At 39.3% G+C, this 72,089-nt stretch overlaps 1 protein-coding gene across 1 annotated transcript; it reads right to left on the bottom strand.

Annotated features, from left to right (window-relative positions):
• Nucleotides 1-3,294: 3,294 nt before the first annotated feature.
• Nucleotides 3,295-34,543, bottom strand: SLC5A7 (solute carrier family 5 member 7). The gene is made up of 8 exons (XM_007537338.3): nucleotides 34,305-34,543; nucleotides 27,204-27,317; nucleotides 26,360-26,515; nucleotides 18,800-18,948; nucleotides 12,250-12,393; nucleotides 8,746-8,899; nucleotides 6,498-6,715; nucleotides 3,295-4,605 (listed from the first exon to the last, which is right to left on the bottom strand). The coding sequence occupies exons 1-8, from the start codon at nucleotides 34,480-34,482 to the stop codon at nucleotides 3,976-3,978; spliced, it is 1,743 nt and encodes a 580-aa protein (XP_007537400.1). The 5' UTR covers nucleotides 34,483-34,543; the 3' UTR covers nucleotides 3,295-3,975.
• Between the last annotated feature and the right edge of the window lie 37,546 nt (nucleotides 34,544-72,089).

The raw sequence follows: 72,089 nt of genomic DNA on the forward strand, positions 1-72,089 counted from the left end.
TAATACCATACCAATACATTTAAAACACATATATGTATAGTTGCAATTAAAGTTATTTTAAGCATAAGGTATATGATACTTTAACAAACAAAAATATGTTTTAGAACCATTTTAAGTTACCAGGGTCAATTTTCTTGAAGGCAAAAAAGAAAATACTATAATTTATGGCTAAAAGACAATGCATTATTTAAAAATAAAAAAGCTACTAGCCATTGCTTTAGAGTCACTTGTCTCAAGCTTACATTCATTTGCTACTCATATGATATTTATTATTGGAAATGCAGCAATGAAACTGAATTTTTTAACACTTGTCATTAAAACTTCAGTTCAACTATAAGTGGGATGTTTTGAAAAAATATGTAGAAAACATTAAAGTCACCTAATAAACATGTTACAGCTATTGAGAAAGTATGAAAATAATATGTATTTTATCCTAACACTTTACCCATTGCTATGTCTCCAAACATTGGCACAGTCAGTGTCTAAAATGTTTCTGTTGTTTTATTTTTTCTTGAGTATGGCCTTTTGAAAAGCAGGTCTACTGAGAAGTACTGTAAAAATACAAAGATCTTTGCTTCATTTGTGATGTTCATAACAGAGCAAGTGGCTCAGCACAAAGTCTCATCTACATTTCATAACTTTGTTCCTTCCTTGGAAACCATGTGTGAGGGGATACTTGTGTGTGAATGTGCATAAATAAAGACTGGCTTAATTATTTTATTCATTTTGCTCTTGAATTTTTTATTTTAAAGTTATCTTTCTAGTATTTAGTATATTTATAGATACAGTTCATACTAAAGTAGTTTTATTTCTATATCAACTTTGAAAATAAATGGGAAATAAGAGGTTATATAAAAATAGCTCACCATTAATTGGCTAAAATTATTTAGAATATGTAGCCTTTAATATTGTGAATTATTTAGCATATGTTGCTTTTAATATTGTGGATCAAGTAAACTTTTCTCCCCATCATCTTTCCATTTTGACAAATGAATGAAATGGAAGGAATTTTGACACTTATCATTGAATTTGTTTTCATTGGATTTAAATATGATTATTTGAGGATCAGTGCAGTGGTACACTCAGTGGAGCATACACATCACCGTTCTCAAGGACCTGGGTTCAAGCCCCTGGCCCCCATTCGCAGGGAGAAAGCTTCATAAGTGGTGAAATAGGGCTGCAGGAATTGCTCTTTCTCTCTCCTTCCCTATTCCTCCCCCCTCTTAATTTCTCTGTCCTATGAAATTAAAGAAGAAGAAGAAAAGAAGAAGGGAGGAAGAGGAAGAGGAGGAGGAGGAGGAGGAGGAGGAGGAGGAGGAGGAGGAGGAGGAGAAGAAGAAGAAGAAGAAGAAGAAGAAGAAGAAGAAGAAGAAGAAGTGGCCCCCAGGAAGATCACATTCATTATGCAGGCACTGAATCCAAGAAATAGCCCTGGTAGCAATAAAAAAATAATACATAACATTCTTTGCATGGGCAATCATTGCCCAACAAAGCTTAAATTCAAAATCTGTGAATAGACAATTTCTTCCATACTGTAGTTCATTATCAAGTGGGCAATGTATTTCTATGGAATTTTGTGCTTAAATTGACCTAAAAGCTTTTGGTGATGAAATGGACACAAATAATTATTCAGCTACTGTGCTGGAAAGCATCACATGCCTAAAATATCATGTCTGCCAGAAAGTGAAGGCTACATCAATCAATTACTTCACAAGTCAAACATTTCCATCTGTGTAGCTCTCCCGTACTGTGCTTTCCTTGGCTCTTCTCTCAGTCCATGGCGGAGAATCTTGAGGCTGTCACTCTTACTTGTTCCAAGAATGTGCTCCTTCCAAGTTTACTCCATGGGGCAGTGGGCATCCAACAGATTCTCAGCAAACAGATGTGCAAAAAGAATCCTCTTTTTGTTTATGTTTGAGTAACATGCTTTGAAGCTTCTGAATGCAACAGTATATTCACCACCAAATTTGGAACTGGAGAGGCAACCAGGTAGGGTTGCTTTGCTGTGTCTGCCCTGCTGTGCACACGATCCAAGTTTCAAATCAGGCACTACATCTGTGTGTCACAGTGGCACTAGGAGACACTGGGGTGCTGTGGTTTCTCTCCCTCACTGGATGAAAAAACTGGTTGTGAGCACTAAGGCCATGTAAGAGAAAGGCCTTGATTACCGCCAGCTACTCCCTAAAAACACATTGCTGCCATATCTGATAAGGCAGTACAGATATTGGGTATTACATGTAAAATAATCTAATTTCATATTTTGAAATCTTTTCTCTAAATTGAATCCATGCTTTAAAAAAGATGCATTATTGGGTGCTTCTAGATAGCTGCAATTTAAATTGAAATCAATGAAAGGCATTCTAGTTTCATAACTTTATACTATCTTTCATGATGGACATGGTTTTAACTACACTGTGTGGCTCTCAGAGGAGCAGTATTTTTGGAGAAAGATACACTGGGTTGAATGATTCAGCCTCTTTTTCTTTATGGGATTCAGTGCTTGGGTAGGTTTTTCAGCTCATCAACACATAATGCTTTTTGAGAACATAGTTCTAGTTCTTTCTGGTCTTTCTATAATATGATTAGTGGGAAAACTTCTATAGTAGACACCAACAAATAAATATACACTCCAGAAGAGGAGAAAAATAAATAATCATCCCACAATCTTGTCAATCATTATTAAATCACTAATAAAAAGGGAAGAATAAATATATAAATAAATATCCTAAAGGGAAAAAAGAAGTATTAATCTGCCTCATGGCAGTCATGTAAACATCGAGTATAAAGTTGATGGGTTCTTCCTTTTAAGGTCTATTTTTATTTGCTTTTTCTGAACTTTAAAATCCAATAAGTCTCCCCCTCCACCCCACAGTGGTGAGTTGTCCATTACTGAAGACTCGCTTAGGAAAAAAAAAAAGTGCTGACGAGCTGCAACTTGACACTAAATCATCCTCACTAATGAGTCTCCATCTTGAGTGGGCTTTGTTTTTCTATTGGGTTGTTGGAAAAGTCATGACAGTTTTCCATTTTTCTATGCAAAAAAATTGTCTTATCTGACAATTTAGTAGTTTCACTTCTGTCAGCAAGTGCATTTATCTTTTCTGAACATGGTTACTTTATCTTATGCATGGTTCATTTTATTACTAACATTTGATAAAATATTAATCTGAGATACTGCTTCTTTTACCATGAAGCAAAACTTCATATACTTCAGATGAAGATAACACACTACTGTTCTACCTGTCACTTCATGTTTAGTGATTTCTTGGTGTAAGAGCATCTGATGATTCTACCTTCCTGCTCCAAATGCCCTTTACCCTTCATGAGACCAAAACTCTCAAATATGGGTTCCATTTCCTATCACCTTGCACATGAATAATGCCATAATGCAGTTATTTTGTATCTCTGTGTGCTCACTTTGCCTGTGCTCAGAATAGTACATGCCACTACTCAAAAGAAAAACAAATTACATAACCAGAAAATATTTCAATAGGGACCACTAAGGAAAGGCTTAAGCAGTATATGAAGAAAGTCAGTTGAGGAATTCATTGCACATTCACCAGCACAAAGGGGGAAGTGATAGGCTGCAGTGCCATCACTTAAGCAGACTCACCAGTACACTAGCAAACAAGATCTCAGGCAAGACTTTCAGATCTACTTCACTAATGTCACTAAAGGTAGATACTTTGGCCATCTCTTCTGGGAGTGGATTTTGTTCATTTTGTTGCACTGAATAAAACTAGCCAGAGTTCAGTCAAATGGAGACGAGAAATAGCAATGAGAAAGAAGCTGCTACTTTTATAGGTGTTTCCTTCCACCTGAGCTTGTATTTGCACAATTGTACTCTTGCATGGGTTTTTGCCTTTCTGGATGTTGTCTGCTTCTTAAAGACATATTTTTATATACTATAACCCATCCTCTTAGGACTACCCTGCTCTAGTGCTTCAAGCAAGCAGTATTTTATTTTGACTGGGGTCATTGTAAGTTATCTTCAGTCCCAGATCCCTCTGGGCTGGAATCGATGTCAAGGAAAGCCTCTTTGTTGGTAAAGGTGGAACTTAGAGTCATGCTCTGCCGAGGGTTCACAGGGGCGAGTTCATCTAACTTAATGTTTTCGTTTCTGACCAGGACTGTCTTATCCATGTTTTCTTCACTGTGCCTGGCAACAACAGCATCAAACACATCTAATTTGGGAGGCAGGGTTCCACTTTCAAATAGGTATTTTGCCAGGTAAGAGATGCAGATGTTGGACAAGAATGAGGTAACCATGGCAAGGGTTTTAAATGGGAATCTTTGGTTGTAGATGCCATTATTATCAGAGATGTAGCCTGGATAAAGAATCAGGGGCTGTAGATACAGATAGGGCTCCCCACCAGTGATTCTCAGGAAGAGGCCAAAGATATACCCAGCCGCAGCCCCATATGTGTTGGTTCCCTTAACGAAGAGTACACAGAGCAGCTGAGGGAAGATGATGATGTAGACAAGGTCTGAGCTGAGGTACCAGAGCCCATACACGGTTTTCGTCAGCAGGGCCATGGCTGTTGCTGAAGCACCAAAGACAAACACAGTGATTCGCATCACCCAGACAATTTCCCTGTCTGATGCCTGCAAGAAGATGATATAATGTCAGTTTCTTTTTGTAGAAGTTTTTAAAACTATATAATTCTGTAAGATACCTTTGTTGGTAGATTTATTTATTAATCAGTGAGACAGACAGATAGATAGATAGATGATAGATAGATAGATAGATAGATAGGGGGCAGGGTTTGGACACCAGAGCATCACTTTGTTACATATGATACATATGGGACTGAACTCAAGACCTCATATTTAAGAATCCAACGTCTTATCCACTGTGCCAGCTCTTGGGCCACAAAAATATCTTCTAGCTCAGTGTCTTGCCTCATTAGGTGAAGTATATAATTTATATCTGAATTTTTTTTCTACTAGGGTTATTGTGGGGATTCAGTGCCTGCACAACTCTACCATTTCTGGTGATCATTTCTTTTTTGATAAAGCATGAGAGATAGAGAGAGATAGAGATGTAGAAAGAGTGACAGATAGATAAATAGGTAGAGAGGAGAATGGGAGACACCTACAGCACTGCTCCACTGTTCTTCCCTCCTACAGGTGAAGACCAGGGGTTTGAAATGGGTTCTTGTGCATGGTAATGCAAGGTATACACCTTCTAGGTGAGCCACTGAGTAGCTCCACAATTCTGAGTTTTAGAGCTCATGTAAAGAATTCCCCTAGTTCAAGTGGCTCAGTCTATGGAGAACAACACATAAACTACTACGTTGGCAGTAGTCAAGTGAAGTGGCCTCTAATACAGGAAGCGCTCATGTCTTTTCCTGGATGAGAGATGAGATGAACTCACATGTTGTCATAGAGGGGTATTAATATAAAAATACTTTCTGCAGTTACAGGAAATTGTTACATGGAAAGAAGGTGACATGGTTTATGTTTGCTTCCTCTTTCTGTTGTTAAGGTTAGCCTTTCAAAAAACAAGTAGGATTATTATAGTAACTGTGACTTTGATTGCTTTGTTCAAGGTAGTCTGGCCATAGACTCCACTATGACCTTGAAAACTGAGAGGAAGACAAAGCCTTAGGGAGAAAGGTGGAGATGGACTTACTGCCCCTTGGTGACCAGCCTGCTTTGTATTCATTTGGTTTAATAAGAAAAAAACACACTGGTAAAATTTGACTTGGGAGTTCAAGTGAAAAGCATGATAGATATGACAGAAATATCTCTGAAATAAATGACTTCCACCAGGGTTCTCTTATGTTTAATTAAAATTAATTAAACTGTTTTCAAGATATTCCATATTTCTCTTTTGTGATATGTGGTCTGGTAGGTGGCACAGTGTCTAGAACTTTTTCAAAACTTGAGGTCCCGAGTTTGATCCCTTACACTGATTGTTCCAGAATGATAGTTTGGTTCTCTCTCAAGTAAATAAATAAATAAATTTAAATAATATGTCACAGTGCTAGGACCACATCTTCTAAGACATTAGTTATATTAATTTGTTCCCTTCGGTGTTAACATAAATGCAAACACTGCAAATGTACCATTTTTTTACAGTTGAAACAAAATTCACCATTACATAGGACTGGGCAGTGGAGCACTGGGTTGAGCTCACATGTTACAAAATTCACTATTACTCAACTTTGTATACTTAATATAGTGTCAGAATACTAGTAAATGTATAACATCGTTACACTATAAAGGGCAAGATGGTGGTGCACCTGGTTAAGCACATACTATAGTGCGCAAGGACCCGGGTTCAAGCTCTGGTCCCCACTGGCAGGGGGAAAGCTTCACAAATGGTGAGTCAGGACTACAGGTGTCTCTCTCCCTTTATATCTCTCCCTCTCCTCTCAGTTTCTCTGTCTCTATCAAATAAAAATAAATAAAAATTAAAGAAGAATAATCTGATACACAAGAAATACGATGATGACAAGAATGTATTACTATTATTTGTAGCTGACACTTACGTTCTGTCTGAATGAAAGCTGGTAGATGTTGCGAGCAAACATGGAACTGGCTGACAAGATAGAAGAATCTGCTGATGACATGACAGCAGCTGAGACTGCACCAAGTCCAAAGAAAGAAATGTACACGGGGCAGAGGTACTGCAGAACAATTGGTAAAATCATGTCTGCTTGGTCCTTAGTCATGGGATCATCAGGGCCATATGTAGTTTGGTTCCAGTCTGTTGGAAAAGAAACAAAAGCAGCAAATGGAGACTTACATGTTTTTTGTCTTCCTGAGGGTCATCCTGCTTACCGGGAAGCCTTTGGAATGGATTCAGAACACATGCTTGAGTCTAGTTGGGGGGGGGGGGGGCTGAATTATTACAATTAGTCAGACCTGTTAATCTCAGAGGGAGGCTTATGGATTGGAAAGCAGAAAATATTTTATGTATCTTGACTTCTAGTAGGGTTGTTTTCATTTAGCTTTATCCCTTAAATCTGCACAGAATATGGTTGAAAAATGTTTTCTTCTTCTTCTCTTCCTCCTCCTCTTCTTTTTCACTGGAATGACATTGTGCAGAATCACAGAAGAAAAAGCTTCTTAAACTGAATAAAAGTATTTCTCCAACTATCTGGAGATAGCTGAAAACACTTGCAGTTCCATTTCTTAGTTTTACTTGCAGAAATGGATACTGTTGGGCAGAAACTTAGATTTAGAGCTTCATCTGCATTAATTTTTCTCTCAACTAAGTTCCTCTTAACATCAAAATCCATTTACTGGAAATAAGAGGCATACTAAAGGAAGGATTGTTGATTTTTATTGAATAAAAATGCTAGGTAAGTGACTTAACGTTTTTAGGATTTTTTTTTTTTGGACTTAGTGGTAAAAGGACTTAAAATGTAGATTCATTCTTTTTTAAACATAACTTCCTTAATGTTTAATTTTGATACCAAGTATTAAATAATGCAAAAGAATCCTTTTTCATTTGTTGAACTTCTATAGTGCCATGATTATAGGATCAAGTAGGATTAGTTTCCATTTAACATAATAATTTTCCTCTATTTTCTGCCACAATTGTTCAAAGTCAAGCAAATTTTATAGTGTAAACTGAGAAATTTTGGTACTTGACATAAAAGAATGCATCATTAGGTCACAAAAAATAGGATTTGCATTTCTTCTCTGTTGTTTTATAAAACACACACAGACACACACACACACACACACTCAGACACACACACATTGATTTCAGATCTGTTTTCTGATTCTGATATAAATGGTATCTTCTACTCAAAAGGCTCAGAGTCATCTTTTTCAGTCACCTTTTTAACAAAAAAGACTCCTGTTTATGCGAGATGGACAGAAAATTCTGGCTTGTCTATGTGATGCCAAAATTTGAAGTGGGAGCTCACATGTGTAAGTCTTGCCTCCCATATCCCACCACCCACAACTGTAAAGCATCTTCTTAAGTGCTCATAACCTGAGTGAACAACTTAGAATAATATACCCTATGAAACATCACTGTGCTGTTAGTAATAAATAGCCCAATAGATCTACTAAATGAAAATCAAAGTAGGCAGTAAACATTACCCCAGATTACCGTTATAGAACAGAGTGAATAGTGAGCTTTGATAAGTCTTTTTCTTCTTTAATGGCCTCAATCCAATGGATTCTTTTTGAACTGGGGATAATGTGATGCATCTTTATGATTTGGGGAGTGGTTGTGAAGGGGTGGGGCTCAGTACCTGCAAGGCTCCATTGTTCCTGTTTTTTTTTTTTTTTTGAATAAAGGTGAGAAACAAGTAGAGAAAGACCTCCTCATTGCACCTCTGCTTGTGAAGATTCCAGCCCCCCACCCCTCAAGTGTTCCTACCTAGTGGCTGGAGGCTTAAACCTGGATCCTTGAGCATGGTAATGTGTGTATTCTGCCAGATGTCCCATCCAGTATTTTGAAATGTTCTTCCAGGTTGTATTATTATGGGATGTTAATAGTTGAATAATTACAAGGACGTTATTAATAATTCAACCAAATTAACAATGATTTACAAAATGTTCTACAAAGAGGCTTACAGAGAGCATTTCATAAAACTTGTTTTTATGGATGGGAGGACAAATCAGGAAAATAAGGAGACCACTGAGCTACATTGCAGTTTGTGGAGTGCTAAACAAACATGGGAAGAAACAATGATAAGGGAAAAAGAGGTAGTTATGTGGTCACTGGAACTTCAGTTAACAGGAGTAAGTCAGTTATTGAAGCTGCTGGAGACTTACCTGTTGATGCTCCAACGGCCCCAATGAGTATGGCTGGTAGAGCCATCACTAGGCACCCAAATGCTGCCAGGAAAGACAGCACTTGTGCATAGGTGGCTGAAGATGAAGAGAGGACCCTCTGGAAGTAGGCTTGCCATGGGATTCCACCCAGCATCTGCATGGAAACCATAGGGTCTTAGAAGGGGTGGTATTCACATTTACTAGGTACTTTAATAGTAAGATTTATCACAGCTGCATTCAGTATAGTCCTAAGCAGTGCTCTAAAATGTAGGTTAATGTTACTATGCACTGCACTCCTTGTCTACTGTTACTGTGCTGTTGTCATACTTTCCATTTTTTGCTCTGTGACGTTCTTTTCCTAATTATGTTGGAGAGTCCTTTCTTTCCCTTAATTTACCTACTTCAAGCTGCTTTGTGACTACTCAAAGAAGTCTTTAATTTACTCTTTTTAAAATAAATATTTTGATTTTTATTTATGTGTTTTTTGGATAGAAACAGAAGTTGAGGGGGAAGGGGAAGATAAAGAGGAAGAAAGAGAGACACCTGAAGCACTGCTTCACCAATGGTGAAGCTTTTCACCTGCAGGTGAGGAGCAGAGGCTTGGGCCTGGGCTCTTAAGCATTATAACACGTGCACTCTGCCGGGTGAGCCACCACCTCAGCCCTCATTTTGTTCTTATTTGGAGGTTTGAACTATTGAATGATCATGTAAAAATTAAGATTTTGGCAAGTATGAAGTTTAATCTGTATCCGTCGACTCCAGTAAGTATTTCTAAATTCAGTCATGTGCCATACAATGTGATGACAGGCAGAGTTAAAGGGCTGCAATAAGGCTTGATTTCCACTCCATTTCTCACTGTCCTCTATGAGCCAATATTTACAATGTTTTCCAAAAGGGGCATATGTTAAGTGCTGCAGATAACAGAATGGAGCAGCAAAGAAAAAACAAACAAACTGAAATAGCTATTTTTATTTCTTTTTTTTGTTTTATTTATTATTATTGGATAGAGACAGAGAGAAATTGAGAGGGAAGGAGGGTACAAAGAGGGAGTGAAGCTTTCCTCCTGCAGGTGGGGACCAGGGGCTTTGAACCTGGATCCTTGAACACTATAAGGTGTGTGCTTAACCAGGTGTGCCACTGTCTGGCCCCACTTATTTTTATTTCTTATTTTAGTGCTGTATAGTTGCACTTATTATGTGAGTCACACATTAGTAGAGTACTTGTCAACATTTGATAATTATATATACCTACATTGGGGATGTGGTACTTGATGTTCTTACTGCGATTCAAACAAAAAAGTTTAGAGACTTGGAATTATCATTTGCTGCATATTGTAAAGAGGTATGTACAGGACCAGATACTGGAACTGAATTACTGGGGTTGGTGTTGAATGGTGGAGAGGTGAGATGAAGGACAGCCAGCCTGGTAATCAGAGAAGTCTATATAAATAACAGTTGAGTCAGTGGGCATTATTATGCAGAGATGGTGAGAGATTGGAGAGCGCCCATATGAACAAAATAGAAAAATAACACAGCAGCCAGGAGATGCCTAGTACTAGTAGAATTAGAGGTCAAGATGTCTGGGAGTGGCCACTGGAAAGACTCAGAACATATTTTCTCCTAGTTTACTGTAGAGGTGGTTGATCCTCAATAAATAGTGAGCATATGAATGAGCTCCCACCATTACAAAGTATTAAATTGTCTAATTTTCTTCTGCCAGGGTTACTGCCTAGGTATATCCCATGCATCTGAAGAACTCCACTATTGCTGGAAGACTTTCTTTTAGAACATGAGAGTCAGGTAGAGAGGGAGAGGGAGGGAGAGAGGAGAGGAAGAGGGAGAAGGGGAGGGAGAGAGGAGAGGGAGAGAGGAGAGGAGAGGAAGAGGGAGAGGGAGAGAGGAGAGGGAGAGAGGAGAGGAGAGGAAGAGGGAGAGGGAGAGAGGAGAGGGAGAGGAAGAGGGAGAGGGAGAGAGGAGAGGGAGAGGAAGAGGGAGAGAGGAGAGGGAGAGGGAGAAGGAGAGGGAGAGAGGAGAGGGAGAGAGGAGAGGAGAGGAAGGGGAAGAGGGAGAGGGAGAGGGGAGAGGAAGAGGGAGAAAGAGAGGGAGAGGGGAGAGGAAGAGGGAGAAGGAGAGGGAGAGAGGAGAGGGAGAGGGAGAGAGAGAGAGGGAGAGAGGAGAGGAGAGGAAGAGAGAGAGGGAGAGAGGAGAGGGAGAGAGGAGAGGAGAGGAAGGTGGAAAGGGAGAGGGAGAGAGGAGAGGAGAGGAAGGTGGAAAGGGAGAGGGAGAGGGAGAGGGAGAGGGACAGGGAAAGGGAGAGGGAGAGGGAGAGGGAGAGGGAGAGGGAGAGGGAGAGGGAGAGGGAGAGGGAGCCCAGAAATCCTCCATTGCTTGTAGAGCTTCCCTGTGCAGGTGCTTCCTTGTGGTAGTGGGGATGAGCATGGGGTGGTCTTTCTCCTCCTCTTCTCTCAATCCACATAAGGAAACATAAAAATGTTTCCTTAGTGCCCCTCCTGCTAATAATATGGTTCCCTTCCAGGGTCTGTTTATTTCCAAGCTGCTTCTACCTCCCTAGAAGGGCTTTATTCTTGGCCTCTTTTCTAAGTAGCACCTCCCTTCTCAATGTATTTCAAATGCTACAAGTCATATAGCATGTACTATGGGTCTGATGTAGCCACTGACTACACTTAGCAACCAACTGAACTCATGATTTAAGAAGAAATTGACGTGCAAGGTCTTACTTTAAAAGATAAAACTGAGAATTTTAGATTGTTCTACTCTCAGACTGGGGCAGGTGGTGGAGAGGTGCTCTTTAACAACAGAATGACAGAAAGGATGCTGTAACAGAGCCTTATGGTGTTACCTTTTTACTAATTTATTTATTTTTACCGGTGCATGCTCAGTTCTGGCTTATTAGTGGTGTTGGGGAATTGAACTTGGGACCTTCAAGTCTCAGGCATGAAAATGTGTTCTGCAAACCACTGTGCTATTTCTCTAGTCCTGGGTATTATCCTTTTCGTTTTTCTAAACATTTTTTTCTGGGTATTATCTTTTTTTTTAAACTTAAAAAAAATTTATTTAGTTTATTTATTCCCTTTTGTTGCCCTTGTTGTTTTATTGTTGTAGTTATTATTGTTGTTGTTGTTGTTGGATAGGACAGAGAGAAATGGAGAGAGGAGGGGAAGACAGAGAGGAGGAGAGAAAGATAGACACCTGCAGACCTGCTTCACCACCTGTGAAGCGACTCCCCTGCAGGTGGGGAGCCGGGGTTCGAACCGGGATCCTTATGCCAGTCCTTGTGCTTTGCGCCACCTGTGCTTAACCCGCTGCGCTACAGCCCGACTCCCGGGTATTATCTTTTTAAGGTGTCTGTAAGTGGCTCTGCGTAACAAGTTCAGAAATGGAACATGAGACATAAGTGACCTGTAGCTACAGCCATTACAATACTGAAAATGCATTTGACTTTCGGAGCAAGTGAACTGCCTTCTGTAAGGAGAACATCACTCACCAGCAACAAGAAACTATCAAGCCAAGTGTAGACTTCAAATGATTCAATAGTCCCCAACCAAGGATTCTGGTATTTCTTATGCACAGCGGTGAATCCAATGTCAGAAACTGCAGGGTGTGACATTGCAAACGGGACGCTGATCCACTGTAACCAGAGTAACAGTGCAGTATTAGGCAGTGCCTTTAACTGTCTATTCAAGGAGAGATATAGTTGCCCATTCCCCCCCTCCAATCCCATATATCAGTAGTTTCTCTTGTTTGGACATAGAAGAATTTGGAATCATGTTATCTCTGGAACACTATGAAATAATGACTTTGAAAAGCAAAAGTAGCTTATTTCCTGTGTCTGTGATTAATTATATGATATCACACAAACTGTAAAGATTATAAACTATATATATATATATATATATGTACAATGTAATGAAGACAAAAGTAAATAAATAATGGTAAACAAGAAATCTTTGGCAAGAAAACGCTGAGCCTGTAAGCATTATATGTATACATAATGAATTATGTTCTATTTGAATTGGACTCCTTTGCACACCCATTTATTCAAGTGGCAAGGAAAAATCTCAGTGAGAAATTAGTGAGCGAAAAAAATCTCCAAGAGTAGTCCAGGTAGAAGAAGGGAGTTAAGAGAGAGATGATCTAGATGAAGCAAGGCAAACAACAGAAGACTTACATGTACACACATATCTGCTGCTGACGAAAATGCTGGCATGGGGCTGACTTAGTCAAATGAGAGACACAGAGACAGATATATGTAAAGAATCCTGCATTGCCAGTTAGAGTGGGGGTAGTATTTTATTTTGTGGTTAATTTATAGAAGGATTTCTTCTGAGTTTAAAAAATAATTTTTGTAGAGTTTATTTTTTTGAAGAATTAGATGTGAACAGTGACTGAATATGAGAAGTCGGGAAGAGCTGGAAACTGGTGTGATCTGGGTAGGTGGCCCAGTGGACAAGGCATTGGACTCTCAAACATCAGGTACTGAGCTCAGTCCCTGGCATTACATGTGCCAGAGTGATATCAGACTTCTTCCTCCTCCTCCTTCTACTACTCCTTCTTTCCCACCACTTCCTCTTATTAATAAATCTAAAAAATAAAAAAATAAAAAAAGAGTTGTCAAGTGGTATTAACACAACACTGATAAATGCCCAAGTCATGGTGTTAGAAATGATGCCACTGGAAACGGAAATGGAGAACTATCAGTACTACAAAGGATTGCGAAGATTTAATGGTCCTTAGATTATCAAAGCAAGGAAAAGTCAGAGAGAGGGGAAAGTAACACATAAGCTTTAAAATTACAGTTTCAGATCCCCAAGAATGGTGATAAAACCAACAGAATTATAGAACATGAGAGGAAATGGATTAAGGTACCAATAAATTAATGATAGCCATTTGATGATTGGAAAACAAATCATATCTGACCTTTTATTTAGTCAGTACAATAAAATATGGTCATTATCAGCAGTCAGAAGAACTTGACTTCTTTTTAAGAAAAGTTTGTTTATATATTTACACATCTTTTTTCATATTTATTTACTTATTTATTTTTCAGCTCTGTTTTATGGTGGTGCTAGAGGCTGAACATGGGATTTTGGAACCTCAGGCACTGGTCTTTTTGCATAACTACTATGCTATCTCTCTTACCAGAATAAATATCATCAAAATGAATATTCTCTCCAGAGCCATATACAAATTTAATGCAATACCCATCAAAGTTCCACCAAGCTTCTTTAAGAGAATAGAACAAACACTACAATCATTTATCTGGAACCTGAAAACACCTAGAATTGCCAAAACCATCTTGAGGAAAAGAAACAGAAATGGAGGCATCACACTCCCAGAACTTAAACTATATTATAAAGCCATCATCATCAAAACAGCATTGTACTGGAACAAAAATCAGCACACAGACCAGTGGAACAGAATTGAAAGCCCAGAAATAAATCCCCACACCTATGGACATCTAAGCTTTGATAAGGGGGCCCAAAGGATTACATGGAAAAAGGAGGCTCTCTTCAATAAATGGTGCTGGGAAAACTGGGTTGTAACATGCAGAAGAATGAAATTGAACCACTTTATCTCACCAGAAACAAAAATCAACTCCAAATGGATCAAAGACCTAGATGTCAGACCAGAAACAATCAAATACTTAGAGGAAAACATTGGTAAAACACTTTCCCACATACACCTCAAGGACATCTTTGATGAATCAAACCCAATTGCAAGGAAGACTAAAGCAGAGACAAACCAATGGGACTACATCAAATTGAAAAGCTTCTGCACATCCAAAGAAACTATTAAACAAACAGAGAGACCCCTCACAGAATGGGAGAAGATCTTCACATGCCATACATCAGACAAGAAACTAATCACCAAAATATATAAAGAGCTCAGCAAACTTAGCACCAAAAAAGCAAATGATCCGATCCAAAAATGGGCAGAGGATATGAACAAAACATTCACTACAGAGGAGATCCAAAAGGCTAACAAACATATGAAAAACTGCTCTAGGTCACTGATTGTCAGAGAAATGCAAATTAAGACAACACTAAGATACCACCTCACTCCTGTAAGAATGGCATACATCAAAAAGGACAGCAGCAACAAATGCTGGAGAGGATGTGGGGATAGAGGAACCCTTTTACATTGCTGGTGGGAATGTAAATTGGTACAGCCTCTGTGGAGAGCAGTCTGGAAAATGCTCAGAAGTCTAGACATGGACCTTATATATGATCCAGTAATTCCTCTCCTGGGGTTATACCCCAAGGACTCCATAACAACCAACCAAAAAGAGGTGTGTACTCCTATGTTCATAGCAGCACAATTCATAATAGCTAAAACCTGGAAGCAACCCAGGTGCCCAACAACAGATGAATGGCTGAGAAAGCTGTGGTATATATACACAATGGAATACTATGCAGCTATCAAGAACAATGAACCCACCTTCTCTGACCCATCTTGGACAGAGCTAGAAGGAATTATGTTAAGTGAGCTAAGTCAGAAAGATAAAGATGAGTATGGGATGATACCACTCATCAACAGAAGTTGAGTAAGAAGATCAGAAAGGGAAACTAAAAGTAGGACCTGACCAAATTATAAGTAGGGCACCAAAGTAAAAACCCTGTGGTGAGGGGTAGACATGCAGCTTCCTGGGCCAGTGGGGGGTGGGAGTGGGTGGGAGGGATGGGTCACAGTCTCTTGGTGGTGGGAATGGTGTTTATGTACACTCCTAGCAAAATGTAGACATATAAATCACTAGTTAATTAATATGAGAGGGGGAAAATCAATTGTATGTCTCAAAGTTTTTCAAAACACAAACTGAATCTTTTTAATATATAGGCTGTGTATTTGATATGCGGACTCTCTCAAAAGTCTAGACCAAGTAGATGAGAAGCATCCAATAGCACAGCTATATAGAAGATACTGGGTACTGTACAGCAAACCATAACAAAAGGACTTTTCAAAGTTAACCCAATTACCAAATAATGTGATGATAACATTAACTATCGATTGTCTTTTTGAACACTAAGACAGCAGGAACCTCATATCTCCACTATAGAGCCCCTACTTCCCCCAGTCCTAGAACCCTTGGATAGGGCCCACTTTCCTGCGTGCCTCTCCCAATCCATATCAAATAATATTGCATCCGCCGATCACAACCTAACCAACGCAACGATCGTGCCACCTCAACATGCTTCACCTCAGACTGTGTCCAGAGACTTCACGTGTGGAATGACAACCCTTCAGCTTCATTACTCGGGTGAGACCTTTCCTTTCATAGTACACTCTAATTTCATCTCAGGTGGTTCACTTTCTAACAAAGTCCCAAAACCTAGATATACACCAGTTTCTGTAAGAGAGAGCTTATGTTCACACGTATCCATAAACTACTGCAAAATATATACCTGAAAGCAGAAGTACAGTAGAGTTAGCAGTGAGTACCTCCCTAACACTTCCTCTCCACTATTCCAAGCTTGGGATCCATGATTGCTCAACAATTTGTTTGGCTTTGTATGTTAACTCTCTTTTCAGTCACCAGGTTCCAGATGCCACCAGGATGCTGGCCAGGCTTCCCTGGATTGAAGACCCCACCAATGTGTCCTGGAACTCAGCTTCCCCAGAGACACACCCTACTAGGGAAAGAGAGAGGCAGACTGGGAGTATGGACCGACCAGTCAACGCCCATGTTCAGCGGGGAAGCAATTACAGAAGCCAGACCTTCTACTTTCTGCAACCCTCAATGACCCTGGGTCCATAACTCTCAGAGAGATAGAGAATGGGAAAGCTATCAGGGGATGGGGGTGGGTTATGGAGATTGGGTGGTGGGAATTGTGTGGAGTTGTACCCCTCCTACCCTATGGTTTTGTTAATTAATCCTTTCTTAAATAAAAATAAATAAATAAAATTGAAAAAGGTTTGTTTATATTTTTACACATCTTTTTTCGTATTTTTTTATTTATTTATTTTACCTGAGCACTGCTTAGCTCTGTTTTATGGTGGTGCTAGAGGCTGAACATGGGATTTTGGAACTTCAGGCACTGGTCTTTTTTGCATAACTACTCTGCTATCTCTCTTACCAGAGCTTAACTTCTTATAAACTAAATTATATCACATGGCAACAAGCCGCTCTGACATTTATGCCCTATATTTATTTCCCTATCATCTCCATAATATCACCTGTGATTTATGCACCTGTGTATTTTAAGTTCTAATCTCATGCAAAGCAATGAGAAATTACATGTATCATCAATAAATAGATTCATTCTGTGAGTTTATGTTTCTTAGAATACCAAGTGCATCAGTTATGAGAGCTGTCATTGCCAAACTAACCTTACCTCCGAGGTTCAGAACAGAGATTTATTTCTGGAAATTTATGATGATGCTAAGGAAAATTCAAAATTTCAGCACTGTCCACTTGCCTTTGGCAATTAACAAATTAAAAGGTAGGAGTCCTGGAGCAACTTAAATATCCTTGAATTCAACTAAAATATGAGTGAATGAAATCCCATGAAATGGAAATAAAGTGTCTAGAAGATAAAAATGAAATATTATAATTATTGCTGACACATGTAAGTTTATAAATCAACTGTAGTTCCAATTATAATCATTCTTCTAAAATGTCCTCTTATATCATTAGAGATGCTAGAAAGTAAAAAGAAATAGAAAGCAAAACAAAAATGGGTATGAGATTCATTCTCCATATTCACTTCTAAGTGTATATATGTGAAAGTAGGGTGAAAGTTTTGCAATAAGAACAAAAGAGGGGTAAAATGAACCAAGGGTGCTTTGATCACTATGGGGAAAAGGACTATGATCTGCTCTCTCAGCTGAACCTATCTCTGTTCTCTGCATATAGGCATTGCTTCTCTTGCACAACTGAGATAAGGTGTGCATATGTCCCTAGCTAATGGATACACCATTTTAAAACATTCCTTCAATATTTCATAGGTGACTGAGTATATGTATAACCAAGTCTTCACAACTTAAGATGCAAATAGATATGGATTAAAATGTGTTTAGGATACAACAGTGTTTTTTTTTTTAACATGATATTATCAATACTCATTTCTCATAATTACACAGTACTTTTACTTAATAAAGCTCACATGTATTACCCAATTTAATGTAAGGACATATTACAGGGGGTGCATGGTAAAATTTTCTAGTGCCTTACATAAATAACTGAGCTCATTTTCAGATTCCAAATATTTGGTGATGATGAATACGTGAAGCCCCCAGTTTTTCCAGTGGGATAGTTTTTATGTCCTATAAGCAGCCTCAACGATTTACACAAACCAATACAAAGGAAGGACGTAAGGCAGTATAGGTTAACACAAATGCTCAAATTTTAACTCAGATGAAGGTATGTTGCCTTCAAGACCCAAGGAAATCCTGACATAAGTTTCCATCATATTTAGGCATGAGAAAAATCTAGACCTTTCAAAAATTAAACTAAGGAAACAGTTTTCTGTCAAAAAGTTTTTAAAACTATTAATTATTAGACCCTACCAGTTATTTATCCACTTAATTACCAAATTAATTACTTAAATATTGAAATTTTCTAGTATAAAATAACTATTATCATCTACATTTATATTAATTTTCATTGAATAAACTGTCATTATTTATAATAATAGAAAAGCAGGGAAGAGAAAGAGGGGGAGGGAATGGGAGGAAGGAGGTAATAAAGAGAAAGAAAGTGGAAGAGAAAGGAAGGAAGGGAAAGAAGGAAGAGAATGGACCAAAAATGGAAGAGAAAGAATGGAAGAATGAAGTAGAGGAAAGAAGGAAGGGAAAATGGAAGAGAGGAGAGAAAGGGGCCCAGGGAGCCAGCACACTATGTTGAAGTACAGCTTTGGCATGGCTGAGCTCCTAGGGGTGGTGGGGGGTCTTAGGTTCAATGCCAGGCACCAATATAAACCAGAGCAGACCAGTGCTATGGTCTTGCTTGTACAAGTGAACAAACATATCCTTAATAGAAAGAAAAAGAAGGAAAGAAAAAAAAAGCAAAAGAAAGATGGCTGTTTGGTTTGACTTACCAGGCCTATGAAGATGCAAAAGAGCTGGACAACATCTGTGTAGGCCACAGAGTAGAGACCACCCACCAGGGTGTACAGAATGGCGATGAGCGCCGAGACAATGACGGACGCCTGTACGTTCACATCGATGATGACACTAATCGTGGCTCCTGGAAGAAAGGTTCAGAGAGTTCTGTGGTCAAGTCACTCAAATGGACCCGGCTCTCCTCGAGAGAATATTTGGGACATCTGGTGGCAGTGGGTAGTTAATTTCATGTCATATTGGACAGTAGTTAAAGTGAGATTTCTTTTTAAAATGTACATATCTCAGTAAACTGTCTATACATATGCATATGTATTTATGTTTTATTATTTTCCCCCCTTTATTGGGGGAATTAATGGTTTGCAGTGAAAAGTGAAATACAGTAGTTTGTACATGTGTAACATTTCTCAGTTTTCCACATAACAATTCAACCCCCGCTAGGTCCTCCTCTGCTATCATGTTCCAGGACCTGAACCCTCCTCACCCCCTCTTTTACTTTGGTACAATACACCAAACCCAGTCCAAGTTCTGCTTTTTGTTTTCTTTTTTAAATTAGTAATTTAACAATAATTAACAAGACTGTGGGATAAGAGGGGTTCAATTCATACAATTATGTATTTATGTTTATAGGACTTTAAAATTATTCTTCTATTCTGAAATTAGTGCTCTCCTGAATTATTTACATGAGGACACCTGAAATTCATGATATGCATACAGGAGAAGAAAGCCTTTGGGTAAGCACTGCCATTCATTTCCACACTTTACAATTCACCGTCATTGACTAGTTTGTACTGAGTAGTATAAGACATTATGATAGAAGATAGGTATTGAAAATATTTTATGACTTTTCTCTTGGTTAAAAATTAAATTATTTGTTTCACATTAAAATTATAGTTGCAGCTCTACTATTATCTCAGTCTAATTTTCTATTTTAATAACATTTAAAGGTTCTATACCATGCATTGTGAAGAATCCTAAACTGTTCCCCTACCTCTTTTGAATGTTGCCTTATTTTCCAAAAATTAATGTATTTCTATTAATCTTATACTTTTAAAATGTAGGGAAGTCATATGCTATAGAATCGAGACAATAGGACTAGGATCCTGAGGAGTTGGAGTCTCAGTGATGAGTCTCATTTGGCTGTAACTCAAAGTCTTTGTAGAAATCATCCAACTTTCTTTTTTTATATACAACATTTTTTAATTGTATTTACTTACTATTGGATAGAGACAGAGAAATTGAGAGGGCAGGGGGAGATAAAGAGGGAAAGAGACAGAGAGACATCTGCAGCACTGCTTTACCACTCATGAAGCTTTCCTCCTACAGGTGGGGGTCAGGGGCTGGAACCTGGCTCCTTGCACACTGTAGTTTCTACATTTAACCAGGTGCACCACCACCTGGCCCCCTAGAAAATATCCAATTTTCTATTGATATTACTGTTGAGGTAATATTTGTCTCTAAATATTTTAAAAACAATTATTTTAGTAAGTGAACTTAATCTATATTTCTAAATCTGCTGAGAATTTTCAGTGTACCACATGACTCTGCAATCTCAATACTAGGCATATACCCAAAAGATGTAACAATACTGATTTGAAGGAACATATTCACCCCCATGCTCACAGTAGCTTTATTCACAACAGCAAAAACCTGGAAACAACCAAAATGCCCTTTGACAAATGAATGGATAGAAAAGTATGGGACATACACTCAACAGAATATTATGTAGCAATAAAAAGGGATGGTATTGTGTCCTTTGGGATAAAATGGATGGAATTGGAGAAGATGATGCTCAGTGAAGTAAGTAAGGAGGTGAAAGACAACTGGAGAATGTTTTCACTCATATGCCAAATATAAACAATTGAACACACAAATGTAAAAAAATTGTCAATCAGTTTTCAAGACTGTAGGAGAACTATAGTGGTTGTCTATGGTGTGGGGCAGGGACACAGACTTTTGGTGACAGGAGTGGTGAAATAAATTTAAAAAAATTCAGTCTACTCATTCAGCCATAAAAAAGTAGTTATTAAAATGGACAGTACCGGGACCCTGCTGTAGCGGTCTTGGCAGAGTGTACATGTTACCATGCACAAGGACTCTGGTTCAAGCTTTTGGTCCCCATCTGCAGGGGGCAGCTTCATGAGTGGTGAAGCAGTGCTATAGGTGTCTTCCTTCCTTCCTTTCCTTCCTTCCTTCCTTTCCTTCCCTCCTTCCTTCCTTCCTTCCTTCCTTCCTTCCTTCCTTCCTTCCTTCCTTCCTTCCTCCCTCCCTCCCTTCCTCTCTCTCTCTCTCCTCCCTCTGTCTTCCTCTTCTCACTTAAATTCTGTCTCAATCCAGAATAAATAAATAAATAAATAAAATATAAAATGGATGGTAGCTATGATGTTAGAAGTATAAGTATGCATTTCTTTAAAAAGGTGTAAGGATCTTGTCCATTATGTCAAGCAGACAGTTTAAGAATTCTCTGTTTCAGTGGCAAGTTAAGATAGTGTTATACCCCAAACAAAGAGACCCCTCACAGAGTGGGAGAAGATCTTTACATGCCATACATCAGAAAAGAGGCTAATAACCAAAATATGTAAGGAGCTTGCCAAACTCAACAACAAGAAAACGAATGATTCCATCCAAAAATGGGGAGAGGACATGAACAGAATACTCACCACAGAAGATATCTAAAAGGCTGAGAAACATAAAAAAATGTTCCAAGCCACTGATTGTCAGAGAAATGCAAATAAAGACAACAATGAGATACCACTTCACTCCTGTGAGAATGCCATACATCAGAAAAGGTAGCAGCAACAAATACTGGAGAGGTTGTAGGGTCAAAGGAACCCTCCCTGCACTGCGGGTAGGAATGTCAATTGGTCTAGCCTCTGTGGAGAACAGTCTGGAGAACTATCAGAAGTCTAGAAATGGACTTACCCTGTGATGTTGCAATTCCTCTCCTGGGGCTATATCCTAAGGAACCCAACACACCCATCCAAAAAGATTTGTGTATACCCATGTTCATAGCAGCACAATTTGTAATAGCTGAAACCTGGAAGCAACTCAGGTGTCCAACAACAGATGAGGGGCTGAGCAAGTTGTGGTCTATATACACAATGGAATACTACTCAGGTATTAAAAAAAGTGATATCACCATTTTCAACCCATCTTGATGGAGCTTGAAAAAAATCATGTTACGTGAGACAAGTCAAAAACAGAAGGATGAATATGGGATGATCTCACTCACAGGCAGAAGTTGAAAAACAAGATCTGAAGAGAAAACACTATGTAAAACTTGGAATGGAGTTGGTGTATTACACCAAAGTAAAAGACTCTGGCGTGGGTGGGGGGGAAGAGTTCAGGTCCTGGAACATGATGGCTGAGGACCTAGTGGGGGTTGTAGTGTTATGTGGAAAACTGAGAAATGTTATGCATGTACAAACTATTGTATTAACTGTAGACTGTAAAACATTAATCCCCAGTAAAGAAATAATAATAAAAAGATAGTGACATATCTTGTACTTGCTTGTCTTTCATATACCAACTTACTTTTCTTTTTGCCATCAGGGTTATTGCTGGGGCTGTGTGCCTGCATGAAGAATCCATTGCTCCCAGTGGCCATTCCCTTCCTTCCTTTTTTCTTTTCTTTATTTGATAGGACAGAGACAAATTGAGAGGAGAAGATAAAAAGAGAAAGAGAAAGCTACCTGAAGTACTTGCTTTACCACTCATGAAGCTTCCTCCCCTGCAGGTGAGGCGCAGGGGCTGGAACCTAGGTCCTTGTGCATGGTAACCATGTGCATGTAACCAGGTGTGCCACTGCCCAGCCCTTACCATAGCTACTTCTAATAAACACTGATTTTGAGCTATTATCAAGTTGTTATTTTAAAGAAAAATCTTGAGACTAATTTGCGACAGAGACTTGCTTAATTTTGACTTTCTTTTAATTTTTTAAATATGGTTTTAATACTCTGTAATGAACCCTAGTACTTTATAAAATTAGGGAGATTTCAATTTCAAATTTATTTGAATAAAGAAAATTAACATGAAAAAATATAGAACAAAAATCAAGCAAGAGCAGTTGTGCTTTCACCTGTCATTTGATAATCTAGTGCATGTGTATAGGCAGAGTGCCATCAACATAAGTTACACCTATTTTAACATCCACATACATACACACATGCGCACATACATAAGTAATTTCAGCAGCCTTTAGAGTTTAGCTATTGTGTTTTCCATTTCTGTAATACTTCAGAAATATTCATTAATTCTGTTCTCCCTTCAGGGCTCTTTTATACAAAGTGATATTCATTCAGTGAGTGAACATTTTGTGTTTCACTATATACTCAGCCCACCCATTATATTATGATTATTATTTTTATGTATCAGCAGGTAGTTTGTTCTTCAAGCCAGAAAATTCTGGTTTTAAATCAAGTGGAAAAAAATACCATTGCTTCTTGGCTAATGAGAGTGAGGAAGGAGGGGAGTGTATTTTTCACACATCAGTTCTTCAGATGTATATGCAGTAGCTGTTGTGAAGAATTATTAGGAAAATTATTAGGAAAATGCAACATTTCCCAATGACTTATTACAGTTTTGCATAACTAAGAAATCCTTCTGTGTATCACATCACATCTTTACAGCTGAATCTGAAGTAAATGATACAGAACATGGAGAGAAGTTTGAAAGACAAAAGAAGCAAAATGTAGGGAGGTCAGATTCTTATGTGGAAAACTGAGAAATGTTAACACATGTACAAACTACTGCATTTTGCTGCTGACTATCAACCATTAATTCTCCCAATAAAGGGAAAAAAAAGAAGCCAAATGTAGTACAAACTGTTTGATATGTTAGAGGTCAGAGCTGATAATAACAATAAACAAGTCTGTAGTCCAGAATGGTTTATATGGAAAGAAGTTTCTCTTATTTTTTGTTCTTATCAGTATGATGATCTGACTGTTGATTGAAGTCCTTTATCTCCACTGGTAAGAAGAACTGGAAAGTGGCGTATATGGATGCCAGGATGTCAACCCTGACATGGCTCATTGATGAAGGCTGTGGGACTTGCAGTCCTGTTGACGTTCAAGAAAGAACTCAGTACTCATTAGGAATGTTTAGATTTCTTCCTGATTAAAAAGTAAAGTATTGAAGTTGGAGATATCTCACCATTCTTAAAGTGACTTGAGAATTCGAAGGCCAAGACAGGTTATCTTAGTATCTACTTGGGATGCATTGGATCGACCTTCTCGTGGTGCATCCCGTGAGTAACCATTCATTGGGGAAACTGACGATCCTTCCTAGCCGACTGAATCCACATGGATCCCAGTCACTTTCAAAGCCATTTAACTGGCTACGGAAGAAGGGCAAATGCTAGAAGAAGAAGAAGTATCTACTGATCATGGCAGTAAGCTGTCCCTAATGAGTCTACGTACATTTTCCTTTTTTCTCCACCAGATTTATCACTGGGCTAGGTGCCTACATATCTCCATAGTTTTAGGAGGCCATTTTATTTCCTCTTTTTTTATAGAGGGCAAGAGACAGAGAGAAATGGGGGGGGGAGGGAGAGATAGAGAAAAGGAGAAATACTTCTAGAACTTTTCCTCCACTCATGAAGTCCACCTCCCGCCCCCCACCAAGGTGGGGACTAGGGACTTGAATCTGGGTCTTAGGGCTCAGTAATGTGTGCACTCTACTGGATGAGTTACCACCAGGTGCCCATGTTTTTCTAGATTCCTATATATGTACAAAACCAAACACTTTACTGGGTAATGGGATTACTCTGAGGAAGAAGGAAGTATCATTCTTGCAGTTTTTCTAGTATGAAGAAAGCATAACTACAGATCATTCATTCGTGATGCATCTGCTAATAAGATAAAGAACATGCTTTCAAGGAATCCACAGCCTCTTTTCTGAAACTGGAAACTGGGCATGCAATAAATAAATAGCTGAAAATCATAAAGACAGGGCCAGAGATATCTCAATAGGAGGGGTGGGTATCATGTTTGTGACCCATCATAGTTGAGAGTACCACACAGGGGGGCTGCTCTAGGGCTGTGGTGGATCTCTTTCTCTCTATGAAAATGAAAAGAAAAAAAAAAGTCATCCTTGGAATGATGAAATTTCACAGCACTAAGGTACAGTTACACACACACACACACACACACACACACACACACACACTTTACATCTATTGAAAAACAAAATACAAGGCCTAGGAATCACAGAGGTAAGGCAAGAAACAAGTTAAGGGTGATTGCTCTGAAGAAGTGATCTCTGTAAGAAAGCTGACTTTGTCCCTTTGCTTTTTTTAAAAAAAAATTTAATTATCTTTATTTATTGGACAGAGAAAATTGAAATAGAGAAATTGAGAGTGAAATTGAGAGGGAAGGGGGAGAGAGACAGAAACACTTGTAGTACTGCTTCACCATTTGTGAAGCTTTCCCCCTACAGGTGGGAACAGGGAGCCTGTATCCAAGTTCTTGTGTATTGTAACATGAGCGGTAAACCAGGTGCACCACAGTCCAGCCCTATCCCTTTGCTTTTTTTTTTTTTTCTTTTAACATCGTCATATAAGTGTGAGGATAAAGCTTTTAAATTATCTTTTTCACTTTTTCTTTCTGAAATTTTATGCTAAGCACAATATCCTCTAGCAATAAAATCCAACTCCAGACAGGGCACCTTGTAGAGTCTAAATGGAGGCAAGCCTGGGTGGTGGTGGTGCCTGAATTTGTTAGTATTAGGGTCAGGAAGAGGGAAGGGCTGTAGTTCTAGAGAAGCTAGGAAGGGGAAATAAAAGCCCTCTTTGGAATATAACTAAAATAGGCCTACTAACTATCTACAAAACGGAGACCCTCCCCCAACTCTTCATCTGCATTATTCCAGCCTTTAGGTTCATGATTAGTCAACTATTTGTTTGGTTTTATATGTTAACTCTCTTTTCAGCCACCAGGTTCCAGATGCTACCGTGACGCCAACCAGATTTCCCTGGGCAGATGACCCCACCAGTATGTCCTGGAGCTCAGCGTCCCCAGAGCCCCGCCCCACCAGGGAAAGAGAGAGACAGGTTGGGAGTATGGATCAACCTGTCAACGCCCATGTTCAGCAGGGAAGCAACTACAGAAGCCAGACCTTCCATCTTCTGCACCCTATAATGACCCTTGATCCATGCTCCCAGGGGGATAAAGAATAGGAAAGCTATCAGGGGATGGGATGGGATATGGAATTCTGGTGGCAGGAATTGCTATGACTTTTGTCAGTGTTTCCTTTTTATAAATAAAAATTATATATATATGAATAAGTGTATATATATACATATAAGTATATGTATATATATGTATATAAGTATATATATGTATATATACACACACACATATATATATATATATATATATATATATATATATATATATATATATGAATAAGTCTGGCTACAGGAGGGTACAGATTTGTAAGCAGGGTGATGGCTGCATTCATTCAAGGGAGTAGTTGTCTGCTTGCAACTGCAGAAAGGAAAGCCACAGCCATAGCTAGAACTAGGGTCCATGGATTCTTACCTAGTGCAGAGAAAATGGCGGCCGCCCAGAACATTTCTCCCATCAGTGCAGGAATGAACAGGAGCCCACCCATGCGCTTCCCATATATCTGCTGAAATGGGTCTAGCATGGTCACGTATCCTTTGGAACGCATTGGCTTTGCAAAAAAAAGACCACCTAAAATAAAGAGTTTTTGATAAAATTGTGTGATAGTCTTTACCAGTCTTTTATTATATCTTTCCATCTCGAAGGAAATGCATTTTTTTAAAAAAAATAAATCTTTGTATGTGTTGAGCAACCAGTATGAAAAATATTTTGAATCTACAACCAAGAAATATTTGGTAACCAAATAGACTCTCTCAATAAGTTTATCTTTATTTGCAGCCAAAGGAAAATTAAATGGCTTTATTTGGTGTATGTGGGACTGAACAATATGAGCCAGCAAGGTCCATTAAAATGCCCTGATGCATTTGTATCGCCCAATGTAGAACTCAGGCATTTTCAATAATCATAAAGTCCAATAAAAGCATTTCCAATTCAAAGAAAATAGAGGAAATCACTGCTATATAGCATTCTTGACCTTTTAGTCTAATTTACAAAATGAAATTCAGGTAGAATTCAGGTTGAGTAATTTTTAGCGACATTCCAACAGTTTTCTGAAAGAAAAACATTATTTGAAAGAATTCACTGTGATGTCAGCCATAGAAACCAAACATTTTTTTTTTTTTTTCATATTGCATGATCAAGACCTATGTATTAGTGTTCTGCTACCTAGAGATTGTAACTACATTACTTGGCTTGTTTGTTACACTTTGGCCTTTTAGGCTTTACTCAGCCAATATGTAGGGTTGAAACTTTAACTTACCTAAAACCAGACTCAGAGCATATCCAATTGGTGCCTGAGCCCAAGCTAGACCATAATCTGGTACATACACTGCTTCAGCTGTGCCATTGATGTAACCTCCTCCAACCCAGGTGGCTGAAATAGAATGACAAGTGAGGGAAGGGCTCTAGCTAGTTGTCACACTCCAGATCTGCTCATTCAAGCACAGCCATTAGCTTCAAAAGGATATTGAGCACCACTATGTGACTTATCTGGATTGAGAAATTCACTGAGCATAAATACACAGTGGGTCTTGATGGCATAGCCTAGAAAACAAAGTCTGAGCTCATATAAAATATATGACAATTTCTGTTCTTGGCAATGCTACAACTGTTTCCTCCATAGTATAAAGTCACCTGTCTTCATGTCAATGTTCCTCAGTTTTGGTTGCATTTTATTATTATTATTATTATTAATTTTGTTTTTATTGCACTAGGATTGTTGCTGGAGCTTGGTGCATGCATGGCGAATCCACTGCTCCTGGTGGTCATTTTTCCTTTATTTTATTTGATAGGACAGATAGAAATTGAGAAGAGAAGAAGAGATAGACATGGAGAGAGAAAAAGTCACTTGCAGTATCTGTTTCACCACTTATGAAGCTTCCCCCTGTAAGTGTGTGCTTAACTGGATGCACCACTGCACAGCCTCCACATATTGATCATAATAGTTTCATATTGATCATAATAGTTGTTTTCAAATTATAGTGTGTGTTTGTGTGTGTGTGTGGGGGGAGAGAGATGGAGGGAGAATGTTTTTGTGTGTTCATGGATGTGTGTGCCTGTACTTACTACCTGTTAAGAGTGAATTATGAGTAACTATTCAGGAAATAGAAGAAGATAGAATGGAAAGAGATCCCATGTTCATGGATTGGAATAATTAACAGCATTAAAGTCGTTATTCTATTCAGAACCATATAAAGATCTACTGCAGTCCCCATCAAGGTACTACCAATTCTTTTACAAAAATAGAACAAATACTTCAAAAGTTTACCTGGAATCAGAAAATACCTAGAATTTCCAAAGCAATCTTGAGAAAAAGAACAAGACTGGAGGCATTACATCCCCAGATCTCAAACTATATTATAAAGCTATTATAATCAGAACTGCCTGGTACTGGAACAAAAATAGTGATGAGTAGAATAGACTTGAGAGCACAGAAATGAACCCCACACCTATGGACATCTAATTTTTGACAAAGGGCCCAAAATAGCTAATGGAGAAAGGAGAGTTTCTTCAATAAATGATGCTGGGAAAATTGGGTTGACACATTCAGAAGAATGAGGCTGAATCACCTCATCTCACCATGAACAAAAAAAGTAAACTTCATGGATCAAGGATTTTGATGTTAAGCCAGAAACTATCAAATATTTAGAGGAAAACATTGGAAAAACTCTTTGATCTGAGTTTTATAGGTGTCTTCAATGATACAATGAATGATCTATTCACAAGGAGAAAAAAAAAGATAAAGCAATGGTACTGCATCAAATTGAAAAGCTTAGGCACAGTAAAAGAAACCATCACCCCAGGAGAGAGACTCCTTACAGACTGTGAGAAGACCTTTACATCAGATAAAAAGTTAATAACCAAAATATATAAAGAGGTCTCCAAACTCAGCAACAAAAAACCAAATGACCCCATCCAAAAGTGGGGAGAGGATATGGAAAGGACATTCACCAAAGAAGAGATCCAAAGGGCCAACAGACATATGAAAAAATACTCCAGGTCACTAATTGTCAGAGAAATGTAAATAAAGACAACCACTTTACTCCTGTGGGAATGACTTAAGTAAATAAGGACAGTAACAACAAACGCTGTTGTGGAGACAAAGGAACCCTCCTGCACTGCTAGTGGAAATGTAAATTGGTCCAACTTCTGTGGAGAACTCTCAGAAGGCTAGAAGTGGACTTGCCCTATGACCTGACATTCCTCTCCTGGAGATACATGCTATGGAACCATCCAAAAAGATCTGTATATACCTATGATAATAGCAGCACAATTTGTAACAGACAAAACCGAGAAGCTATCCTGGTGTGCACCAACAAATGTGTGGCTAAGAAAGTTATTATATATATATATATATATATATATATATATATATATACATATATATAATTACTCAGCTATTAAGATTGATTAATTCACCTTCTTCACCTAATTTTGGATGGAGCTTGAAGGAATCATATGAAGTGAGATCAGCCAGAAAGAGAAGAATGAATGAGGGATGATCTCACTCATGAGCAGAACTTAAGAAGCTAGAACAGAAAGGGGAAACACAAAGTGAAACTTGGACTAGTTTGGTGTATTGCACTGAAACAAAGGACTGTGGGGAAGGAGGACAGAGAGAAAGTTAGGTCCTGGTACACAATGATGGACCTAATTTGGGTACATGTACCAACAATTGTATTGTAAACCATTAGTCTCACCCCCCACCAAAAAACAAAAACAAACAACAACAAAAAATCAGATAAAAAAAAAGTGAATGGAGAAGAAAAATGAAGCTTTTTCTCTAATATTTCTTAATGTGAGTGTACATTACCTTTTTCTTTTCTTTTCCCAAGTACCTGACACATTTTTTAAAAAATATTTATTTTATTTATTTATTCCCTTTTGTTGCCCTTGTTGTTTTATTGTTGTAGTTATTATTGTTGTTGTCGTTGTTGGATAGGTCAGAGAGAAATGGAGAGAGGAGGGGAAGACAGAGAGGAGGAGAGAAAGATAGACACCTGCAGACCTGCTTCACCACCTGTGAAGCGACTCCCCTGCAGGTGGGGAGCCGGGGTTCGAACCGGGATCCTTATGCCGGTCCTTGTGCTTTGCGCCACCTGCGCTTAACCCGCTGAGCTACAGCCCGACTCCCCCTGACACATTTTTTACCTTGACTAGATGTCAGAAAAAAAATATAATGTTGACTGCATGCTACTTGCAAGTCATTGTCCTAGTCTTTCTATTTTGCAAAGATATTTCTAAATGAATAATAAGAAATATGTCTGTTTCTGGTGTGATTTAATGACATTTCCATGAATAATAGCTGTGGGAGAAAGTTAAGGAACAAAACAAGGACCAAGCAGATTTTGCAGTGGTAGCATATGAGACTGGTATGTATGGGGCTCAGAAGTCCTAGGTCCAATTCCCACCATTATGTATCAGATGTGAACAGTGCTCTGGTCTTTCTCTCTCTGGGGCATGAAGATAGCTTACTCAGGAGGGCACATACTTCACATGCGCATGAAATGAGTTTGAGCTCTGACACCAAATGGGAGTGTCATGGCCTCAAGGGAGGTTCTGGTGCTGTGATCTCTCTTTCTCTCTTTCTTTCTTTCTCTCTCTTTCTCTCTCTCTCTCTCTCTCTCTCTCTCTCTCTCCCTTCCTCCCTCTCTCCCTCCCTCCCTCCCTCCCTCTCTTTGATGTGGGGAGATTAATGGTTTATAGCAGATACAGTTGTGAAATTTCTCAGTTTGCTGTGAAACACTCTCACACCCAGTCTTGGTCTTCTTCCACCATCATGCACCAGGATCTGAAAGCTCCCCACATTTACCCGAGTCCTTTGCCTTAGCGCAATAAACTAAACCCAGTCCAAGTTCTACTTTGTGTTCCTCCTCCTCCTCCTCTCTCCCCCTCCCCCATCTCATCATTATATCTGAAATACAAGTAATGAAGATCTTGGTCTAGGAGTGGTGAAATCATTTCTGTACAATGTCATAGCACAGCAAAACATAAAACAACAACCCCATCCTCGCATCTTTCTTAAACAATTTTCTGTCAGGAATGATCACACTACTATTTTTCTCTGAGAAAACAATAAAACATTTGGGGAAAAAAAGAGGTAAAGTTAACGGAAAACTTTGAAATTTAAGACCATCATAAAGGATATTTGCAATACTATTTATTTTAAGAGATTAATGTGGCAAGACCTTCCTGCAAAGAAGTGTTAAGTACTGAAAAGTTCATGTACCTATTCTAGAAGTGGACAGATAACATTGAACAGTTACTTTCATCCTCATGTTAGATTTTACATCGCTAGCAACAAACAGCAAATGCTACTGTTTTTAAGATCTGTTGAAATTTTAATAAAGGTACTTCTGCCCCCAACTGGGTGTGCAACTTATGATCCCAAGAAATGAATCCATACAGACACAGAATGTGAGATTCTTATCTTTCTCCTAACTGGACTACTAACACAGCAGCGGAGTTTCACTGCATTAAGTAAATGGTCTGATGGTCTCAAAAGCACAAAGCTTATTAGGAATCATTTTTCACAGTGGATGTCTCCTCTCCCTTGCCCACAAAGAAAATGGGTGCCTGAATAATAGTAGGTACTGTAACAATAGAAGTGAAGACTTAATTACTTATGACTGAGCAAAGTCCCTTCATTTAATCAGTTTCCTTCTGTAATGGAATTTTTTCTGCATGTTTATTCATTTTGTGCCAGATTCATGATGGCATGATCTCTTTTCAACCTTTACTTTTTATCAACTATATGCAATCAGTGCACCTAACAAGTTTGAGTATGCTTTAAATTTTAAATAAATAGTGATATCCGGTAAAGGTTTTTTTCAGTTCTGAAAAACAAAAATACTTAAAGACTTGCACAGACCATGATAATAAGCAATATTGTACTTTCATTTTCCTATATGCTTTAGTAACTGTTAGATTGGCAGTTATTCTATATGATAAAATTACAAGTTGCACAATATCTTTATATGACTATAATGATAATAAATAATAAATTAGGATAATAGAAAATTATTATAACCTACAATGAAAAAAGTGCTTTGATGCACAATAGCTCATTTACTATTTCAGTAGCTTTTTGAATAAAACCAACAACTTGTACTTCTTTATTTTGTTTTCTCTAAGAGAAAAACTCTGATAGAAATATGATTATGTTATGATTCCATCCTGACTTCTTTGGGCAGACAACCTCACCAATGTGTCCTAGAACCTCATCTCTCCAGAGCCCCACCCCACTAGGGTAAGAGAAGCAGACTGGGGGTATGGATCCAGTAGCCAACATCCATGTCCAGTGTAGATGCAGTTACAGAATTGATAGTGAGAAGATGACCTGAGGGTACTGAAATCCAACTCCATCAGCACCCAGATAGAAAAGAGAAAAAAAAGGAGTGACATTTGGATGTAGTAATAGGTGTATGTGTGACTTGGAAAGGAAAATTAGGTGGGAAAGTAGAAGAAAATGGGAAAATCTATGCAAATATGAACAGATGTTATAGGAATAATATTTAAGCCACATCTGCAACCTTAAGAAAACTGTTGTAACTTCCAATAAATGTAATGGAAATCCAGAATTCTGGTGGTGGGAACAGTGCAGTGTTTTACCCCTGTTATTTTATAACTTTGTAAATCAAGATTAAATTACTAATAAAATTAAAAAAATATGACAATGTTATATTCTTCCAATTCATATGCCAGTATCACATCTAGATCTTTAGAGAAAGAAAGTGTTTTTACTCTAATGAAAATAAAAAATGAAGGTATAAATTGTGGATACTGTCCACTAATGTGGATAATTTAAGAAAAAACAGGAACTTGTATCAATATGTATAGACATTTCAGCAAACATATCTGCAGTGTTTTAGGTTTGTGGACTATTTTTATTTATTTTTCTTTTTTGGATATTGTGCATCTTAGAAAATAATTTGTACAGTACAGTTTGTTCTATGAATGTATATGCAGACAAAAGAGAAACAAAGGAATACGTAAAGATTTCCTTGAAAACTCTGCATTTTGATAAAGAAATACAAATTGAAAGCGATTAGGAAACCACTTGTGATCCAAGTGGTGGAGGGTCCTTGGGGTGAGGCTACCACATGGCTTAGACTGGGTCCTAATCCGATTTTGTTAACCTTGTCCTTATTTAGCGAGAGGCAAAGGAAACCACACACTGTTGGCAAAGAATTAAACAAGCAACTAACAGGTATTATCTAAATGATTAAAATATGTAGTCTGTGTAAATTGGTGTGGAACATGGTAGGGTTCAGGTGTCCAAACAGGAATGTGTTTTTCACAGATTGCCTTGAATCACAGGGTGAATCATTTTTAAAGAGTACCCTGGAACTGAAATTGGATATCATGTGAAGTGATTGTCAATGGGATATTTTTCCAAGGGGCATTGAAGGTTCCTGTTGGTATGGGTTATGTTACTAATGTTTAGAAACCTACTGAGACTCTAAAGTGAAATGAGTTTTAGTGAGTAGGTATTAGATAATACTGAATAATGGAAAATAGTCTTCAGAATGTCTTTCAATCAAGATGAATGTAAAAGAGGAACTGGTCACCTTTAAGCAAACCAGCTCTGTATGCAGGAGAGACGCAGGGTCTCCTCCCAGAAGAGAAAAGGCTTGAAGGACAGAGAGCTAGGGGTAGAGGCTGGCTGTGGGATCTCCATTAGGACACACCCTGGCTTATGTCCTTTAGATCAAGTCTCCTGAAAGGTTCCTCCGCCACCTCACCACCCCCTCCAGCGATGCGAACTCTGTCATATGTGATTGTCAACCTGTTGGGAAGTTTGCTTATTAAATGGGAGAATTATATTTCAAAACTGGGTATCAATCAATTTTAAATGGCATGGTTGCCAAATGAATTGATTCAGGTTTAAAAGGGTCACTAGTTAAATACATTGATATATGTATTTAAGACAACTCAGTGACAGCTTCATGTCTGCACAAATAAGCACAATGAAATACTGACTTCTTCTTCTAGCGTTTGCCCTTCTTCCATAGCCAGTCAACAGCGTCAGGTTGAGCCTGAAATACTGACTACATCACACTGACAGGTACAAAACGTGTAACACAACCCCTTGTACACATTCCTCTGATTCTTTCCACTATTTCCATATGTTTAACCACTCCAAGACAGAGCTAGATATATGCCACTGATATTCTGCTCATAATCCACTGTTTTATTATACACTCATTTTGTTCAAATACTTCTGAAACCCTTACTTCTTGATTAAAAAAAAAAAAACAACCAACCAAATATCACAGGACACAGAGTAACATTTGCCTTGTCACACAGAGAAGCCCAGGAATAGCAGGTATCATGGGCCTGCATGGTAGTTTCCACCTACCTGTCATAGTAAATCCACCCACCAGCAGACCAATATCACGGCCACCCACTATAATGGCCTCGCTGCGTTCTTCTGCACTGCCACTGTTTTTGGTTCTCCAAGCAGCCCATATTCCAACCAGCAAGATGAGAAGGTAAAACACGATGATGGCTATCAGTCCTTCCACATGGAATGCCATTTTTTTTTTTTTTCAAATCTCAGGGATCCGAACTGCTCCACAGCTGGCTATTTCATTCAGACTTCTGAAGAAAATAGGGTAATGCATTATAAACTAGCCAAGCAGAAACAGGCAGCTGGGCACAAACCAGCTAGCATATGAGAATCTGTTCCCCTTAAAGAAAAAGTACGTGTTAACCTACCAGTACCAACAAGTGTCCATCATATTTCTCTCTCTCTCTCTCTATCTCTCTCTCTCTCACCAGAGGATTGCTTTGCTTTGACTTACATACTGGTAAAGGCTCTCTCTCTCTCTCAAACCAGAAAATTGCTTTGCTTTGATTTACATACTGGTAAAGGGGACTGAGTTTGGGACTTTGGAGCCTCAGGCATGAAAATCTTCTTTGAATAACCATCATGCTCTCTCTCCCATCTTCTATTTAACATACTTAACATTGTACTGAATTTTCAAAAAACAGAAAAAAAATGGATCCACGAATGCAACTATAAGCAGAAGACTTATTTGCAAAACATTTCAGTTCCAATTATCAACAAGTGCCCAAGAAACAAATGTAGCAAGTGTTATTTAAAGGGTGTGTTCTTTAAATAGGGTCTCACTTTCCTCATCTCTTGGTCCCCACCTATTGTCTCCCTTCCTTTCTTCCCTTCCACCCCTCTTAATAGTACATGCAAGAAAACCACTCTAAAATGCAACACTGCCGGAAATAATAGTAACAGCATCAACGGGTTTTCAAAAAAGACTTTTTAGGGTAGCTAGCAAGTTCTAACGTCTTCAGTTCTCCTAAATCTAATTCTGTTACTCTTTCTCTATGTGATCATGGCTATTTCCTGCATCCAAGTTGAGATGACCAAACTCTGGGGTGTGTGTGCTGGAAAGGGCACTTCCCTCAGGTATCTGCTGGCTGGTTGGTAAAGTAACTAGACCTCACGGAGAACAGCAGCAGTGTCCTTGGAGACCTGGGAAGCGCAGGCTAAGCCCTTGAGCGAGTCACAACTTGGAAGTTCTCCCAGGCTGGTGGGAGCCGCTCCTGGGACTCTCACGCCGGCCTGCAGCGCCCCAACTTCCGGAGCTGAACCCTTTGCAGCATCACTGACAAGCCAAGGGGCCTCCACCTGTCTGTCTGTCCTCCGTACCCAACCCCGCGCCCATAGAACCCACGGTCTTCAGCCCTCCAAACTCCAGCCCCCCGCGTCCTTAGCTCTGCGCTGACACCAGAACCGAGCCCCCAGGCCACCGTGTGTCCAGAACCCAGCTACCCGCTCCCCCCCCCAGCGCCGCGCCCCACAGGGCGCCCCACACCGCGCCCCACAGGGCCCCGCCCTAGACCCCGCTCCTCCAGCCCCGCTCTCCAGGCCCCCGCGATCCCACGCGGCGATCCCGCGTCTACCAGATCCTCCAGACAGAGTCCCGCGTCACCCCAGTACCCGGCCCCAGACCTGGCGCCCCCAGCGCCCCGCGTCCCCAGTCCCCCAAACCTCTTCGCCCCCCCAGAGCCCTGTGGCCCCAGCGCCCCGGCGTCCCCAGCGCCCGCCCCCCAAAGCCCCGCCCCAGTCCCCCCGGGCTGCAGCTCCGCACACCACCCCCTCCACCAGCATCCCCGCGTCTACAAGCCCCGCGTCCCACCCAGCACCCCGGGGCTGCAACCTGCGCCCCCCAGAACCCCCACGTCCCCAGTCCCCGCTGCCCGACCCCGCGCCCGAGGGGGCGGCCCCGACGAGCCCGCTGCGAGCTGTGCTCCTACCTGCGGCGCTGGCCGGGCTGGGAGCCGCTAGCCCAGGACCCGGACCTCGGGAGGCACTGGGCGGGGGCTGCGAGGGTGAGACGTAGGGTGGAGCCGAGGCGGGGCTGACGAGCCAGTACAGGGACCTGAGCTCGGGGTAACAGGTGCGGGGCCGGAAGGGCGCGCGGCGGTGGCGATTGATCCGGTATTGGTATCGGCCCAAGTTCCCTTTATAAGGCTGCGGGCGGGCGGTCGTCAGAGCCGGGAGGAGGACGTCAGAGAAAGAGTGGCGACGGGGCGGGTGCTGGGACCAAGCCCTCTGAGCAAGGGGAGGGGTGCGAGGTGCAGGGAACAAGGACTCTGAGCATCCCCCGGACGGGTGCGGGTTAAGTTCCGGGCACCCCGTTTCCTTCCCCCAGGAAAGAGAGCGACTCCCTGGGTTTATTTCCCATCTAACTTCCCAGCCTCCAGCCCAGCTGGGGATGGGGTAGAGGGAGAGTCTTAAGAGATTGGCTCTTTCAAACGAAGCTGCTAAATCCCATGGGAAGGCGGGGTTCAGTGTTCCTGTCTATCCTGACATGCCTGGAGTGGCTTCTGGAGCAAAACTAGACCAAAGGGACCCATTCTTCTGCCCAGGGTGTGGGCTGATTTCTCCTTGGTGGTGATGGGCTTTCTGTAGGAAAGACTTAAGGCTTGGAAAGCCAATGTCCAGCTCACCACGTTCTCTTCAATGAGGTAAAAATGCAAGACTCCAGGGGTTGTATACCTTCTACAACCCACAATGACCCTGGGTCCATGCTCCCAGAGGGATTGGGAGTGGGAAAGCTATCAGGGGAGGGGGTGGGATATGGAGATTGGGTGGTGGGAATTGTGTGGAGTTGTACCCCTCCTACCCTATGGTTTTGTTAATTTATCCTTTCTTAAATAAAAATAAATAAATAAATAAAGCGAGGTTATTGCATATGCCAGATAAGGTTGTTTTAGAAGATTTATCTAGGTGTTACCCACCAACAAGTGCTTTTCCGTTATTACAAAAAAAAAAAAAAAAAAGCTGGGTGGGGGAGATGGCATAATGCTTATGCAAATAGATTTTTCCTGCCTGAGGATTCAAAGTCCCTAGTTCAATTTCCTGCACCAAGGTAAGGCAGAGAGAGCCGAGCAGTGCTCTGGTCTCTGTATCTCTCACTTTCTGTCTCATTAACATACTATATATGAAATACTATGTAAGTTTAAAAGTACCATCTATCTTCCTATCAATGTATCTATCTATGCTTAACTTATGCTTAATACCTAGGCTATTTATAAAGCCATGGGCAAATGTACACGCAAGTATGTTTAAATGTCTCAATAGAGAGTCCTGTGTATTTGTTTACCTCTATGTGTATGTATGAGGGTAGGGTAAGATGATAGGTAGTTGACAGATAATAGATACAGCTATGGCCACCTTGTTACTTCTCTCCAATCCCACCATGCCGGTATATAAAACTGATCACTGTGCTAAACAGTATTGACTAATGAAATAGCAGATCACTGACAGAATGAGTAAGATGACTTCTTAAATATTGTTCACCTCACGGTGAGTGAAATATCAGACCATCTTCCATTTTCTTGCACTGGATTTAGAAATGAATTCAAATGTACATTACCACATCTTTAAAAATATTCTATGCACGAACAATAACTGCATATAACCTGCCTTGTTTGAGGCAAACAGGTCTATAGAGCTGAAACAGGAAAAAGACAGAAAGACAGAAGAAAGACTTGTGCAGACATTTTCTTGATTTCCCATCTGGAAATCAAGAAAAAGCTTAAATAGTCTTTTGTTGTAACCTTGTTTTGCACAGAGGGGTTCTGAATTTAAACAGTAAGGAGGGATAGTTTACCTGGTAGAGCACACACACACACTACCAAGCTCTAAGACCTGGATTCAAAACGTAGGTCCCTACCTGCAGGAGGGAAGCTTCAGGAGCCATGAAGCAGTGGTGCACCTCTCTCTCTCCTTCTCTCTCTTTCTGTCTCTCGCCTTTTATAAAACAAATTGGCTGCTGAGAACAGTGGAGGAGATGTGCAGGCACTAAACCCCAGCAGTAAGCCTGGTGACAAATAAATGCTCTTCCTGACTGAACGAAGAGAAATGAAATTTCATAAATTATGTACAAATTCATGTGCTTTTAAACAGATTTGTTCATTCATTCAACAGTTTTGATTTGAGCTCTTATAAGTTCTAACTCTGAACTTCAGTCACAGGTTAATGTCTGTCCTAGCTATCAGTATATATTTAAGGTGATGTGACAAAACTGTTGTCCATAACTGTGCAGGTGTGGACAATGACAGGGTACGAAATAGTGCCCAAGACTAAAGAGCTGAATTCTGATCCAGGAGGGATTTGGCTGTCCTCAGAGAAAAATCACCAAGGCTTTTAGGTATAAGAAACAGGAATCCAGTCAGGACACCAGGCTTCTGTTACGCTCACCTAATCCACTTTAAGAAGGGAGACTTGCCAGACTCTAGACTTCCTGCCAGGTCTAGGAAGGTGCAGTGACCTTTAAGGTGGCCCAAAACAAAAACAAACAAACCAGAAACCCCAGCTCTGACCTGATGATCAGCTGTCCTTCACAAAAGTCCCAAAGAACAAGCGCTGATGTATTGAGTCTGCTTTTGTGGAGACATTTGCTCATTGGCAGCGTCTTCTGAGCTCTTACATCTGATTCTAGGATGACGTTGTATATGAATTTCTGCTTTAGGATGTGCCCTCCTAGACACACATTCATCTTTTGTCTTCAGTGCACACGTCTTTCTCCACTCTCCCTAGAATATGTGATCATGTTTGGAGCTAGTGATGTATATACCGATGGGATCATTAACTATTTGGGGGTGGTGGTGAAAAACGATATTTGCATTTTTCCATAGCATTTCTTCGTTGAACGGACATTTGTTTTCTGAGTTCCTTTCATGTTTCAAATACTGCCTTTATTATTTTTTTGTATTAATGATTTATAGTCAATAGTACATGAGTAGAATTTCTCAGTTTTCCACACAACACTCTAACTCCCCCATCTAGGTCCTCCTCCATCATCATGTTCCAGGACCTAAGCATTATCCTCCCCCCTCCCCCCAGAGTCCTTTACTTTGGTGCAATACACAATACAAGTACTGTCTTAGGTACTGAAAACATGTAGACAGTTATATAGTCCCTTTCCACATGCCATTTGTCATCAGCGAAAGGAAGGGAAGAAGGGAGGAACAAGTAAAAACTTGACACATCATTTTAGGGAAACCATAAGCAAAAGTCCTTGACCAGAGTAGACTTTTCTTCTCAGCAGGAAGGAGATTGATTCATTCAACGAGGATATGGTCAGCCTCTACTATGTGCAGGCATTGTAGTAGGAGTTAGCTATATAGTTGAGTGGCAGAAACAAAGGAGCCCTGTCCTAAATATAATGAATGTATAGTCTGCAACCTTGCTACTCAAAAGTGTGAGCCTCATAAAATTTTATTAATAATTTTGATTGTTTGAGAAGTGTGCCACTGGGCATGCATGTTTAGAATATGTTACAGATGTGAACTGAAATGAATAAAAGGTATGTGGGGAATGTATTTTGTCTAAGTCATTATCTTTTATACTGCCATAGTATCCTTCTTATGCATCTCTTACTTGAATCTTTCATCACTTTTAATGGATTGCACTTAACTTGGATTGCAATTTTTTTTGGGGGGGGTCTCCAGATCTATTTCTGGAACCCAATGCTTACTAGTCTCCACCCCTTCTGGTTGTCATTTTCCCCACTTTCCTGTAGATAGAACATGAGAGACAGAGAGAAGAAGACCTAGAAAGAGACAGAGGAAGATAAGAAGAAAGAAGGAGAAGGAGAAGAAGAAGAAAGACTGCAGCACCATTCTAGTGCTCCTAAAATTTTCTCACTTGGGAGTCGGGCGGTAGCACAGTGGGCTAAGCGCACATGGTGGTGCAAAGCTCAAGGACCGGCGCAGGTCTGCAGGTGTCTGTCTTTCTCTCCCCCTCTCTGTCTTCCCCATCTCTCTCCATTTCTCTCTGTCCTATCCAACAATGATGATGACATCAATAACAACAACAATAATAACTACAACAATAAAACAAGGGAAACAAAAGGGAATAAATAAATAAATATTTTTAAAAAAATTCCTCCCTTGAAGGTGCTCCAGTGTGTTGACTCAAACCAGGGTCTTGAGCATGGTAACATGCACACTCTACAGGGTGAGCCACTTATGAGTCCCTTTGCTTTGACCTAGCATTTCTTTCCTCTTTCTCCCTCTCTCTCCCCTCCCTCCCATCATCCATTCTTCTTTCCTTCCTTCCTTTCGTCCGTCCTTCCTTTCTTCCTATCAAGGTTATCACTGGGATTTAGTGCCTGCACAACTCCACAGCTCCCACAGCTCCCAAGGTCCATTTTCCCCTCTTTTTAAAAAAGAGATCAGAGAGAGTACAAAAGGGAGAGATGGTGCAGGTGCCGCCATGCAAGCTGCTTGACATGTATCAGCTTCTCAGGGAGTTCAACACAGCTGGACTCTCCAAGCCAAACTGAAACCATCTCATCTTTTGCCATGTATAGGGCTTGGTATTAAGCTCTGTGTGGTCTTAATAATATTTACCTATGGCCAGGCTCAGAGCCTGACCAATGATGAAAATAGTGACAAAACCTGCACTGCACTCTGTAAGATTGATCATAATGCAACAAGCAATATCAGTAATGCAGAATTTTTCAGGAGGCTCCAATAGGAAAAAATGTTTTCCCCTTTATCTACACCACTTCCTTTAGTATTCCCCCTAAAATATAGAGAAAGATTGGTGGTTCCTGCAGTGGAGGGGCCATCTTACATAGCATAATTAATTAATGGAAAGTTATGGTATCTGCCTAGATACAATGGGACTTTTAATCTACCATCCACCATTATGCTCCCACTTCCTTATGCAGGTACCATAACTTTCCAAGGCACAAGAACCTAGGTCACATAGTGAGCATACAGAGAAGATGAATTCTAGCTAGACAGTTTAACTATGGAGAGGCTGGCCAGATCAGCACCACCTTGGTGCCTTCTCAGTCAGGAACAAAACAAAGCTCCTTGATCAAACAATGGAACAGATTTTATGAAAAATGGGCTGTTTAATTTGTTTAAGGCCCTTAGAAACATAACAAGCTTGAACTTTCTATGAACCATTGGCTTCTGATGCATAGGGGCAAGAGAATGGCATAAACATACAGGTAGAATATTAATCTTAATCAATAGGACATTTGCCTAGCACACAGGTACAGGAATAACAGAAGACATAGAAACTGTGATGTGATATATAGGGAGGAAAGTGCCTCTGGAATGTGAATATTCCACAAAGCAGGAGGTGTTCCCTACCTGTGCTGTTCTTACTTGGTGATTTTTGTTTTAATAATCAAAGCGTTGGTGATTTTTGTATTAGTGACTAAAACCTTGGTGATTTTTGTTTCAATAATCAATACCTTGGTGATTTTTGTTTTAATGATCTAAGCCTTATGAGACTATAAAAATAAAGTTCTGCTTAAGTATGACAGAGATGTCTGCTTGAGCATCAACTCACCTTCCACCTTCTGCATCCCACAATGACCATGGGTCCATATTCCCAGTGGGTTAAAGAATAGGAAAGCTATCAAGGGAGGGGATGGGATGTGGAGTTCTGGTGGTAGGAATTGTGTGGAGTTGTACCCCTCTTATCCTATGGTTTTTTCAGTGTTTCCTTTTTATAATATATATATATATATATATATATATATATATATATATATATATATATATATTGTCTGGGAAGATGGTATCGGAGTTGAGAACAGGACTAGAAAGCTGAATTAGGGCAGAGAGTAGCTCTCAATATGAAGAAGGTATATTAATACTATTAACTGTTAACCCCATGAATCTGACCTAGGGCCTATATCTAGTCATATTTAGCACAGGAGCTTCTGTAACCTCTGAGTCCTTGTCAGTCCATGGCCCTAGGTCACAGTCCATGGCCACAGCTAAGAACATTATAGGCTGTACTCATTTCAGAACCAGTCACTATACCTTTTACTACAGCAAAAACAACAGCATATTTAGAAATAAAGTTAACAAAGGAAGTGAAAGTCTTGTATACTAAAAATTATGAGCCACTAGTCAAGGAAATAAAAAGAGATACCAAGAAATGGAAAGGTAATCCATGCTATTGGATTGAAAAAATTAGCATTGTCAAAATGACCATCCTACCTAAATCCATCTATAAATTTAATGTCATCCCTATCAAGGTACCAAAAAATTTATCTGGAACCAGAAAATCCCTTGGATTGCCGAAACAATCTTGAGAAAAATGAAGAAGACTGAAGGTACCACACTTCCTGACCTCAAACTACAGGGCTACTATAACTAATACTGTCTAGTACTGGAAATAAAATAGAGATACAGATTAGTGGAATAGAATTGAAAGCCCAGGTATAATACCCTACACCAATGGGCAACTGATTTTTGACAAGGGGGTCCAAAACATCCAGTAGAGGAAGGAGGTTGTCTTTAGCACATGGGAAAACTGTATTAAAATATGCAAATGATTGAAATTGGACCACCACGTATCACAGAGCATAATAGTCAGCTCCAGTTGGATCAAAGACATGGACATTAAACCAGACTCTATCAAATACATAGGTGAGATAGATGTCTTTTAAAGGTCTTTGATCCATTTAAAAGAATTAGCTTATTTCCTGAACTTCTGCTGTAGAGTGTTAATCATTCTTTGTGTTAGATATGTGTTTTTGCAAATATTATCTTCCAGGGTATGGACTTGCCTTTTCATGTTCTTGATTGTCTTTTTCAAAGCAGAAACTTTTAATTGAATGGAGACTCGCCTGTCAATTATTTATTTTATGGTTTGTGCCCTTAGATTTGAATTCAAAAAGTTATCTCCATATCCAAGGTCATGTGTATTTCTACACAATTTCATCTGACAGAGTTTAAAGTTTTGTGTTTGAGTTAATTTTTGTGAAGGATTATATTATTATTATTTTTTGGCATGTGTATGTCCTGTTATTCCAGCCTTTGTTGAAAAGACTATCTTTGTTCAGTTAATGTTGCCTTTACTTGTTTGACAAACATCAGGTGGCTACATTTATGTGGGCTTATATTTTGCTCTCACATTTTTTAAATGTCTTATTTTTTATTAGTGACTTAATACTGATTTACAGATTTTAAGGGGTATAATTGTACTAGGGCTGTAATTCCATAAAGTTGCCATCACCAGAGTTCTGTATCTTATTACCTAAATTGGAAACTACCCTATACTTTATACTTCTGGGTATATAGGTCAAAATTCTATTTTGGGTGCAGAAGGTGGGAGTTTTGGCCTTTGTAATTGCTTTTTCACTGGACATGGGCATTGGTAGGCCAATCAATACCTAGGCTTGTTTCTGTCTTTCCCTAGTGGGGTAGGGGTTTGGAGAGGTGAGATTTTGGGGCACATTGGTGAGGTTTTCTTCCCAGGGAAGTCAGGATAGAATCATAGTAGCATCTGCTATTTGGTGGCTGAAAGGTGGCAAGATATAAAGGACAAATTGGTTAATAAGTAGGAACCTATAAATAACTCTTGGCCAGTTGTATGGTGCTTATTCTGAAGGTAATCAAGTGTAATAATAATATGATGCTCTGTCAGAAAAGATTAAAAAAGATGGAAGAATATTTCTTTCTTTCAATTGTGTACTTAATTGAATAGATAGAGTGGTTGAGGGAAGTTAAGTAAGGGGTTGGAGAGGAGGGTATCTAGGTCTAAGTAATAAAATTTTGATTAGAGGATTTATGATGGCTTCTTTAGGCTCTTTTACTAGATTTTCAGGCTTATTAGGTCTAAATCTAATCTTGGAGGGCTACTAAGCATTTTTACTTTGAGGAATGTATTTGCCCCTTGATTCTGGATACATGTACACCTATACCTAGTACCCTAGGCCCCAACCTGTAGCTAGTATCTGTAACTGCTAGAAAATATGCCATTTGGGGAGGCGGGGCTACAGAGAAGAAGCAGCTGAGTTTCTCTCCTCTCCAGGGAAAACTAGGAATACCAAAGGAGACCACCTGGGATCACAACAGGACTAGAATGACTTCAGGAACACACCAAATCACCTGTGAGTGCAAACACGTGTGGCTCATAGAGAGAAACCTAGGGAGAGATTAAGTGGCTGGTAACTCCGGCAGTTTACCAGTTGAGACACCACCTCCAGTCTGTTTCACCAACAAAAAGACTGCTGAAGGGAGGAGAGGACTCCCTTAAGACTCACCAAATGCAACTGTGAGTCTCCATTGATACTGCCCTCAGAAGCTGGAGCTGCAAGGGGGTGAGGCCCTGTGCTAACACCAGGGGACAGAGAACTAACCAGGAAACTCAGGAGAAGATCTATACCTTGGTGGTCTAGCAGTGGGGTTGTGAGAGTCTCTACATAGCCATGGGATTACCACTAACCCACCCTGCTTTATCTCTTGGTCAGGAGTCAGTGATTAAGCTAAGAAGCCTACTTATAGTTTAAAAGCACTCAGGCTCTCATACCCTATAGGAAAGAAAAAGAGCAAAAGAGGCTTTTAAGCCACTGTGCACCAACTCAGGGATTAAAATAATATTGAAACAAGTATCAGTTTCCACAATGGTGAACCTTTTAATTATATTACTTAAACACAAGTCAATCCAGGCAAGAGTGATCAATAATTTGAAAAGTACTGAGAAAGAGACCTCATAACATACTATATATAATGGTTAAACCAACAAGAAGATATATTGGAGAAATGAAACCGGAAAAGAGTCCAGCTAAAAGCCCCCCAAAGGTTGAAGCACAAAATAATGAGGTCAACATCCAAACACTAGCTAAGGAAATAATCAAAGGAGTGAGTAAAGAGTTTGAAAGAATTGTCATCAGAAATGCAGAAACAAGAAATGAGACTCTGGAAGAAAACACTAATCACCTCAATTTTATTAGAGAACTGAAAGCTGAAATAGCTGAGCTAAGAACACAACCAGCTGAACAAGCTAAAAGAGTGTCAGAACAGGGTAACAAAATAGATGAACTACAGAAAACAGTATAGGGGAGAGAGAATAGAATAAATGAGGCTGAAGACAGAATTAGCAATATCGAGGAAGAATTAGAGACAACTAAAAAAGAAGTAAGAGTTCTCAAAAAGAGATTAAGAAATATTGAAAATAACAACAGAGACCTATGGGATGACTTCAAAAGAAACAATATATGCATTATTGGCTTACTAGAGGAAGAAAGAGAGGGAGAGGAAGACAGCATTCTTCAGGACATAATAGCAGAGAACTTCTCTAGTCTTGACAACATAAAACACATAAAGGTTCAAGAAGCCCAGAGGGTCCCAAACAGAATTAACCCAGACTTAAATACACCGAGACACATCATAGTTAGAATGGAATGGAATAAAGATAAAGAAAGTAGCCTGAAGGCTGCAAGAGAAAAACAAAGAGTCACCTACAGAGGAAAACCCATAAGATTAGCAGCAGACTTCTCCACACAAACACTAGAGGCCAGAAGAGAATGGAAAGATATCTATCGAGTGCTCAAGGAGAAAGGCTTTCAACCAAGACTACTGTATCCTGCTAGATTGTCATTCAGACTAGATGGAGGTATAAAACCTTCTCAGATGAGCAATAGTTGAAAGAATCAACTATCATCAAGCCTGCTCTGAAAGAAGTTCTGAAAGGTCTCATATAAACAGTCAGGCTACCATAACTAGGCCATATATCAGAACACTCTAAAAATGGCATTAAAATATCTTCAATCTCTGATATTAATAAATGTCAATGGTCTGAATTCACCTATAAAAAGGCAAAGAGTAGGAATATGGATTAGAAAACACAACCTAACAATATGCTGTATATAGGAAACCCACCTAACCCAACAAGACAAACACAGATTCAAAGTGAAAGGATGAAAAACTATTACATAAGCCAATGGCCCACAAAAAGGGGCAGGAACAGCTATTATCATATCTGACACGATAGACTTTAAAATAAATAAAATTTTAAAAGATAGGAATGGACACTACTTAATGCTCAGTAGATCAGTCAATCAAGAGGACTTAACAATTTTAACATCTATGCACGCAGTGAGAAGCCATCTAAATACATCAAACATCTACTGAAAGATCTACAGCAATATATTAACAGTAACACAGTCATAGTAGGGGACTTCAACACCCCACTCTCTCAATTTAACAGATCATCCAGGCAGAAAATCAATAAAGAAGGGAGGGAGATAAAAGAGGAGATAAACTAGAACTATTGGATATTTTCAGAGTCATTCATACCAAGAAACTGGACTACACATTTTACTCAAGTTCACATGGGTCATTCTCAAGGATAGACCATATGTTAGGCCACAAAGAAAGCATCAGGAAATTCAAGAGCATTGAAATAATCCCAAGCATCTTCTCAGATCACAGTGGAATTAAACTAACACTTAACAATCAACTAAAGGTTAGTAATAGTCCCAAAATGTGGAAGCTCAACAGTACACTACTTAATAACTACTGGGTCAAAGAGGAAATAAAGGAAGAAACCAAAATGTTTCAAGAGTTAAATGAGAATGAAGACACAAGCTATCAAAATATTTGGGACACATTTAAGGCAGTACTGAGAGGGAAGTTTATAGCCATACAAACACACATAAGGAAACAAGAAAAAGCACAAATAAACATGCTGATTGCACATACTTAAGGCCTAGAAGAAGAAGAACAAAGGAATCCTAAAGCAACCAGAAGGACAGAAATAACTAAAGTTAGGGCAGAAATAAATAACATTGAAAATAAGAAAACCATACAAAAGATCAAGTATAGTAAATGTTGGTTCTTTGAAAGGGTGAACAAAATCAACAAACCTTTAGCCAGACTCACAAAACAAAAAAGGGAGAAGACCTAATTCATTTGGATCATAAATGAAAGACAACAGACACTGCAGAAATTCAGCATATCATGTGAGACTTCTATGAACAACTATATGCCACCAAGCTAGAGAATCTGGAAGAAATGGACAATCTCCTAGATACCTATGAACTCCCAAAATTAAATAAAGAAGAACTAGATAACATGAACAGACCCATCACAGATAATTAAATTGAAACAGTTATCAAAAACCTTCCCCAAACTAAAAGCCCTGGACCAGATGATTTTATAAATGAATTCTACAGAACCTTCAAAGAAGAACTAATACCTCTAATTTTAAAAGTCTTCCAGAAGATTGAAGACACTGGAATACTTCCTTTCAGCTTCTATGAAGCCAACATCACTTTGATACCAAAAAGAGACAGGGCCACAACCAAAAAAGAAAACTACAGACCAATATAGCTGATGAACATAGATGCTAAAATATTGAACAAAATTCTAGGCAACTGGATACATCAGTATATTAAAAAGATTGTTCATCATGACCAAGTAGGGTTTGTCCCACTGATGCAAGGTTGGTTTAATATATGTAAATCAATTAACATGATCCACCACGTCAATAAAAGCAAGACCAAAACCACATGGTCATATCAATAGATGCAGTGAAAGCTTTTGACAAAATACAACATCCCTTTATGATCAAAACACTACAAAAAAAAAGAATAGATGGCAAATTCCTGAAGATAGTAGAGTCTATATATTGCAAGCCTACAGCCAACATCATACTCAATGGTGAAAAACTGGAAGCAGTTCCACTCAGATCAGGTACTAGACGGGACTGCCGACTCTCACCATTATTATTCAACACAGAGTTTGAGTTCTTGCCATAGCAATCAGACAGGAGCAAAGAATTAAAGGGATACTGATTGGAAGAGAAGAAGGCAAACTCTCCCTATTTGCAGATGACATGATAGTATACATAGAAAAACCTAAGGAATCCAGCAAGAAACTTTTGGAAATCATCAGGCAATACAGTAAGGTGTTAGGCTACAAAATTAACATTCAAAAGTCAGTGGCATTTCTCTATGAAAACACTGTTAGAAGAAGATGAAATCCAGAAATCAGTTCCTTTTACTATAACAACAAAAACAATAAAATACCTAGCAATAAATCTAACCAAAGAAGTGAAAGGCTTGTATACTGAAAATTGTTAGTCACTACTCAAGGAAATTGAAAAAGACACTAAGAAGTGGAAAGATATTCCATGTTCATGGGTTGAAAGAATTAACATAATCAAAATGAATATACTACTCAGAGCCATATACAGATTTAATGCTGTCCCCATCAAGATCTCAACTACATTTTTAGGAGAATAGAACAAATGCTACGAATGTTTATCTGGAACTAGGAATGACCTAGAATTGCCAAAACAATCTTGAGAAGAAAGAACAGAACTGGAGACATCACACTCCCAGATGTCAAATTTTACTATAGGGCCTTTGTCACCAAAACTGCTTGGTACTGGAACATGAATAGACATACTGACCAGTGGAATTGAATTGAGAGCCCAGAAGTAAGCCCCCACACCAATGGACATGTAATCTTTGACAAAGGTGCCCAGACTCTTAAATGGGGAAAGCAGAGTCTCTTCAACAAATGGTGTTGAAAAAAATGGGTTGAAACATGCAGAGGAATGAAACTGAACCACTATATTTCACCAAATACAAAAGTAAATTCCAAGTGGATCAAGGATTTGAATCTTAGGCCAGAAAATATCAGTTACTTAGAGGAAAATATTGGCAGACCTCTTTTCCATATACATTTTAAAGACATCTTTAATGAAATGAATCCAATTACAAAGAAGACTAAGGCATGCATAAACCTATGGGACAACATTAAATTAAAAAGCTTTTGAAATTGGTGGTCTGGGAGGTGCTGCAGTGGATAAAACATTGGACTTTCAAGCATGAAATTGATATAGTCTCACTTGTTCAATCTTGTTTGCTTACCTTGCCCATGGGGTGAAGTCTCCAAATGCATCTTTGGTATTAATGTTATGAAATGTCTCACCAATTTGTTCTTCTATGTATTTTATAGTATCTATGAACTTCCCTCTCAGGACTGCTTTTGCTGCATCCTATGGGTCTGATGGCTTGTTTCTTCATTTTCATTGGTAGCAAGGCAATTCTTGATTTCCTTTTTGATCTCTTCAATAACCCATATATTATGCTGGTTATTGCTGGCCAGCAGGTGGTTCTATTTTTGTGATCACTGGGCTTCTTTTTGTTTATATGCTGGATGCTGAGGGTGGGGGTGTGGGCTTGGGTTATATTTCTTGTTATTTCCTTGAGTTGAATGGTATGTTTGTGTGTTTTCCCTGTATGATTTCAATCTGAAACATCAGGGGTTTGCTGTCTAGTTGCTGCTGTTTTCAGAAACACAGGGGTCAATTCACCAGTTAGCCACCAGCTGCTGCAAATCTCCTTTGTGTACATCTGCCTTAGTTTATTGATAGAACAGGTTGCTTTCTGTCACAAATGTCCTGTGTCCTTGTTCAGTAGGGTAACATCCTGAGGATTTAAAGCTCACAATTTTTTCCTCTCTCAGCCAACACGCCTCACTGTGTGTAGAGGGTAAATGGCACCGTATTCTGCAGGAGCACTTAGCCTCTGTGTGTTTGGTTCCAATCCCACACAGCACCCCTTCTACTCTCAACTACACATGAAAGCAGCAACATGAGACTGCAATGCTTTTGAAGATGTCTCTGCTGTTGTTGGTTGTCTGGCTAGCGTCAGCAGAACATTTCAAATCTTTATTCATGTGAGTGCCCCAGAGTTGGGTGCTAGCACACCTGGTTATACCACATGGCACCAACCACAATGGCCAGCATCAGCCTCTCAGTCTGCTGCACGCCCGCCCTCCTTCAGCTTGGGACAGGGAACAGACAAGACAGAAAAGAAAGTGGCTTGACAATCCCATATGTAGTTAGGAGAGGGGTGGAGAAAGGCATGTCCCCAGCAACTGTTGCTAGTGGTTCAACTGCTAGGATAGCAATACCCTGTGGGGAATTAGGAATGAGACCATTATTCATTTGTAAGACAAAGTAGAAAATTGATATGTAGATAATAAAGGGACGGGCCATAGTAGCATGGGATGTAGGGTGGAGCAGGCTTAACAAGGCTGTTGGCCCACGGGAAGATGCATTTTGTGGGGGAGGGAAGACTTACATGGACGCCACCCTTTTGAGGTTTATGTGTTATTGTTGGTATGCTTCTAGTTCTGCTTCTGGGATCCCTTCTGTTACATTGCTTGATGTTGTGGTCTATTTACATGATCATTCTGTTACATTGGTTTGGTCTCACTCCCCCCACCTCTGGAGATTTGGTTTGGCCCTTGGTAGTTTCGCTATCCCCGCCCCCTACCCTAGGTACTTCCTGGGTTCCAGACACTGCTGCTGGAGGAGAAAGATGCAGGACAGAACTTGTGGTGATTAGATTAGATTAGTTTTTTGAACAGTTGGCTCGTAAATAAAGAAATACAGCTTCTCTGCTCAGCCGTGTGTCCCTGGTCTCTGTCTCCTGCCCTCGAAGCTAGCCCGGCATACTGGCACCCCGAACTTTCACAACATGTTATCCCCTCTTTTTGCTCAACCCCTCGGTAGAGAGAGAGACTTACCAGGTGAACTTAAACTCTCAGTTTAAGCTCTGCCAGTCTCCACCACCTCCCCACAACCTCTCTGCAGTTGGTGAGGTTGGTTAAGTTTGATAGTTATGGGGGCTGGGTGGTAGTGCAGCAGGTTAGGCACACATGGCACTAAGTGCAAGGACTACTCAAGGATTCCAGTTCAAGCCCCTGTCTCCCCACCTGCGGGGGTAGGGGGTTGGGCGTGGGGGGTGGAGAGGTCGCTTCACAAGTGGTGAAGCAGGTTTGCAGGTGTCTTTCTTTCTCCATCTCTGTCTCCCCCTCCTCTCTTGATTTCTGTCTGTCCTATCCAACAGCAACCATAATGGCAACAAAATGGAAATAAGTGGTTTCCAGGAGTAGTGGATTCATAGTGCAGACAATGAGTCCCAGTGATAACCCTGGAGGAAAGCAAAACAAAACAAAACAAACAAACAAACAAAAAACCCACAAAACCAAAAGATTGATAGATATAGATATTTGTTATTTTTGAGGAAGAGTCAGAAATGTCTGCTCTTACTCTGTTCTCACATCTTTAAATGATTTATTTGTCTATTTTCCCACGTATATGACACTGTCTTTGCTACTATTATACCATTACAGTCAGTTTTAAAGTTAGTCTTTGTTTCTCCTCATTGTTGGGATGGTTATTTTATTTTTTTTGCCTCTCTCTATAAACTTTGGAAGGCAGCTATGCTTACCACTATACTGCCAACACCCATATAAACTTTGAAATCAAATTGTTAATACACACAAAATAACTTGTTAGAATGTCATCCAATTTATACATTAGTTTAAGAAAAACTGACACTGTACATTATTGTGCCTTTCTATACTAATATGAACATGGAATCTCTGTTTTATTTTTCTTTGGTTTATTTCTCCAAGGTTTTGTAGCTTTCCTCATATTGATCTTTTATGTATTTTATTAGATTTATACCTATTTGATTTTTTGAATTGCTGAAGCAAATGATGTGTTATTACTTCTGATGCTGCTTGTTTGTTGTATGTCTATAGGAACAGACATTCATACACACCCCTCCCCCACACACTCTATATCACAGGCCAAACTCTATATTCCTGTGCTTTACTAAATATTTAGCTAACTCCAACTTGTGTTTTTTGTAAGTAGAGCTTGAAGAAGTGCAATAGTAGATTTACCTGTAAGGAGACACCAAGCTTCTTCCTCTACTTAACACTCAAGTCTTCCCAGTGACATAATTTCCATCTTGGTTTCTAATATTTGCAGCCCCTTCTCATATGTATTTTATATTTATATTTATTTATTTACCTTTTTGTTGCCCTTGTTGTTTTTTATTGTTGTTGTAGTTGTTGTTGATGTCGTTATTGTTAGATAAGAAAGAGAGAAATGGAGAGAGGAGGGGAAGACAGAGAGGGGAAGAGAATGATAGATACCTGCAGACCTGCTTCACCAGCTGTGTAGCAACTCCCCAGCAGGTGGGGAGCCGGGAGCTCAAACCAGTATCCTTATACCCGGTCCTTGTGCTTCGTGACACCTGTTCTTAACCCCCAGTTCTACTGCCTGACTCCCAACCTTCTCATATTTTTAGAGTCATCTGCAATGAGGATGAATTTCCTGAAACCCCTGCATATGTGTCCTACTTCCAGATTGGAAGGTTGGGAATGTGTCCTACTTCCAGATCATCCCCTGGCACTTCTTTCTTCTTTTCTTTTTTAATTTAATACCTATTTACAAAATTACAAGATAACAGGGGCACAACTTCATTGTAAGTTACAGCGGTTCTCTCAAGGTTGCAGATATGAGTCAATTATTATTTATACAACTATCTGGATTTTTTTTTCCCTATGGTCCATCTCTTCCTTTCTAAGTCACACACACACACACACACACACACACACACACACACACACACACACACACTACATCCAAATGTCCCTCCCTCTTTTTCCTTCTCTCTTTGGTTCCTGGAATTCAGAGCCCTCTTGTCATCTACCCTCATCACTTCTCCCCACTGGGATATTGGACCAAAGATCTTTATAGGGTGCAGAAGGTGGAAGGTCTGGCTTCTGTAATTGCTTCCCCACTGGTTATGGGCATTGGCAGGTAAATCCATACCCTCAGCCTGTTTCTATCTTTCCCTAGTGGGTAGGGCTCTGGGTAGATGGGGTTCCAGGACACATTGGTCTTCTTCCTAGGGGAGTCAGGATGACATCATGGTAGCATCTGCAACTTGGTGGCTGAAAGGTGGCAGGATACAAAGTTGAGACAAAATGATTAATAAACAGGAAACCAAAAGTAAGAGTAGAGCAGATGAGAATAGGGATCTTAGGATGGGAGGAAGCTACAAAGTCCAATGTAGGGATGTTCCTAGGGGCCCACAACTATAGTAGTTTTTTTTTCTTGAGTTTGATAGCTAACAGAGTTGAACAAAAATATTATCCAAGAAGATGGTGTCAGAGTAGAGAAAAGGGCTATAAAGTTGGATTAGGGCAGAGTATATCTCCCATTCTTGAAAAAAAAATCTATGAATAAAAATAACTCATCCACCTTACCCATGACCCATATATATGTATATTTGTATTTATCACCAGAGTCTGTGTAGCCTCTGAGCCCTGTTTGTTCTAACCTCACAGTTCATGGGAACATTGCTGGCTACACTCATTTCAGGACCAGTCTTCTTGAGTGACAGGGCAGGATAACACAGCCTCCCTTTGGAGACTGGGGAAGTTCCCACTATTGCTGCTCTACAGTGAGGACAAGGCCCTAGAGAAGTCCACAAGAGGTCTTATGAGGGAAGTGACCATTGATGATGGAGAGAGAGATCCATTAGAGGTCTAGGCCCATCATATTCATGTGGGGAATCCAAGGATTCCTTAATTAAGGCCCCAGATGATGGGGTAGTGTGGTATTGACCAAAAAGGCCATTATAACTAAGCCAGTATCTTGCCCTTATCCAACTGTTGTATTCCTTTCTTTATCTGATGACCTGAGACTTTCTTCCAATTGATTAAGTATTGAGTATCATTTGTTATTCCCAGCTAGAATTAAGTTTTAGGGATCTGTCTTCTTTGGGCCTTTTTGCTAGAATGCCATGGCACTTATTTCTACATATGAGTTGTTATACAAAGGATATGTCTATTGCTTCATTAGCCTATAAGTTCTGTGAAAGGAAAAGAGCACATTTCTTCTCTATTCCTTTCCTTTATTTATCATGTAGTACTGTATCTGATATACTAATAGTCAAAAACATAGATGGAAGGAACTGCCTTATCTTACAGAAGGAGAAATTGAGATATGAACCAAATAAAAGCCTGAGCACATCAGGATAAACATCTATGGGGTGACAGAAAAAATAACACCAGAATTAATAACTTGGATAGAAATAAGTTAGCTTTAAATGAAATTGGCCAGCAAATGACAGTTTTTTCTGTCTTTATGATAAATGGCATATGATGACTAAATACTCATACTTTTAAATAAGAAGTTTACAGGAATTATGTAATTTTATACCCTCAGGGTGATTATATAAAGTATAACAGTGACGAATAATGTGTTTTAAGGCCAATATTTTTTCCTATTGGTGGTGTCAAAGTCATGCTTATTTTACTTGTTTATTAATGAGAAAGATAGGAGGGGAGAGAGGGAGAAAGAACCAAACATCATTCTGGTACATGTGCTGCTGGGGGTTGAACTAACCTCATGCTTGAGAGCCCAATGCCTTATCCACTGTGCTATCTACCAGACCACTCAAAATAATTTTGTATAAACATTGCTATAGTTGTTTGTAGCAGGAGAAGCTATTTTCCTTTCTGTATACTTTCCTAACATTCTATTAGAAAAATATCTGGAAGATGTATCAAAGCTGACAATAGTAGCCACCATTGAGAGTCTACCATTAACTTTTTTTAAATCTAATTTTTACTTGTACATCTTTCAAAACATTCATCAATTTGTCATATTTGATGCCATTAAAAATTAATGCATAACTCCTCCTCCCCCAGGAAGTCATTAACTAGAGTTCAACAGTTGTTTATAGGTATTGTAGTGTATTGAGACAAATTTTACATGCCATTTAATGCATGGAGCATGTGACTATATTAACTGAGGTTTTGATAAATGCAACTACAAGTATAACTCTTACAAAGAGATAAAACTTGCTTCCAACCCCTATGGAACTAGGGACAGTTTTGGTGTTCCCTCTATCTCTGTTTCTCTCTTGTCCTTTTTATTTTTGTCATTATCAGGGTTTCACTACCCTGGTTGACTTTATAGAATGAGACAGAGAGAGAGAGAGAGACAAATAAAGAGGGCAAGACACCCTCTTTCACAGTACCAAAGCTTATTCCAATTCAGTGAGAACTGAGCTAGACCCTAAGTTGCATGCATGGCAAAGAAGACATAACTATCTAGGTGAGCCTTTCTTTCCTTCCTTCTTTTCCTTTCTTTATCTCTTTTAATTTGTTAATATTTATATATATTTGTATGTATGCGTGTGTGCATTTCACATGCAACAGAGAAGAGGTAGAAGTCTCTATCTGATGAAAAAGAACGCTAGCCTGGAGTGAAAAGTCCTTGTAGGAGAATAAAAAAAAAGTGACACAAACCACTATTTTCACCTTTAGAAAACTTCTTATATCTCTTATTAATCAGTCCCCTAATTGTTGAAGAGTACTGGTGATAATACAGCCCTGTCTAGTCCCTGTATTCTATCCCCTCTCTTGATAGCTTTTGTAGAACTAGTTTGTAAAACCATCTTGTCTTGGACTTTTATTGTTTGAAAGGTTCTTGATAGCTGTTTCAATCTTTAGCTGTGATTGGCCTGTTCAAGTTTTCTAGTTTCTTTTGGTTCAGTTTTGGAAGGGTATATGTTTTTAGGAACTCTCCATTTCATCCAGGTTCTATAGCTTGGTACCATATACCAAGTTCATTGAAATTTCATGTGATACTTTGGATTTCTGTGGTGTCTGTTGTAATATATCCTCTTTAATTTACAATCTTGTTTATTTGAGTCTTCTCCTTTTCTTAGTGAGTCTGGGCAATGGTTTGTCAATTTTGTTTATTCTTTCAAAGAACCGACACTTAGCTTCATTAATTTATTATATGATTCTGTTGGGGTTCCAGAGGCAGGAGTGAGCTCACTAAAGGGGTCTTCTAACGTACCGTGGCAGTGGACAATACACAAACCTCTTTAGGGTTCCATTGCAGGGAAGGAAACATCTTTATTGATGCAGTTACAAGTTTATAAAGGGGTAGCTGTGCATAGGAAGTATCCAGCTGGCCAATGAGGTCAATATCTCCTTATAAAGGAAAAAAGAGCAAGGTAATGAGAAGGTATGGATGGTGATGCAGGAACAGGGAAACAGAAATATAAGGAAGGTGAAGCCCACCAGAAGGGGGTGGGTGGGTGATGCGGTGAGACTGATAGGGAGGTTAGAATTCCCCCATGTACTCTTGCCACATCTCATTCGACCACAAGGCTGGCATGCCAAGGGAAGACTGATAAACGAACTTCTGGGGGGGGGTGTCAGCCATCCATGCTTAAGCATACATAGACCCACATGATTCCTTTATTTTTTATGTTATTTACTTATGCCCTAATTTTAGTTGTTACCATCCTTCTTGTTACTTTGGGATTTCTTTGTTCTTTTTCTTCTAAATCCTTATGATATCAGTTCATTTACTTGAGCTTTTTCTTTTTTCTCATGTTGTTTCTTTAGCCATGAATTTCCCTCTTAGTACTGTCTTAGCTGTGTCCCAAATAGTTTTTATTTTGATAGCTTGTGTCTTCATTTTCATTTGATTCTTGGAACTTTTTAATTTTAAAAAAATTTTATTTATTTATTTTCCCTTTTGTTGACCTTGTTGTTTTTAGTGTTGTTATAGTTATTATTGTTTCATTGTTGTTAGATAGGACAGAGAGAAATGGAGAGGAAAGGGAAGACAGAGAGAGGGAGAGAAAGATAGACACCTGCAGACTTGCTTCACCACCTGTGAAGGGACTTCTCTGCAGGTGGAGAGCTAGGGGCTCTAACCGGGATCCTTACTCTGGTCCTTGTGCTTCACACCACATGCGCTTAACCCACTGCGCTACCACTCTACTCCCAACTTTAAACTTTTTTTCTTAATTTTCTCTTTGACCCAGTAGTTGTTAAGTAGTGTACTCTTGAGTTTCCATATTTTGGGAGTTTACTAATTTTCTGTTTATTGTTAAGTGCTATTTTAGTCCCATTTTGGTCTGAGAAGATGGTTGGGATGATTTCAATGTTCTTGAATTTATTGAAACTGTCTTTTTGGTCCAACATATGGTCTATTTTTGAGAATGTCCCATAGGGATGGAATAGATGTGTATTGCAGTTTCTTGGGGTGAAGGACTCTGAAAATGTCCAGTAGGTCTAATATATCTGTTTAGTTCTGTTGTTTCTTTGTTACCTCTCTGCCTAGAAAATGGGGTGATAAAATCTCCTACTAGTACTGTGTTACTGTTGATATATTTTCATAGCTCTTTCAGTAGATATTTGATGTATTTAGATGGCCCCTCAGTGGATGCATAGATGTTAATAATTGTTAAGTCCTCTTGGTTGGCTGATCCTCTGATCATACCGTAATATTAATCCTTATCTTTTATTACTGTATTTATTTTAAAATCTATTATGTCAGATATGAGAATAGGTGTTCCTGCCCCTTTTTGTTGTCCATTACCTGCACAATATTTTTCCATACTTTTAGTTTGAGTCTGTGTTTGTCCTGTTGAGTTAGGTGGGATTCCTGAAGACAACATATGGGTTGTGTTTTCTGATGCAGCTTCCTACTCTATACCTTTTAATGGGAAAATTCAATACATTTATTGATAGTATAGATTTAAGGTATATATTTTTAAAGATTTTATTTATTTATTAATGAGAAATGATAGGAGAGAGAGAAAGAACCAGACATCACTCTGGTACATGTGCTACTAGGGATTAAACTCAGGTCCTCATGCTTGAGAGTCCAAAGACTTATCCACTGCGCTACCTCCTGGACCACAATTTAAGGTATTTTATTATTTATTTATTTATAAAAAGGAAACACTAACAAAACTTTAGGATAAGAGGGGTACAACTTCATACAATTCCCACCACCAGAACTCCTTATCCCATCCACTCTCTTGATAGCTTTCCTATTCTTAACCCTCTGGGAGTATGGACCCAAGGTCATAATGGGATGCAGAAGGTGGAAGGTCTGGCTTCTGTAATTGCTTCCCTACTGAACATGGGCATTGAAAGGTTGATCCATACTCCCAGCCTGTCTCTCTCTTTCCCTAGTGGGGCAGAGCTCTGGGCAAGTGGGGCTCCAGGACACATTGGTGGGGCTGTCTGTCCAGGGAAGTCTGGTTGGCATCATCTTAACATCTGGAACCTGGTGGCTGAAAAGAGAGTTAACATACAAAACCAAACAAATTGTTGACTAATCATGAACCTAAAGGCTGGAATAGTGCAGATGAAGAGTTGGGGGTGGTCTCTGTTTTGTAAACAGCTAGTAAGCATGTTTTAGTTATATTCCAAAAGGCCTGTGGCTATACTAGTTTTTTTTTTAATCTTTTTTTCCCCCCTGAACCTGAAATTTTAATTTCATTATTTTAAACATTTAGAGTGTCCTGATATATGGTATGTTTCTGGTGATGTGATTGTTTATAGGAGAACTTCAGAACTTCTTGCAGGGCAGGCTTGGTGATAGTTGATTTCTTCAACTGTTGCTTGTCTGAGAAGGTTTTTTTTTCTTTTTTGCCTCCATCTAGTCTGAATGACAACCTAGCAGGGTATACTGTTTTTGGCTGATAGCCTTTCTCGTTGAGTGCTCAATATGTATCTTGCCATTCTTTTCTGCCTTTTCGAGTTTGTGTGGAGAAACCTGCTGGTAGTCTTACGGGTTTTCTCTGTAAGTGACTTTGTTTTTCTCTTGCATCCTTTAGAACTCTTTATTTATCCTTTTTCTTTCCATTGTAACCATATGTCTTGGTGTATGTAGGTCTGAGTTGATTTTGTTTTGAACTCTCTGGGCTTCTTGAATCTTCATGTACTTCCTTTGCTAAGATTGGGGTCGTTTTCCTCTATTGTCTCCTGTATTGTACTTCTTTCCTTTACTCCTACATCTGGTGAGACAATAATATGTATATTATTTTCTTTTGAGGTCATTCCACATATCTCTGGTTTTTTTTTTCAGTGTTTCTAATGATCTTTTTTTTGAGGTGACATGTTATATATTTTATTCTTTTTTTAAAATTTTTTTTATTTAAGAAAGGATTAATTAACAAAACCATAGGGTAGGAGCGGTACAACTCCACACAATACCCACCTGCCAATCTCCATATCCCACCCGCTCCCATGATAGCTTTCCCATTCTCTAGCCCTCTGGGAGCATGGACCCAGGGTCATTGAGGGTTGCAGAAGGTAGAAGGTCTGGCTTCTGTAATTGCTTCCCCGCTGAACATGGGCGTTGACTGGTCGGTCCATACTCCCAGTCTGCCTCTCTCTTTCCTTATTAGGGTGTGCCTCTGGGGAAGCTGAGCTCCAGGACACATTGGTGGGGTCTTCAATCCAGGGAAGCCTGGCTAGCATCCTGATGGCATCTGGAACCTGGTGATTGAAAAGAGAGTTAACATACAAAGCCAAACAAATTGTTGAGCAATCATGGACCCAAAGCTTGGAATAGTGGAGAGGAAATGTTAGGGAGGTACTCACTGCTAACTCTAGTGTACTTCTGCTTTCAGGTATATATTTTGCAGTAGTTTATGGATACGTGTGAACATAAGCTCTCTCTCTCACAGAAACTAGTGTATATCTAGGTTTTGGGACTTTGTTAGAAAGTGAACCACCTGAGATGAAATTAGAGTGTACTATAAAAGGAAAGGTCTCACCCGAGTAATGAAGCTGAAGGGTTGTCATTCCACACGTGAAGTCTCTGGACACAGTCTGAGGTGAAGCATGTTGAGGTGGCACGATCGTTGCGTTGGTTAGGTTGTGATCGGCGGATGCAATATTATTTGGTATGGATTGGGAGAGGCACGCAGGAAAGTGGGCCCTATCCAAGGGTTCCAGGACTGGGGGAAGTAGGGGCTCTATAGTGGAGATGTGAGGTTCCTGCTGTCTTAGTGTTCAAAAAGACAATCTATAGTTAATGTTATCATCACATTATTTGGTAATTGGGTTAACTTTGAAAAGTCTCTTTGTTATGGTTTGCTGTACAGTACCCAGTATCTTCTATATAGCTGTGCTATTGGATGCTTCTCATCTACTTGGTCTAGGCTTTTGAGAGAGTCCGCATATCAAATACACAGCCTATATATTAAAAAGATTCAGTTTGTGTTTTGAAAAACTTTGAGACAAACAATTGATTTTCCCCCTCTCATATTAATTAACTAGTGATTTATATGTCTACATTTTGCTAGGAGTGTACATAAACACCACTCCCACCCCCTACGGGCCCAGGAAGCTGCATGTCTACCCCTCACCACAGGGCTTTTACTTTGGTGCCCTACTGACAATTTGGTCAGGTCCTGCTTTTAGTTTCCCTTTCAGATCTTCTTAGTCAGTTTCTGTTGATGAGTGGGATCATCCCATACTCATCTTTATCTTTCTGACTTAGCTCCCTTAACATAATTCCTTCTAGCTCTGTCCAAGATGGGTCAGAGAAGGTGGGTTCATTGATCTTGATAGCTGCATAGTATTCCATTGTGTATATATATCACAGCTTTCTCAGCCACTCATCTGTTGTTGGGCACCTGGGTTGCTTCCACGTTTTAGCTATTATGAATTGTGCTGCTATGAACATAGGAGTACACACCTCTTTTTGGTTGGTTGTTATGGAGTCCTTGGGGTATAACCCCAGGAGAGGAATTACTGGATCATATAGAAGGTCCATGTCTAGCCTTCTGAGCGTTTTCCGCACTGCTCTCCACAGAGGCTGTACCAATTTACATTCCCACCAACAATGTAAAAGGGTTCCTCTGTCCCCACATCCTCTCCAGCATTTGTTGCTGCTGTCCTTTTTGATGTATGCCATTCTTACAGGAGTGAGGTGGTATCTTAGTGTTGACTTAATTTGCATTTCTCTGACAATCAGTGACCTAGAGCAGTTTTTCATATGTTTGTTAGCCTTTTGGATCTCCTCTGGAGTGAATGTTTTGTTCATATCCTCTGCCCATTTTTGGATGGGTCATTTGCTTTTTTGGTGCTAAGTTTGCTGAGCTCTTTATATATTTTGGTGACTAGTTTCTTGTCTGATGTATAGCATGTGAAGATCTTCTCCCATTCTGTGAGGGGTCTCTCTGTTTGTTTAACAGTTTCTTTGGATGAGCAGAAGCTTTTCAATTTGATGTAGTCCCATTGGCTTGTTTCTGCTTTAGTCTTCCTTGCAATTGGGTTTGATTCATCAAAGATGTCCTTGAGGTGTATGTGGTTCAATTTCATTCTTCTGCATGTTTCAACCCAGTTTTCCCAGCACCATTTATTGAAGAGAGCCTCCTTTTTCCATGTAATCCTTTGGGCCCCCTTATCAAAGATTAGATGTCCATAGGTGTGGGGATTTATTTCTGGGCTTTCAATTCTGTTCCACTGGTCTGTGTGCAATTTTGGCATCTATGTTCATCAGAGATATTGGTCTGTAGTTTTCCTTTTTTGTTCTGTCCCTATCAGCTTTTGGTATCAGGGTGATGCTGGCTTCATAGAAGGTGGAAGGGAGTATTCCTGTTTCTTCAATCTTATGGAAAAGCTTAAGAAGTATGGGTACTAACTGTTTCCTGAAAGTTTTGTAGAATTCATTTGTGAAGCCATCTGGTCCAGGACTTTTGTTGTTGGGGAGATTCTTAATAACGGTTTCAATTTCTTTGTCTGTGATTGGTGCATTTAGATTTTGTAGTTCTTCTTGGTTCAGTTTTGGAAGGGCATATGCTTCTAGGAATTGTTCCATTTCTTCCAGATTCTCTAGCTTGGTGGCATATAGTTCTTCATAGAAGTTTCGCAGGATTCTCTGGATTTCTGTGGTGTCAGTTGTGATATCTCCTCCATCATTTACAATTCTATTAATTTGAGTCTTCTCTCTTTTTTGTTTGGTGAGTCTGGCTAGGCATTTGTCAATTTTGTTTAATCTTTCAAAGAACCAACATTTGGCTTCGTTGATCTTTTGTATGGTTCTTTTATTTTCGATGTTGTTTATTTCTGCTCTAATTTTAGTGATTTCTGTCCTTCTGGTTGCTTTAGGGTTCCTTTGTCCCTTTTCCTCTAAGTCCTTGAGGTATGCAGTAAGGTCATTCATTTGAGCTTCTTCTTGGTGTTTAATATGTGATTGTATGGCTATAATTTTCCCTCTCAGTACTGCTTTTGCTGTGTCCCAAATATTTTGATAGGTTGTGTCTTCATTTTCATTTGTTTCCAGGAACATTTGAATTTCCTGCTTGAGTTTGTCTCTGACCCAGTGGTTCTTAAGGAGTATGTTGTTTAGTTTCCAAATTCTGTGACTTTAATAATTGTCTGTTGTTAAATGTTAGTTTTAATCCACTGTGGTCTGAGAAGATACTTGAGATGATTTCAATGTTCTTGAATTTATTGATGCTGTCTTTGTGGCCTAACATGTGGTCTATCCTTGAGTATGTGTTATGTGGATTTGAAAAGAAGGTGTATTCCAGTTTTTTGGGGTGAAGGAATGTGAAAATGTCCAAGAGGTGTAGTCTGTCAATCTCTTCATTCAATTCTCTTGTATCTTTATTGGTTCTTTGCTTTGTTGATCTGTCTAAGTGTGAGAGTGGGGTATTGAAGTCTCCCACTATTATTGTATTACTATTGATGTATTTGATGTATTTTTGAAATTCTTTCAGTAGGTGCTTGATGTATTTAGATGGTCCCTCATTGGGTGCATTGATGTTAATAATTGTTAAGTCTTCTTGGCTGATTGATCCTCTAATCATTATGTAATGTCCTTGTCTTCACTGCCCGTGAAGTGACTCCCCTGCAGGTGGGAAGCCAGGGGCTCGAACCGGCATCCCTACGCTGGTCCCTGCACCTTGTGCCACGTGTGCCCAACCCACTGCGCCACCGCCCGACTCCCCCTACTCTAATTCTTAACCCAAATTAAGTTATAGTCACCTCCTTGGTGTCACCAGTAGGACCCCTTATTGGCTGGCCTACTAAAAGCAGAAAATCCTACCGTTTCCAGGAGATGTGGTCAGAGTGCCACTAGCATGTGCCACTAGCATTCTGCCACCATGTGGTCAGAAGCTGCCACTAGCAGCTTCTCAATCCGCCATCTTCTGGGAACCTTTAATGATCTAATGATCTTTTGTAGTTCTCTTGCTTCTATCTTAGTTCTCTCTAATTCATCCTCAGTCTTGCCAATTTTGTTTTTCTTCTTCAGTTGTTCCACTTTCACTTCCCTCAGCTTCATTCCTTACTTCAGCACCATATCTTTCTCTATCTCTCTATCTACACATACACACTCTATCTACACACACACACACACACACACACACACACACACACACACACACACACACACACACATTTATCATGCTCAGTTAAAGTTTTAGCTTGTTCAGTTGGGCTCTTAAATCATCTATTTCAGCTTTCAGCTCTCAAATTACCTGAAAACAGTAAAAGAAAGTTAATATTATAAAGAAGAGGACATTTATCTGCTGGCAATGAAAACCTGCTCTTCAACAGGGGAATAGTTCATTCTCTTCTTTCCTCTCCTCCCCTCCTCTCCTGTCCCCTCTACCCCCTTATCTTTTTCTCCCTCCTTTTCTCTTCTATTTTCTTTCTTTTCTTTTCTTTTTTTTTTTTTTACCACTATAGATAACACTGGGGCTTAGTGCCTGCACAATGAATCTACCAGTTCCAGGGGCCATTTTTCAATAGAAATGGAGATATTGAGAGATTAAGGGAGATAGAGGAGCTAAAGATAGACATCTGTTGCATTGATTTACCACTAGTAAGCCCCCCTTCCATGTAGGGAAAGGGAATTTGATCTCTGGTCTTTGTACATGATGACATGTGTATCCTTTCTTCTCCTGTCCTCTGTTCTTCTCTCCACTTCCCTACTTTCCCCTTCCCTTCCCTCAGCTATTTTTCTTTTCCTCTCTCTTCATGTGTCTCTGTCTTTTATTTCTCTGTGTCTCTGTCTCTTACTTTCTTTTTGCCACCATGGTATCCCTCAGATAACCTCACCATTCCTGGTGGTCATTTTTTCTTTTATTTATTTATGTGTGTGTGTGTGTGTGTGTGTGTGTGTCTGTGTGCGCGTGTGCAAGAGATAGAGAGAGAGAGAAGTGGGGGAAAGCAGTTTCAGCACTGCTACACTACTTCTGAAGCTCCCTGCAGCAGCTGGGGACTGGAAACTTGAAACTGAGCCCTAGTGCTTGGTTCTACATGCACTCTTTTGGGTAAGCCACAATCTGAACTCTGGAAGTTTATTTTATTTTCATCATCTTCAACAGTCATGTACCACCATTTAGGGACAATTACATTTGAAATTATAGAACTATAGATTTTTTAGAGCATATATTCTATGAAAACTAGGGGTAGAGTTCTGAGGGTGGGCAATGTGTGGAAATGTACCCCTCTTATCCTATGGTCTTATCAATGTTTCCATTTTATTAAAAAAATAGAAAAAAGATATAGGCCCTAGGTATGGATTGATCTATCAATGCCCAGGTCCAGTGGAGAAACAATTACAGAAACCAGACCTCCCATTTTCTACACTCCATAAATATCTTTGGTCCATATTCCCAGAGGGATAAAGAATAGAAAAAGTTCCAGTGGAGGGGTTGGATTCAGAACTCTAGCAGTGAAAATTGTATGGAATTGCACCACTTTTATCCCACAATCTTGTCAATCATTATTAAATCACTAATAAAATAAATAAATAAAACTAGGATTAACGACAACAACAACAACAAAAAACTCACTTGAATGGTATACTGCTTTTCCATCTGTTGCATCTAGGTTCATTTTTGGTCCCCACTGCATTGAAGGAAGCATAGGTACTATAATTTCTTTTACTGTCTGCCTCTGTCTCTGCCTAAAAATTAAGCCAAGAAGAAGTCTAAACAAAATAAATTATGTCTTTTTGTTTTAGCAATTATCTTGGTATTTTGAAGATGAATAAGTTTTAAGAATTACACTACATTTAATTGAAATTTACAAAAAATAAAAAAAATGAATGAGTCTATGTCCAAAGTCTAATGTGTTGTTTGGTAAGTCTTCTCTAATTTACAACCCTGAGAGATATTAATCATCTCTTAGTCATACTGAGAATCCACTAGATTAAGTATCATGTTGTTCATATTGTAATTGATGATAGTGATCTGTTTAGTCTGTTCATGTAGAATGTAAACGCATTCTCCCATAAATGTTTTTTTTACACTAACTCTGCTTCCAGTAAGGAATAAAATACAAATGAACATTATCTCTACTGCTATTCAATGAATAGTTCAAAGACTGGTAAGAGTCCATAAAGTATTTGGTAAAGAAATTAATAGAAATTAACACTGAAATGATTTATACTACTGATTAATTCCTAAAACAAATTTGCAAATAGAATATTTTCAAATTGTATTAAGGATACATGTTTCCTACATTCCCAGTGCAAAAGAATTTGAAACACTTGGGTTACTGAAAATTTTATTTTGTAAGCAATGAATTCAGTATCACTCCAAATTGTAAAGAAAAAGGACTTATCATGTCTAGCTACTACAATTTTGGTATTGAAGGTAGCATCGCACTGAAAAATGATATGTATTTCAGCTACACACCATACAAAATCACTTGTAGAAATAGCTACATATTAAGTTCACCACTATGGTTGCAATTCTACCTACCCAACAGTTGGCCCTTTTACCCAATACATCTCTTACTCCATCCTTTCCCTTACCGATTACCTCTGATTGGTCTTACAGTCTAAAAGTTTATTTTTTTTATTCAACTTGTTATTGCACATATTTTTCTATTCATATTGAATTTTCATAGCTCTACATATAATCAGTACTCACCAGTGATTACTTTCTGTGTTCCAGTCTTATGTACATGATAATTATTATGACCTTCTTTTTTGCAATGCCCTGGAAAGCTGAAGAATCAAAGTATTGCATAATTTAAAGATATATGTAATTGTATCATGATAATCTGGAATAAACACTTTTGTACACTCTAGTGAGATTGTGAGGAAGCAAAACAAGGCAGGTTGTTTTCTTCCCTTCTCCTCTCCTCTCCTCTCCTCTCCTCTCCTCTCCTCTCCTCTCCTCTCCTCTCCTCTCCTCTCCTCTCCTCTCCTCTCCTCTCCTCTCCTCTCCGTCTTCTCTTCCCTTCCCTTCCCTTCCCTTCCCTTCCCTTCCCTTCCCTTCCCTTCCCTTCCCTTCCCTTCCCTTCCCTTCCCTTCCCTTCCCTTCCCTTCCCTTCCCTTCCCTTCCCTTCCCTTCCCTTCTCTTCCCTTCCCTTCTCTTCTCTTCTGTTTCTTTTTTCCTCTCTTCTCCTCTCCTCTTCTTTTCTCTTTTCTTTCTTTTTTTAATTTTCATTTTTTATATTTATTTATTCCCTTTGTTGTCCTTGTTGTTTTATTGTTGTAGTTATTATTGATGTTGTTGTTGGCTAGGGGACAGAGAGAAATGGAGAGAGGAGGAGAAGACAGAGAGGGGGAGAGAAAGATAAACACCTGCAGACCTGCTTCACCGCCTGTGAAGCGACTCCCCTGCAGGTGGGGAGCCGGGGGCTCGAACTGGGATCCTTATGCAGGACCTTGTGCTTTGCGCCACGTGCGCTTAACCCGCTGTGCTACCGCCCGACTCCCTTCTTTTCTCTTTTCTTTGCTCATGTTTTTTCCTAGCTGAAATACATCTTCTTATTATTTCAGCTACTGCAGCAAACCATCTGTGGAGTATCATATTAGCTTTTGCAGGCCAGATTGCTAGCACAAGAATTGCAGGAGATCTTTCCTTCTTATTTTTCTACTTCAGAAAGTATTTGAAATAAAAATAAATGTAGTATCATTATATAAAAAAGAACAGTCTTTCATGTTAAAATATATAATTCAGTAGCTTGTTTCTTTCACTTATTATATACTGCTAGGCTGTGACCAAGGCAATGAGAGGATCAGTTTTGATCCATTTACCTTCTCTTTCTTTCTCTACCTCTCCCAGGTAGGTAATTATAGCTAGTAAATAAAAGCCTAGTGATTAAATACAATTTTCTTTCCCTCTCCATCCTCAAAGTCAACATGATTTTTGAGGTGCTAAATCTCTACAACAAATAGAAATATGCATTGAGGTATCTTTATGACTATTATTATTAGGATTATTGGTATATTGTCACTGAGCCTTTGTTACTTTTTTTTTTTTTTCATTTGGTTGGCATTACCTGATTTTGATATGGCTCTCCTGCCACTAGTCATCTACATAAGCTGGCTTCAACTGAAGTTATGTTTTGTTTGAATCACAGAGTTTGGGAACATTCAGGTATTGTAAAATCAAGTGTATTTCACCAAATCAAAGGACTCTGAGGAAGGAGGGGAAGGGATGAGGCAGAGGACTACTGGGGTCCTGGTGCTTGATGATGCAGGGGGACTTAGTTTGGGAAGAGAGTGTCCCACAGACACCTATCATGGGGAGATAACAGCAGAGAATGTTCCATATTCTGAAGGGAGGGTGGACAACATATTCCATCTGAGGAAGATGGGTCCGGAAATTGAGGCAGCTTGGAATGTTCTTACTCATGACCACAGAATGTGAGCTCAGCTCTACAGGGATGCAGAGATCACATAGGATCCTAGGCTGAATATGGGCCCCAGATAACATCAAATTATGGAGTTTACAGTCAACAATATTTATACACCTTTCCCATATTTGGGAGCTACTCTCTTCCCCAATACAGCTTTCTGGTCCCTTTTCCAGCCATGACATCATCTCCCCAGACAATAATTTGGATCCACCTGCATATCAGATGTCAAGCTCAGAGAAAAAAAAAAAAAAAACAACTAGTATAGTATAGTCATGGGCCCTTTGGAATATAACTAAAATAGGCCTACTAACTATCTACAAAACGTAGACCTGCCAATTTAATCATCTGAATTATTCCCGCCTTTAGGTTCATGATTAGTCAACAATTTGTTTGCATTTATATGTTAACTCTTGTTTCAGCCACTGGTTTCTAGATGCTAAGGTGATGTCAAATGGACTTGTCTGGGCAGATGACCCCACCAGTGTGTCCTGGAGCCCCACTTGCCCAGAGCTCTGCCCCACTAGGGAAAGAGAGAGACAGGCTGGGAGTATGGATCGACCTGTCAACACCCATGTTCAGTAGGGAAGCAATTACAGAAGCCAGACCTTCCACCTTATGCGTCCCACAATGACCTTAGGCCCATACTCCCAGAGAGATAAAAAATAGGAAAGCTATCAGGGGAGGGGATAGGATATGGAGTTCTGGTGGTGGGAATTGTGTGGAGTTATACCCCTCTTATCTTATGGTTTTTGTCAGTGTTTCCTTTTTATAAATAAAAATAAAAAAAATTGTGCCTATGTAACAATTGTACTGTAAATCATTTACTTCCCGTGGGGTGAGGAGGTTAAGCTCACACATTACCGTGCACAAGAACCTGGGTTCAAGTGTCTGGTCCCTCCCCACTTGTAGGGGGAAAGTTTCATATGTGGTGAAGCAGGTCTGCAGGTGTCTCTCTGTCTCTTTCCCTTTCTACCCTCCTCTCAATTTCTCTGACTCTATCCAATAATAAATAAATAAAATAAAATAAATGGATTTAAAAATCATTAACCTCCTATTGAAACCAGGCTTCATATACAAATTCAGTTTTCTAAATGGAAAAAATATATATGGATATAGATGATATATAGATATATAGATAAAGTCAGCCCATATCTATGATCTTGGGAGAACTACTGCAGTTTCCAATGAAGGGTATGGGGATACAGAACTCTGGTAGTAGGAATGGTGTGGAATTATACCCCTATTATAACTTTGTAAATCAATATTACTAATAAAGAAAAAAATTACAAATTTAGCTTTCTCAACAGAGTTGAGAGCTGACCTGACTGACAGGTTGTAAAAGGATAATGATGACTGGTTGAATAGTTGCAGCTCCATTTAAATGCGGGTCTACAGAGCCAGAGAAATAGCTCACTTAGTGCATTGTATTGCTATGCACACACCAGGCTCAGTGGTGGCTCCCACAGCATTAAAAGAAGTTTTGCTGCTTCACTCTCTCTCTCTTTCTGTTTTTTTCTATAAAATAATATTAAGCAGTTGCAAAAGTCATAATGCATTTTACTATGTTTTTGTATGCAAAAATGCATCATGGCTTTTCTGACATGATGATGATGATGATGATGATGATGATGATATGGTAGGTCTTTATAACAAACTGCCTGCTTTTCTCTTTCTGAGGCCATTCCAAGAAAAACATCGCTTTGCATTTACTTGTGCATTTCCACTTTTTTTTTTTTTAATTTTTGCGGGCTAGGAGGAAAAAAAAAGAGTTATTATCATCAAAACTGGGAAGATAAAGGACAGAAAATGTCATTCCCCCACTCTGACTTCAATTATTATGTTACCTGCCTAAGGCAATCCATACTTTAGTTTGTGACCTCTGTTATACTCAAACATTATTTAAAATCAATACATACTTGAATATATACATGTGTGCATGTATTAGGAGCTTAACAAGCTGAACTCAGAACAGTCGTCACTGAGTTAGTATGAGTTTTTCAGGGAGTGTTGGCATACACACAAATGAAGCATGATGCTGTTATTAGGTACGCACTGTTGTGGAAATCCTTAATATTTTTTCCATATTTATTTTACATTATTTAAAATGTGCTTCCTTTCACTGTATGTTGCATGATGGTTCGCTCAATCAGAGCTGAATACTCAATGCCATTAATTGTTAGTACAAATATACGATAATATTTGGGTGGTGGTCATATTGCAAATTCACCTATTTAAACATACTCTCCATTCAAGTTGATAAACACATTTCCAAATACTATTCATGGTACACAGAGAAAGAAAAATGCCTGACTGATTTGTTGATATAAGAAAAATATTGTTTCTGTCGGAAGAAAAGATAATTGCTGCCAAGAATTATAGGGAAGTTTCTAGGGGAAAGGAGAAATATAGATTCATTCATGTGTCATTACTTAAGCATCAGTCCATGGATGAATTTATAATATTGTGTGGAAGAGAAAGTAATCTGCGAATGTCTATCATTTCAGTTCAGGCTTTATTGTCACCAAGTTTTAGTGGTTTCACGCACTGGAGATTCACAACACAATGGGTCTCTATTTCTTAATCCATCTGTCGGCAAGAGCCCCCAGTAGAGAAGACAACCCAGAAGTCACAAAGGCAGTGGCTTTTGCTGATGTTCTTAAACTGACAGTCATGAGGGATAGCTCTGTTGAGTGGCTGGGAATCCTCAAGGTGACAATTGATTAGTTAATTGATGCACTATTAAATATGAAGGTAGGAACTTTGTGGTACGGAGACACCACTGGGTAAAAAAAAAAAACTAGCTCCTTGGGAACAATGGTGAACATTAGACAGTATATTTGTAGGAAGGGGCTGAGTGGTGGTGTACCTGACTGAACACACATCATTACAATACATGAGCTCTAGTGGACTGGGGGCTTGAACCCAGGTCCTTGTGCACTGTAGTATGTGTATGCTTAACGGGATAAATAACTATCTGGATCCTTTCTCTCCCTCTCTATCTCCCTTTCCTCTCTCAATTTATTTCTGGAAATATCAAAATAATTTTTTAAAAGAGAAAATTGTGGGAAAGTAATTTGCAGTTTGCCTTTCTTTCTATACAGCAGCGATGCCTCCCTATTTTTCTCTTGAAAACTGCTCCTGTTTGAAATGATTGAAACAAAAATCACAGGGAGCCAGGTGATAGCATATCTAGTAGAACACATATGTTATAATGCACAAAGACCCTGGTTCAAGTCCCCAGTCCCTACCTGCAGGGGGGAAGCCTTATGAGTGGTGAAGCAGTGTTGCAGTTCTCTCTCTCTCTCTCACTCACTCTCTCTCTCTCCACCATTCCCATTCAATTTCTCTTTGTATGTATCCAAAATAAATAAGTAAAATAATAAAATCATTGTAATAATTTATATCATCTGAAGAAAGCAAACATTTACTCTGATGTATTTTATTCTCCTGAAAGGAAATAAATACTGTGGTCTGATTGCTACCAACTGTTGACAACCTTTGTGATTTTTAGGATATAAAATGTTAATATTTTTAAAAAGTAGTATGCATGAAATACATGTTCTCATTCATGAATTTAGCAAATAATATAAATATTTTAAGGGGATGGATGGTTGTTGTCACAGTAGAGTGGAAACTTCATCATGAGAGAGAACCCAGGTTCAAGCCCTTGATTCCTACTAAGGGGGGGGCATTTCACAAGCAGTGGAGCAGTGTTGCAGGTGTCTTTCCTATCTCTCTATATCCTTCTCTGTCTTTCATTCTCTACTAATGTCCATGATTGGTCAACAATTTATTTGGCTTTGTATATTAACTCTCTTGTCAACTACCAGGTTCTAGATGCTAGCATGATGCTGACCAGACTTCCCTGGACAGACAACCCCACCAATGTGTCCTGGAGTTCTGCTTCCCAAGCCCTTCCCCACTAGGGAAAGAGAGAGGCAGGCTGGGAATATGGATTAACCTGTCAACGCCCATGTTCAGCAGGGAAGCAATTACAGAAGCCAGACCTTCAACCTTCTGCATCCTACAATGATTTTGGGTCCATATTCCCAGAGGGTTAAAGAATAGGAAAGATATCAAGGGAGGGGATGGGATACAGAGTTTTGGTGGTGGGAATTGTGAGAAGTTGTACCCCTCTTATCTTATGGTTTTGTCAATGTTTCTTTTTTATAAATAAAAAATTAAGAAAAAAGAAGAAATGGCTTCTGGGAGCTGTGAACGCCTGCAGGCTCTGAACCCCAGCAATAAACCTAGTGGCAAAAATAAATAAACAACAGTCCAATATTTACTGTGTAAAATCTTTCCTAAACTGCCTCTGGTTACCCTAAGAAATGGTTTCTTTGCACTTTTCTTCATAAGCTATCTCATCTATAAATTATCCTCGCTTCACAGTAACATTAATTGCTATCATTCAATTTCTTGGAAATGAGTTAAAAGTACCACCTGAATAAAATGTTCCATTAAGGGCTGAATGATCCACCCATACTCAAAGACAATCTTCTTTAATAAATTAAATTTTTCCTTCCTGAATAATATTATAAAATTCATTTAAGCCTGAATATCTTCTTGGATTTCCATATGT

The sequence above is a fragment of the Erinaceus europaeus genome, chromosome 3 (genome assembly GCF_950295315.1).
Source record: "Erinaceus europaeus chromosome 3, mEriEur2.1, whole genome shotgun sequence".
Classification (NCBI taxonomy): domain Eukaryota; kingdom Metazoa; phylum Chordata; class Mammalia; order Eulipotyphla; family Erinaceidae; genus Erinaceus; species Erinaceus europaeus.

What these genes read in the sequence shown, in the direction of transcription:
- SLC5A7 (XM_007537338.3), bottom strand. Translation starts at nt 34,482, where the DNA reads ATGGCATTCCATGTGGAAGGACTGATAGCCATCATCGTGTTTTACCTT. An exon ending in TTTGCATCTTCATAGGCCTG is followed by an intron (nt 12,394 to 18,799) that starts GTAAGTCAAACC and finishes CTCTGGTTACAG; the next exon opens with TGGATCAGCGTCCCGTTTGC. An exon ending in TTGATAGTTTCTTGTTGCTG is followed by an intron (nt 8,900 to 12,249) that starts GTGAGTGATGTT and finishes GTTTCCATGCAG; the next exon opens with ATGCTGGGTGGAATCCCATG.